General features: G+C 38.2%; 2 protein-coding genes and 1 long non-coding RNA gene across 5 annotated transcripts; 1 reads left to right on the forward strand and 2 right to left on the reverse strand.

Moving 5' to 3' along the window:
- Positions 7,352 to 21,408, forward strand: LOC109223759 (protein AE7-like). The gene is made up of 6 exons (XM_019388180.1): positions 7,352 to 7,494; positions 7,961 to 8,113; positions 9,061 to 9,166; positions 9,258 to 9,357; positions 20,448 to 20,493; positions 20,986 to 21,408. The coding sequence occupies exons 2-6, from the start codon at positions 7,990 to 7,992 to the stop codon at positions 21,084 to 21,086; spliced, it is 477 nt and encodes a 158-aa protein (XP_019243725.1). The 5' UTR covers positions 7,352 to 7,494; positions 7,961 to 7,989; the 3' UTR covers positions 21,087 to 21,408.
- On the reverse strand, positions 12,509 to 20,396 carry LOC109223760. 3 transcript variants are annotated; one of them, XR_002067657.1, is made up of 4 exons: positions 20,040 to 20,396; positions 19,554 to 19,612; positions 18,679 to 19,036; positions 12,509 to 12,607 (listed from the first exon to the last, which is right to left on the reverse strand). It is a non-coding gene; the product is annotated as an uncharacterized LOC109223760 (long non-coding RNA). The 3 variants fall into 3 exon arrangements; XR_002067656.1 differs by lacking the exon at positions 12,509 to 12,607 and having other exon boundaries at positions 15,825 to 19,036; XR_002067658.1 differs by lacking the exon at positions 12,509 to 12,607 and having other exon boundaries at positions 15,825 to 19,041.
- Positions 21,479 to 33,033, reverse strand: LOC109223758 (vacuolar protein sorting-associated protein 25-like). Its single transcript, XM_019388178.1, has 7 exons — positions 32,422 to 33,033; positions 26,823 to 26,912; positions 24,840 to 24,979; positions 23,374 to 23,427; positions 23,182 to 23,270; positions 22,093 to 22,168; positions 21,479 to 21,885 (listed from the first exon to the last, which is right to left on the reverse strand). Exons 2-7 carry the CDS (start codon positions 26,879 to 26,881, stop codon positions 21,764 to 21,766), a joined length of 540 nt encoding a protein of 179 aa, XP_019243723.1. The 5' UTR covers positions 26,882 to 26,912; positions 32,422 to 33,033; the 3' UTR covers positions 21,479 to 21,763.

Genomic DNA, 72,089 nt, shown 5'->3' on the forward strand with positions numbered 1-72,089 from the left:
AAAGATGTTGTTAATAGTTTCCGGATCTCTCCGACATATTTGACACTAGCCATCTAATGTGATTCCGATATGATGTAGGTAGTGTTTTGTAGGTAACCTATTATGCATTATAAGCCAAAGGAATATTTTTATTTTGGGTGGTACTTGAATCTTCCAAATCCAATTGTAAAGAAGTGTGTGTTCTGTTATGTTTAAATCCCGTTGTAGTAATTGTGAATACATTGATGGGACAGTAAATTTTCCGTGTTTGGATAATCCACAGTAGATAGTGTCCAATTTGTTTGTGTAGACAGGTAAATTGATCCTATTGAATTGTTTTTTTAAAAAGGTTGTAATGTGAAAAGGTATTTCTGCCCATTTCTATTCACTTTGAGCTCTGTATGTGTCTATAGTCCTTGTACTGTGATCTAAAGGTATAGGACCATGTAATAAGGATCTAATTGTGGTGTTTGGAGCAATCCATGCATCCGTCCAGAAGTTGATTTTAGAATTGGTACCCATTATCCATTGAATACCATGTTGGCATTTTTCCCAACCCAACAGTATATTGTGCCAAGTATTAGAGGAAGTTCCTATTGTACGTTTGTTCTTATATTTTTGTATAAGAGTGTTGGCCCATAGTTGATTAGGTGAATGAAATAGGCGCCACGCTAATCCTGCCAGTAACGCATTATTTTTTAATTCAAGCCTCTGTATAGCTAGGCCTCCCAAATTTTTGGGTGTGGTAACTCGTTTCCAATTGACTAAGTGAATTTTCTTTACGCATATATTGCTCCATTTTGTTGATAATATATTTAGGAATTGAAATATATTGCATTATGTGGTTTGCTAAGCTAGAAAGGGTGGATTTAATGAGAGTAATTCTACCTGCTAGTGATAAGAAATTAGTCTTCCAGCCTGCAAGTCTAGCCTTGAAGTTATCTAACGGAATTGGAAATCTGACTTATTAGGTCTGTTTTGAAACATGAGGAAACCCAAGTATTTTCTAGAGTGTTTTCCTTGATTCATGCTAAAGCAAGATAGAATATTATTTTTTGCTTCAGTAGTGCAGTTATTGGAGAAGAATATTCTTCATTTTTGGAAATTAATAGTTTGTCCTGATAAATTATTAGAGTTATTAAGGGTGTCAATGATAGTGTTGCAGCTTGTATTATTTACTTTAGACCAGGGATGATGTCGTCTGCGAAAAAAAAGATGCGATAATTGAGGTCCATTTTGAGAAATTTGTGTGGATTTCCATAATAGGTAATCTACTGATTGGAATATATTCTTTGAGAGGTGTTCCAAGCACATAATAAAGATATAAGGAGATAAAGGATCCCCTTGGCGTATACCCCTAGATGGTTGAAAAAACATGGTACGTGACCCATTTATCAATATAGATATGAAAGACGTTGTAATGCAGGACATTATGAGGGAGATAAGATTGTTTGGTAGGTTGAAGTAATGGAGTGTGTTTTTTAAGAAGGACCATTCAAGCTTATCAAAAGCCTTGTCCAAGTCCAATTTTAGCAGCATCTGGCTCGTTCGCCCTTTTTTCTTAATTTTTAAGTGATTTAGGACTTCCAGTACAATGATTGCGTTGTCTGAAGCTCTTTTTCCTTGTTGGAAACTTGACTGTGTTAGACCAATTATATTTGTATGAAAGATTTTAGACGGTCTACAATTAATTTTGTAACTAGTTTGTAAATTGTGTTGCAAAGACTTATAGGACGATATTGAGTGATGGATGTGGCATTTTTTATTTTAGGAATTAGGCACAAGTAAGTTTTATTAATTTCTTCCGAAATTTTACTTTGTTTGAAAGCATCGTCACAACAATTTATTACTGAGTGACTCACTTCTCTCCAAAAATTTTGGAAAAAATACGGATGAAGTCCATCAGGCCCTGGTGCCTTGAAAGGTTGAAAGGAGAATAGGGCTTGTTTTAATTCAACCAACTACAGTGGTTGTGCCAATTGATGTTGATCAGAAGAGTTCAAAGAATCAACCAATGTCGATTCATTTTTAATTTATTAGTTATTGAGTGTTGTGTTTGGAACAGTGTAGCAGTAGTGTTGAAAGATTTGTTCTTGAATTTGTGTTTGATTAAATGTCCAATTTCCTATCTTTTAAAGTATTGATGCGATTACGCCTACGTCTCTGTAAAAAAAAAATTTTGTTAGCTTCGCCATCGTTTAACCATTGTATTCTTGACTTTAATTTCCAAAAATATTCCCCTTGCTTTACTAAAGCACTAAATTCATGATTTAGTTGAATTTCTAAATTTTGTAGGAAATTGCTAGTAGGATAGTGCATGAATGCTTGAATTCCATTAATTCTAGCTAGTATTTTTTCGTTTTCTTTTAAAAATATTTCCAAAAGTCTGGTTATTCCAATATGTTACATTTTGTTGAAAATTATCCATAACATCAACTATTGAAGAAGTATTTCGCCAGGACTACTGAATTACAGTTGTGAAAGTCTTTTTCAATACCAAATATATTATTCTAGGTATTCTGTTTGGTTCAAGTGTGACCAGTAGAGGTCAATTGTCTGAGTACATACGAGGGAGGTATTGCACTGCTGTTTCAGGAAACAATTGAATCCAATTATAGTTTGCTAGGAGTCTGTCCAACCTTTCTAGTATAGTATGTCCATTCCGTCATTTATTTGTCCATGTATACCGGCTACCCTTAAACCCTAGGTCTACTAACTTACAGTAGTTTAGACACTGTGCAAAGGCATCCACCCTTGTGTTATTGATTGGGTTTCCACCAAAATTTTTATTTTCTCTAATTACCTCATTAAAGTCCCCCCCCCCCCCCGAACTAACCAACGGTCCCTTACTAGGAATCGTGAACATTTTAAATTTTCCCACAGTATTTTATGTAATGAAGTAGAGTTATTTGCATAAATTGAAGAAAACAACCACTTAATAGGATTAGGCCATACCTGGACCATGTAGTGCACCTGTTATGTAGTCATGGTAAGATCCTCCACAGTTACAAGTTTCGCATTCCACAGTAAGACTATACCACCAGACAGTCCTTGTGCCTCAACTTGGGCCATGTTGGAGAAATTGAAATTATTTTTTAAAACAGTGTGGTCATGCATGTGTGTCTCCAGTAGCACAACTAAGACAGGTCTATAATTATCCAAAAGCGATCTGAATTGTTTTCTAAACTCTGTATTGTTCAAACCTCTACAATTCCATACTATTAAATTCATGATAGTTTGTGGGTTTGTAGCTTCATCTTGGTCAGTTATGTCACTCATTATTCCCAATGGAGCCTGAGTGTGATGGTGTCTTGGAGGGTTCTGTCTCGGGGAGGGTATTATTACCATGGAATATTTCCCCTCCTGTGGGTTTGGAGTTGCCCTGAAGTTGACACTGCTTGTTGTTAGCTCTGGAGGGCATTTGAGTATGAATTTTTTTGTGTACTGCTCTTTGAGGCTGTAAAGATAGAACCCCTTTAGCCATATGAACTATGTCCGTGTTTTCCTCATTTCCTTCATTATTTGTGCTAACTCTAACCTTGTTTGTTCTCCTAGTTCGTTGGGCGATGGAGGTGGAGTGAGTGGAGGACTCAGGAATGGTGACAGTGTATCCTGGATGCTTGTTGGAGACAGACTCATTTGTGGTGGTGAGAATGAGTTCATGTGTTGGAACCATGGGGCATAGATCATTCCCGTATGGTGTTGCGGGTAAAATGGGAGAGTTCCCATGATCTGATTGAATCTATGTAGTGGAGGAGTTTGTGGGTGTGCCCATGCTGATGGTGTTGATGATGAAGGCCTGCTCTGGTCCATGATCAGTGGTATGTGAACGTTGGACCACTGGTTCTGAGCAACTACCTCCATCCGTAGTCTCATACCTTCTGTGACAATCTATGCTAGATGAGTTGGGTTCTAGACTAGTAGAATTATTTCCTGATTGTTTAGTTCCATTGTAAATATTAGAGCATATCCCTGTAGCCCCATCTCTAACCATGACTGGAGCGGATATTTCAGGTAGTGTTTGGGAGGTGTATATCAATGATGTTGTGGGTTGTGGATGAGGTGGTCCGCTCATTATCAAGCGTGGGAAGTGGAAGTGTTGGTGGTTGATCTGGTTGTTTTCTTTGAATGTGTTGTACCAAGGTCGTTGCATGTTGTATAGATTGGTTTGGGTGTGTTATATTACGGTTTAGCAAAGTGTGGTTAGTGTTAATATTACTAGGTGTATGTTGATTAATAGTAGGGGTAGTAGTGGTTTCTTGTTGTATACTAGGTATAGGGGTAACTATTGATAACGGATGATCACATAGAGGGAAATCATTATATTCCATTGGAGTTGGAGAAGAGTTGCGTGTGTTTGAGGAAGGTATTTCTGAGATTGGGCAGGGATGGGCGGCATGCAAGGAGATAGCTTGTGGGTGGGCTGCAATGGATTTTGTATATATTTTGTCAGAGGCTGCTTCTGACGTGTCATTTGTAGGGATATGAAGAGTTATTTTTAATCCAGCTGTATAGGCTATATTAGATGAGTGTGATAGAGGTTTAGTCTCCATTAGGTCGTCAGTAGTTGTAATTTGGTGTAAATATATCCCTGTAATTTGAGTTAAGGGTCCTAATATTTGGATCGTTGGTGTTGGGTGTAGTGGATTGAGTATTGCTCATAGTGATATTATTATTATTTAGATAGTCCTTAATAGCTTCTTTTTGTTTTTGGCCCATTATTGCATCCTATAACAACCTTGGTCTTATGGGTCCATTGGGTGTTAGGTTGTTAGGCCCAATCACTATAGTGTCAGAAGTCAAATCCACATTTTCTAATTGCCAAAAGTGTTGGCAATCAATAATGGTTGTTAGTTGGTGGAGAAATAAGTTTCCTTAACATTTTTGGCCCATACGTGATTAATAGTAAGGTTGTAACCTTACCCGGCGTTACCTGTGTGCTTGTCGTGGTCACCGCCTTCCCTTTCCTCGTCTGATCAGCTGTAGGAAAATTTTGAACTTAGTTGGTTGTCTGCGTTGGGTGTTCCGATCGTATCTTGTATTTTATTTTTTTGGACAATTAACAATTTTCCATTCTGAGTCTTTTGTGGAGGTTGTGGAGGTTGTGGAGGAAGGACCGGGTGTGCTGGTAGTAGTATAAGGTATGGAATTTAGTGGTGGTGTTGGTGAAAATTGGCAATTCCAGCCTGCATGCCCAAATCTACCACACTTTGTACAGAGTAGGTTTAAACCTTCATAGAGGAGGACCTGTTTGTGAGTACCTATATGGACATGTATTTTTAGAGGTTTCTCTAATGGTACCTCAATGCATATGCGGGCATACCTACCCCTTGTAGTAGTGGTTGTACAAGTATCAACCTTTAAAAGTTGCCCTATCTTCTTTCCTACCTTTTGTAGTATTTCAAAATCATAAAACTCCGTCGGAAGTTTTGGCTGTCGTACCCAAAGAGCAGCATACGTTAGTTGAGCTGTTGAAGCAATAAACTTAGGCTCCCAACGACGAACAGAGAGGAAGTGGTTTAGTATGAACCAAGACCCTTCATGTAGAGCCTTACACATATTGTCCTCATAGTGAAATTTTATAAAGAAAAAATTGCATCCCAAGTCTATAAGATGAATTTCTTCAGATGGCTTCCATAGATTTGTTAGTTTATGTTTTAGCAGCTGGTGTCTAACCATTTTGCAAAAACCTTTACTATGATGGAATTTTTCCAAGGAGTGTATAATCGAAATTTATCTTCAGTTGTTAACAGAATAAAGTTGTCTAACTCATCCTCATTTGACGTTTCATCTGTTAAGTCCACTATGGCGTTGATGGATTGGGTGTTATAAATGTAAGTAGGTAGATGTGAATTTGAGGTTAGTGTCTGAAGGAAGGATTTGGGTGATGATTGGATGTCTAGTTTGTCAATTTACATATTATGGGGGTTTGGCGGGTCCATGGTTGATGGTAGTTGATTAATCAGTAGGATGGTTTGCATTGAATGAGAGTTGTGAATTAGTGTATAGGGAGGTAAGAAGGCTTATGGGGATTTAGAGAGAAGCAAGAGGATCATCCCAGAAAGAGAGAGAATCGTTATTTTTTCCCCTCCGTCAATTCGGTTGTAATAGTTTTGCATTTACAATTTTTATGACATTTCCTTTTCTAGTTTCTCCTTTCCAAAAACCCACCTTCCCCATAATAGATAAACATCTTTTTCTCCAACAACACAATTGTTCTCCTTCTTCCTCTTCTTTTAGAGCTCTTCTTGAGGGAGCATCTAAGATCTTAAAATCTTGGCTTCATCACTGATATAAATGTTGTTTGAAGCCGATTATGATGTACATAGGTTTAATTACAATTTTTCTTAAAATACGAAGGAAAAAAAACATAAACACCTAAAAGGGGCTATTTGAGAAAATCATCTAAACTTTAAAACATTCAAAAACACGGTCTTACTAAGTAGGAGGGCCTAATTTTCATAAAAGAAAAATAAATAACGGTTTATATAAATTTTTTTTTTTTGGTTTCTCACCCAGTGTTCGGTATCCGCATTGGAGCCAGACTATATCCGAAATTCGCACCGCGTAAGGCCCCATTCGGGGGTGGGGGGGGGGGGAGGAGCGTTCCCTACCAAGGATTTTCATACCCAGGGCTCGAATCCGAGACCTCTGGTTAAGGGAGGAAAAGTCTCATCCATTGCACCACATCCTTTGGTGGTCACAGTTTATATAATTTTGAGAATGCAAAAATTATGCACTAGACATAAGAAATAGGGCAAAAATTAGAAACTATACATCAAGAATTTGCATCATTCACTGGTAACAAAAATAGCATAAACTTTATCTTTCGAAATATGAGTTTTATTAAATCTAAAAATAATTCAAATTAAATATTTTTTCAAAATAAAAAATACTCACTTTTGACATATCAAAATTGAATAGTTTAGATAGTTGTTAATCGGGCCGGGCTGACCCGTTTTCAACCCGCTTCAATCTGGATTAGCCCGGTTCAGTCCGTTACTGTAGCTTAATGTGCGGGCTTGGACGGGATGGTCGGGGGGCGGGTTTTGGACGAACATATTTTGGATAACGGTGCACCGTACGCGCTAAGCCCGTTAACCCATTAACGGGTTGTTAATGGGCGAAATCACGTTATCAGCCTGGTTACCTTTACAATTTTTTTTTATTTTTTTAATTATTTGGACCGTTAATTTAATTAAAAAAATAAAAAATTACACTAGCTCGGCCCGCCCAAACCCGTACGGGCCCAATAAAACCCGCAAAAACACAACCCGCTAACAGCCCAGAATGATAACCTTATGAGCTGATTTTTTTTTTGGGTACAGCCCGTCCCAGCCCGCCCGTTAAACATCCATCTCAAACATAAGATATTTACAACCCGTTTAAGTCCCAAGATTTAGGAGTTGTTCTTCCCCGCCAACATTCTCTTTTCCCCACCGTCTCTTCATATATCATTCTCTTTTTTCCCCTTAACCAGATACAGTTATTTTTTCCGGATTGGAAACTGAACTTGTGAGTTAAACCTATTAAAGCATATGCCTTTATTGTTTTCTTATTGAATTTGTTATTTTTAACTGGACCCTTTGCACTTATTTTGAATCTTTCTGGGAAAAATTCTCACGGCCCTTAAAAAGGATTGGTGATTTTTTATGTTTTTCACTATCAGTATTCGAATTTCTGCACATGCCTCTGTTATCAAAGAAAGTCACGAGGGTCTGTAAAACTAATTATTTTGTTAGTTTATTTTTTTATTTGGAAACTGTGGTACTTTTAATTCCTCGATTACTTCAGCTTGATGTGTGTACATGTGTGTGTGGGTGTGTGAATTTTTTTTGGGGGTGGGGGGTGGGGGGGGGGGGGGTAGGGGTAAGTTTAGGTATTGATTTTTCGTTTGATGAGGTGGCCAAGAAAGACAATTTGCAGTTTGTTAAATTTATTACTTCTCACGTGTTGATCTTTACATTTATCATTATTGTAGGGTGAATTTTATCAAAGTTGGACCTGAAAATGGTTTCTGAATTGATAAATGCCAACCCTATTGTGTATGAGAAGAAGGAGCGTCGAGATAGGAGTGCTCCAAGTGTTGCGGATGAATATACAGCTGAGCCTATCGACCAGCTAGAGATTTTTGATATCCTTGTGCTAATGATGGCTGAAATCGGATTTTGTTCTTAATTTGTTATGCTAGACGTGAAATTAATCTGTCCAGGATAAGGGAATTTCGATGAGGCTAAAATTCATCCACTTCATAATCTGTGAGAGCTTTATGTTCAATCCTTCAGATTTCGTATGGAGCAGTACATGTGATCCATAGCGAACCTGCATGCTGAGTCTCTGAATAGCACTAACATACTATTCTGGAAAATACCTAGAGAAATAGCAAACTAGAGTTAATTTTCGTTATAGTTGTTTTTGATGTTTGTTGCTGTGCCATGTAGTTTTATAGGAAAGACAAAGTAAAAAAACCTTCAGCACCTTGGTGTACGAGGTATGTTTATAAGCTTTCCCTTTTCATTTTAACATCATCTTCTATTTTGGCTAACCCTAGAAGGAATTTGGAGTGAATTAGGCATACTAAGTATATAGTTACTTTACAAAAAGAGGGGATATGTTGGATGATAGAAGTACGTGTCAGTTACTATGCGCCATTTTCTGTATAAGCATGGCCTTTCTATCTGTAGTGTGAATTTTCAGGAAACCAAAGAAACTTACTTATGTTTCTCTTGTCTTCTTTGCTTTTTCTTGGATTTGTTTTGTTTGCTTTTTTTTTTTTTTTTGGGGGGGGTCTGCGGAGGGCATGCATTGTTTGCACCTTCAACGTTGTTTTATGTTTTTTGGGATTTCAGCAAAGGCAATTCAAAGTTCACATTGTTTTACTTTTCCTAGCAAATGATGGAATATATTTGGATCATGTGTTACGGAAACTTGTAGGGCCGTGCTACCTCCAGTTCTATTTGAGGTACTGTTCTCCCTGTTTGGTCTTCATTGTGTCATTTTGAAGGGAACTAAGCAAGTGTGAAGTTTTAGTTGGGGAAACTTCTTAGCTATGAAAAGTCAATTATTCCTTAACATTCTTACACCATATTAGAGATATAAAAGATCCCGAGCATCCCTATTCTCTGGAAGAGCTGAAAGTTATAACAGAAGATGCTGTTGAGGTAAATGACGAGCGGAGCTATGTAAGGTGAGATAATTAAATCTGTTTCATATGTTCCTGTTTTGATTCCTTGTGGCATTTTTTATGTTGTCTAAGAAGAGGAAGTTCTTGGATTCAGGGTCACATTCACGCCTACTGTTGAACATTGCAGCATGGCGACCGTTATTGGATTATGCTTGCGTGTGAAACTTATGCGATGTTTGCCTTCCCGTTATAAGGTGTGCTTCATCACCCTTCTATTACGATTCAATAGGCTTATGTGTGTTACACATCTTTTCCTGTAAAAAGCATATTACAGTGGACAGAATGTTATGTTATAATTGATGTGCTATAATTACAGCTTACTTTAGCTTACTGGAAATGAGGTCACATGTGGCTGTATGTGTATTTCCTTGGCACTAATTGGCGTAAATCTTCAGGCATATATCCTACAGTCTCGTGATTTTTTTCCAAAATCTTCAGCCATTTGTAAATATGGTTACCTTTTCTTAAACGTGTTATTACTGGGTGTGGGTAGATTCTGACCAACACGGCAAGTATCGTAATCTGGCCAATTTCAGGCCTTAATTTAATTCAACCAAGCCATTACTTCAATTGTGGTATGTTGAGTATTAAATGGAAAGTTTTCCTTTTGTGTCTAAAACGATGCGCAGTAAAGAAAACAAAGTGACAAGAATTAGGAAAAGGAAAAAGGACATGCACACAAAGATACAGAGAGAGAGAGAGAGAGAGAGCGAGAGAGAGAGAGAGAGAGAGAGAGAGAGAGAGAGAGTATTTATAATTTATTAGTAGCTCGAGCATAGAGTGTATAATTTATTAGTAGCTCGAGCATAGAGTGTATGCACCTATCCATCTGCCTATGGTTCTTGTTACTCTAGCTTGAACATCCCTCAGCTTGCTTCATCGTAGCTGCCTAGTGACCACAATCAATTTCATTTTCTACAGAAATAGTTGGGAATCTTGGAACTCTATTGAGCTTGGTTTTTGAAATTACAGCCGATCTTTGTAATTCTGAATTCTTCTATTCCAGCCCCTTCCAAATTCTGATGAATAACAATGACAACACTTCTGGTTTTGCTTCATTGGTGTTATGTCATATATGTTTCCCCTTTAAATGCTATAAAGATATCGATCTAGTCGCCTGTGGCTCTGGCTTTGCTTCATTTGAGAGGGAGGTGGGACGAGTGAAGGCTGTGGGAAAAAATTTGGAATGGAAGGTTCGAATGTATAGTCTAATCTGTGGTCTAAATCATGGTTTTGGGTGTAATTTTGTTATATAGAAGTAACTTGGGAAATGATAATAGTAAAATAAATCAATGAATTTGTGTCATGTCAATTTGCTTTATTTTGTGTATCATATTTTCCAGAAGAGTGGTAATAGAGAGTTATTCCTTCGTGTAATGTAGTAATCAAGTAGATTGACATCACTTAAAAACTTAGAAGTGTTTCTTAAAATGATTCCATTTACGTTTTCTCACCGGAAATGTGGTTTCAAAGTAGTTTACCATTTTCTGGCCTTGATTAAAGCAGTCCAACTACTTGTAAGAAGTTTTCTCTAATTATTGTCTCAAAACTTTATTTGCAAGCCGTTAAGTGGTCACAACTTTTTAAGGTAAGCTGATTCACCTTTGCTACTCTTCTAAATACTGTTCTATGTGTGGATTTTTAACTCTTAATATTTTTCTTCTAGTCTTTTTAACTTTCGTATACTAAAAAATGCTTTAGCCATTCTAATGGGAATTGTCGGATTTCTCCTTATCTTCTATCAGTAGAAAGAACCGACTTTTTTTCCCTCTGATTAATCTAGTTTCTTTAATTTGTTTTTTCAGTAGTTCTCCTGATATAAAAATTGGCATTCTGCTTCCTATAACTTTCGGTTAATATGACAGCCTAACCTGTAATCCTTTAGTCAATCAAGAACTAGTTAACTAGTATTTAACTCTGAAGTTCTAAGTTTGATACGGAAGTTGCCATGATTTCCTGCGTCATTTGTTAAACGGTAAAGGTCCTGAAATATCCCGCTACTATTAGAAATTGATTAAAATTACCCTTCGTTATACTGTTGGATCAGAAAAACCCCTGCCGTCTAACTATTCAAACACATATACCCCTTCTTTGATGGACTAGACAAGTGGCACACATCCAAAGCTCTGGGTCCATCTAGTTTTAAATTAGACTTGACCCGCCCCATTACCCGATACCTGACCCGTTAAATTTGACCCTCCCCAACCAACTTAAAGCCGCCCCATTATGCAGTAGTAACTCCATTTGTAATCAGAAATGTGACATGGATCGTTTATATAAAGATGGTTCAAGCATTTTTAATCCTATTATATACTTATATGAAGGATGAATGCACTGTGGGAGTTGTTAATACATGGATCAACAAATGGGAAGAGGATACTGAGATTAAAACTTCATTTCTGGCTTTGAAAACAAGAAGAAAGCAAAGGACAGGCCATAACAGATTGCAACCAACATTGATTGTCTTGCAATAGAAAACCAGATGATTGACATGATGGATCTGGTTATTCCATGACCAAAGTCCAGTTATTCCATGATAAAAATGAAGATCTTCAATGACGACAACCTTGAGGAATAAGATTATTCCCACTAAGAGTGCAGTATTTGCTGTTTTTGGAAATACATAGGAGCTCGAAATTGGACCAACGCATACGAGATATTTGCTTGTCGCGTACGAGAGGAGGGCTTAGGGTTAGAGAGTGGCTGCAGAGATAATATTTTTGTGTGGAAGAAATGAGAGAGTATTGTATTGAGTGGAAGAGAGGAAACTTGGTTGGAGGGGACAAATTTAATGGTCGGATAGCGGGTAATGGAACAGGTCAAGTCTAATTTAAAACCTGATGGACCAAGAGCCTTGGATACGTGCCACGTGTAAAGTCCGTCAAAGAAGGGGAATATGTGTTTGAATGGTAAGACGGTAAGGATTTTTCTGACCCAATAGTATAACGGATGATAATTTTAAACAATTTCTAATAGTAGATTTCAGGACCTTTTCCGTTTGTTAAAAGCTCTTCTGAGTTTGATCAGCATATCATGACTATTCTTCTCCATTCCATGTATAAAATCTGTGCTTTAATTATTGGCTGCTTTACATTAATACCAGTTTCTAAACTAGGCATTTCACCAAAATACTTTGAAATATTAAGACAGTAAGACCCTGAATTTGAGCCCCCTCCTTCAGAATTTATAAGCTAAAATCTTCTCTAATAAGATATGTATTTTCTACTTCAATAGAGTCAACATCAGACTAGACACTCATCTTAAGGCTAAGTGGTCAGCCAATTACATGTTTGTTTTCTGATTTAAGTTCTTTAGTCTGGTTAGAGAATCTTTTTAATCAGGTAAAGTAAGATTTCATTCAATAAACATCCAGGGGATGCAACTTATTACAAAAAGAGTTAGCTCCTGTACATTTACTTGTCTCCTCTCTCAAAATTCAAGTAGCTGACAAAATCCAAAAACAGAAGGGATTAGTTACAACACAAAAATTACACCAAGCAAAAAAGATAAGACTAAACATCCAGCTTTTAGAACATGTCTGGAGTTGCAATTCCATCAAAACACCTCTGATTTCTTTTCCCTCCATATGCACCAAATAATACACTGTGGATCATCTACCATGTATTTCTGATGGGTTTTCCAGCAAACAAAAGCTTCCTTTGAGCTACTAGACATCACCCAACTAATACCAAAAAGATTCCACAACGTATACACTGGACAATGTTAGAACAGATGGTCTAGGCTTTCACTTTCTCCAATGCATGAAATAGCATCTATTACATAGTATTATACCTCTCCTATTTAAGATTATCTTGTGTTAAACATGCTCCTGGGATTGCCAACCAGCAAGGCACGCCACTCGAGTTTTGGTTAAAGACTTGTACATAAAGGTAGGGATAAACGTGATAAATCTGTGGTTTAGAGAACCCTTTAGTTGTGGAGAACTCTCAATTTTCCTTACAAGACAAATTATTTATTATTGGAATAAATGGACCTGATGTTAAATGGATATAGGCGATTCAAATAAATCTCGACTAGTTTGAGATTGTAGCTTAGTTGATTGACAAAAGTGATTGGTAGTCGAGCGTTCAATATCACAATAGTTGTGGATGGGGAAAAAATTCTAGCCCTTCCGTTCAGTCTTCAGGTTAAATGGCAAATCGCATTCTCATTGTCAATCTTCCTATGCAGCAAAAGTTGTCACCTTGAAATTTCCTTGTGCTTTAATTACTTTTGGGGTACATAATATGGATAATCTGTATCAGACGTGTAACTCAGTCTCTCTGTGCCTTATTACATCAACTAGTTTCTCTATACGTGCGTTGCACGTGTATGCTTAGTCATGCAGTACACATTTTGTAAACTTTTATTAATATTATTAAAATAATGCTTGGATTTGATAATTATGCATGAAAAGATAAATTTCGAGTTTCTATAAATGATCAGTTTGGATCATCATGTTATGACTTATTTGTCGATGTCACTATGCTTAAATGTAATTTGATCTTATGAAGATGAGAATAAAAGTTTATACATATATACTCATGTATAGATCTTAATTTTTAGAAGATATAAAACTCACATTCATAAACAACCCATCAAAACAGACGACTCAATTCACTCCTACTAATAAATAATAAAAATAACTATTGGTTCCAGGAAAAAATGACTACATATAGACGTAAGGTTTTTTGAAAACTTCCAAGTCACGAAATCGGTACATATAAATGTAAGTTGTTTTCTTTTATGTATCTGTAACCCTTGCTTCGTACCAATATATTCAGTACATGTAAATTGTTGTTGAACTTTAATATTCCGACTCAATCACCAAATAATATTTTCGTAGTTGCATTTCCCACCATTTGTAGCTTCTACCATTACCATATTCCATATGCCACAGACATTTTTGCATGTAATCAAATGCTAGAAAATTGCATAAATAATTAACAAACTAAAAATAAGTTAATTGAGAAAAATAATAATTTTAGTTCAATAAAAACTAATTTTTATATGTTCTATTGTTCAAGTGCCAGAAATCATTTATCAATAACTTTTCGTTTATTATAATGTTCTTTCCATAATCAACTTTTACATAGTAAAATCTTATGATCACTAACTAACAATCAACTCAAAAAGTCAATACCAAATCATTATAATCCTGAAATGAAAACACCTTTCTGACTTGGATTTTTGTATGCTCTCTAAACCTCTTCGAGTTATTTATATTTTTATCTTTTAGTCCGATGCATATTTGTACGTAGTTAATTATAAAAAAGGGCAACCCGTTATACAAAATAGCTCGCGTTCATGCAGGGTCCGAGGAAGAACCGTACCTCAAGGAGTGTGATGTAGATAACCTACCCTAGGTGCAAACATTAGTGGCTGCTTGCATGACTCGATTCTATGACCTATATAGGTCATATGACTTTACTATTACTCCAAAACTCCCCTTCTTGTACGTCATTAATAAATGACACATTATTTTGCTAGCTCTACTTCTGTTGTCATTTTAACTGAATATGAGATGATTAGGTCGATAAAGCAGACATAATATAAGTTTAATAATATAAGATAGGTTATGTACTTTCTATTATGAATTAAAATGAATATTAATAATCTTAAACAAGTTACAACTTGCATTGGCAGTAACTATTTTTATTTAATTAGTATACCTATATAACTTATGTGACAAACAAGATATGGAAGAATCAAAGTTGGTGTCTTATTCCATGAATTGATACATATATACATGTACATAGGATCCTAACTATGGAAAGAAGTAAAAGGAAAATCCTAAAAATCTGTTATCAAATCTCAATACTTATTCTATCTATGTATAGTACAAGTAATCTGTCTACATTCATTCTTTAACACTCCCTCTTAAGCTGGAGCATAGATATTAATCATGCCCAGCTTGTTGCAAAGATAATTAACTCGAGTTCCCTTTAACGCCTTTGTGAATAAATCAGCCAATTGCTCTCATGTCTTCACGTAACTAGTAGAAATCAAGTTTTCCTGAATCTTCTTACGAATAAAGTGATAGTCAACTTCAATATGTTTTGTCCTTTCATGATACACCGGATTTGAGGCGATATGAAGAGCGGCTTGATTATCACCGCCAAAGTTTTGCTGGTGTAGTATGCTTTATCCCAATTTCCGTGAGAAGGTGATGTATCCACATAACCTCACACGTTGTCTGTGCCATAGCCCTGTACTCCGATTCTGCACTGGATCGAGATACAACATTCTGTTTCTTACTTCTCCATGATACCAAGTTTCCACCCACAAAGACACAATAGCCGGCAGTAGACCTTCTATCAATTTTGGATCCAGCCCAATCCGTATTTGCAAAACACTCAATGTGAGAATGCCCATGATTGCTGTATAAGATACCAAGTCCAGGGGCTCCTTTTAAGTAACGTAGAATCTGTTCCAGTGCTGCCCAATGTTTGACCGTAGGAGCGGACATAAACTGGCTAACAACACTTACAGCAAAAGCAATATCTGGACGAGTCACAATGAGATAGTTTAATCTCCCAACTAACCTCCTATATCTACCTAGATCATTAACTGGATCGCCATCATCTTTCATAAGATGCAAATTAGGAACCACTGGAGTACTGCAAGGCTTGGCAGCCAACTTACCAATTTCTGCCAGTAAGTCAAGAATATACTTTCTCGGAGATAGAAAAATCCCCTTCTTGCATTTATTTACTTCCACTCCCAAGTAATATTTCAGTTGTCCCAAGTCTTTCGTATGAAACTTAGTATGCAAGAAAGATTTGAGAGAAGAGATTCCTGCATAATCACTTCTTGTAATAACAATGTCATCAACACATACAACCAGGAGAATAGATCCAGCTGTTGATTGCCTGTAGAATGTGAATGATCACATTTGCTCTTTTTCAGTCCGATTATTGAACTACCTCACTAAATTTTCCAAACCAAGCCCGGGCTCAAGCCATACAAGGACTTCTTCAAATGACAGACCTTCCCGTACTCCCCCGAGCAACAAAATCAGGTGGTTGCTCCATATACACCTCTTCATGAAGATCACCATGAAGAAAGGCATTCTTAATGTCCAATTGATGCAAAGGCCAATTCTCAGAAGCTGCTAGAGAAATGAACAAGCGGACAGAAGTAAGTTTGGCAACCGGAGAGAAGGTGTCAGAATAATCTACTCCATAAGTCTGAGCATACCCTTTGGCCACAAGTCTGGCCTTAAGTCTCGCTACAGAACCATCTGGATTAATTTTGACAGCGAAGACCCATTTGCATCCCACTGCTTTCTTTCCACTAGGTAAATTCACTAAATCCCAAGTATGGTTTTCCTCTAAGGCATGTATTTCCTCAAGCATGGCTTCAGACCATCCAGGATGATTCAAAGCCTCTTTCACTATTTTGGGTATAGAAATGGAGTCTAGAGACGCAATCAAAGATCTAGACGCAGGGGATAAGTGATCGTAGGAAACAAAATTAGCAATAGAATATGTGGATTTGCAAGTGTACCTTTGCGTAAAGCAATGGGAAGGTCTCTTCTGGAGGATCAGGCGGAAGAGGATCAGAGGATGAAGGAACTGATGCAGGACCTGTATCATTTGTCTCTCGCCTCCGCGAGTAAACTTGAACAATTGGTGGTCTTGCTAACACAGTTGGAGCAGGTGTTGAAGGCAGAATAGTCGATTGGTGCTCGATAGAAGAGCTAGGAGATGGAGAAACATCATCTGATTGTTCTGTCAAAGTACGGGTAATCGGATATACTAGCCACTCATCTTCCTCCCCTGACTTGTAGAGATGGGAGGTGCATAAAAGAATGGTATAGTCTCTGAAAACACTACATCAGTTGACACCAGATATTTGCCAAGTTCAGTAGAATAACACCAATACCCCTTCTGAAGGCGAGAATAACCAAGAAAAAACACACTTCAACACCTTGGGATCCAGCTTGGTAACAGATGGTCGAACATCTCGAACATAACATGTGCTTCCAAACACCTTAGGTTCCACGGGAAATAATGACTTGTTTGGAAAAAGAACAATGTAAGGCATATTGCCACCAAGCACAGTAGGTGGCATGCGATTAATCAAGAAGCAAGTCGTGGAGACCGCATCAGCCCAGAACTGTTTAGGAACCTTCATTTGGAACAAAAGTGCCCGAGTTGTCTCAAGTAGATGCCTATTCTTCCTCTAAGCAACTCCATCTTGAGAGGGTGTATCAACACATGAAGACTGATGTAGTACACCATGTTGTCTCATGTAGGACTGAAATAACTCTGACATGTATACTTTAGCGTTATCACTCCTTAGAATACGCACTGAAGTATTGAATTGAGTTTTGACTTCAGCACAGAAGGCAGAAAAGTGAGTACACACTTCAGAGCGACTCTTCATAAAGTAAATCCAAGTCATCCAGGAAAAATCATCTACAAAAGTGACAAAATACTTGTGCCCGGTTTTAGAAACAACAGGACATGGTCCCCAAACATCAGAATGAACTAACTCAAAAGCTGACTTAGCTCGCTTATTAACCCTTGGACCTAACGAGATGCGATGATGTTTTGCAAATTGACATGACTCACAATCCAATAAAGAAATATTCTGAAACTGAGGACAGAGCTTCTTCAACAAAGGCAGAGAGGGATGCCCCAATCGACAATGTGCTTCAAACGGAGACACGATACTGAAGCATGCAATAGACTGTGGCTCCCATTCATCGAGGATATAGAGATCACCAGATAATATCCTTTACCAGTAATTTGTTTCGTCATAAGATCTAGAAACAAACAATGATTGGGAAAGAACGCTACACAACAATTAAGGTCTCTAGTGATTTTACTAACATAAATCAAATTAAAGGCCAAGTTTGGTAGACTTAATACAGATGACAGGGTAATAGAGGAAGTTGGTTTAACAGTCCCAGATCCAACACTGCTACAAGTTGTTCCATCAGCTACAGTAACTGAAGAGGGTGTTTTGTGTGATCGAAAGCTAGAAAAAACATTCGGATTACCTGTCATGTGATTTGTGGCACCAGAATCAATCACTCATTTATTTGAAGAGGTGATAAGACATGTCTTATCTGACCCAGCAAAACCAGTAACTGAGGAAGATTCCTTCATTGATTTATGATATTGAAGGAACTCAAGAAACTCATCCGAGACCAAGATTGCTGGACTAGGAGTTGTAGCACTATTTCCTCCTTGCTTACTGTTTATAGTCATTCTAATAAAACTAACGAAATATATTGAAGAAGAGATTAACTAAGTTCCAAGCAGATAGCCAATAAAGATATACTCCACCAAAAATATGGCCAAACCAAAGAACCAATGATGCACCAACAAATCACACAAACCAGTAATATACTCCACCAGGAAATATAACCAAGAATAATGAAGTATATTCCACCACTAAAAGAACTCAGAAATACTAGATTATCTTCAGACTCAAAATAGGTTGGTAGATGCGAAGGACCAAATCAAGATGGAAGAAACAAAGTTTAGATGGAAATCAGTAACCTGGGACTTTTGGATGAGACTGTTAATGAGCAGCACTTCTAGGAGCAAGAAAGCCTTCTCAAATCGTGGTCAGTTCGAGTAGAAACCACTAGAAACACGCTGAAAATAATGATGTGACTTAGGAACAGTGAACCAAGTCTCCAACCGATCTCTCACGCGCCGTCGAGGCAGATTATGTCAGAATTCCTCTGCCGGTGCGTGGGCTTCACTAACAATGAATCCGACCACCAGATTCTGGAAACATGTATATCAAAAGGATTGATGGTGAGAGTTACTTCGCCAGACCAAAGGACTCTCCTAAAACCAGTCAAGTTCCAGTGAGACCGTTTATTTCTCGGCCGGATTTCAAACTTAACACCTGCTCTGATACCATGTGACAAACAAGATATGGAAGAATCAAAGTTGGTGTCTTATTCCATGAAGTGATACATATATATACATGTACATAGGATCTTAACTATGGAAAGAAGTAAAAGGAAAGTCCTAAAAATCTGCTATCAAATCTCAATACTTATGCTATGTATAGTACAAGTAATATGTCTACATTCATTCTTTAACAACTTAAAATAGAGGTATTACTAGTTGTGCGAACAATTAATGCAAATAGCTTATTAGAAGAGTACAAAAGGTTTTACATTGGATGCAAAGCAATAAATAGTATTCTAACTAAGCTAAATGTAATTTTTTGATATTTTCGTAATTTAATCCGTTGTTATGAACTCAAAAATCAGTGCTTAACACTTGCAACAATAAATGACAAAAATGAAACCAATAATCTATAGAATGACACACTTAATGGCAGAAAATGCCTACATAATTTAATTTTCATAAGAAAAGAAGGACAACAATATATGCAATGCAAAAAGATGGCATACCTTTTTGTCTTGTTTTCATTGACTTATGATTCTTTGTCTTCATTTTCAATCTTCTTTATCTGCCATTAAAATAATATTAAATAAGGAACAGGTAAAATATTATTAGACCAAACCAAAAAAAGTTGGATTTAGTTGCAAAAAAAGGGAAATGCAAATGTTTATTCATTTGACATTGTTATCCCCTTTTCTGTATCCTAACTATTAACAAAAAAGGTACAAGGACAAACAACATGTTATAGATTTTTCTTGATATTAAAATCATTTCATCTTGTCCAAGTTTCATGTTATGTTAGAAAATCTTTTTTTCGTGATTATTTTATATATGTGGGCGGAAGTCACAATTTTCAAAGGCAACAGTACATCAAGAATTAGTACCAAAGGGAGCAAAATTGAGAAACATGTTTTAGACGTATACTTCAACGTTCTTTGAAAGAGAAGGAAGAAAAAGCAAGCAATGAAAAGAAAAAAGAAAAAAAACTACCTTACCTGAGATCCCACTATTTGGATTTTCCCCGAAAGGGCACATCTATTCATACGAATGAGTAATAGTATTTGTTCTGAGAAGGCAACCCTTCGTATGAATCCGTTAGATTGGGGTTTGCTAAGCGTAGCGTTTGACTTGTAAGTAGGATAGTTAGATGTTTAAAAATGGTATTAAAGTAATTTGACTTTTTAGTTTAGGGCATAATAATATAGATATAGATTTTTAGATTGCATTCTAAACTACAACAATGATGAAAAGACCTGTTGGAATTCATTTATTTTGTTTGAATATTATGCAAATATCTCATCCTTGAAGTTTTTTGTTGATAGCTAGCTGTGTTAAATTGCTAATCTATTTACATGTTTCCGGTCTGTTTGTTTTTTGTTAACATATCCTTGTTATATTGCCAGGTGGATATTAGAGTAGCACCTGGGAGTCATGCAACGGAAGCTGCAGGTACTGTCTGTCTGTCAATATCTGTCATAGAACATCCAATCTTTAGCTACCATTTTCCTCTAACCACCACTACCCACAACAATCTTAGCTCCAATCTAGTTGTCGCTATGCTGGACTTCTTCCATTTGAACTGCCAGGCCTGCATTTGTCACTCCCTATTTGCTTTGACAAAAGGAAGGATGCTCACAAACTGTGCTTATTATATTTGCCCTCTTTAACATACCGCACGGCCATAGAGCTGATTTTGGCTTTTCTTTTATTTCGTATATGGTGTTCGGCCTTTTTGTTAACATAAAGTTATAATATATCCCTGAGTAACTATCAAAAAGTTAACACATCCCAGAAGAAAAGAAACGGAAAAGAGAAAACCATACAGGTTTCTTTTTCTTTTCTTTTTTTTAAATCATAAAGCGTTAGCACTAGAGAGCTTTTATAGGAGTAGCGTGCAATTGCTATATATCCAGCAACTGATCATTTATTTTCTCGCTGCAGTAAATAAGCAGTTGAATGATAAAGAACGGGTAGCTGCAGCACTGGAGAACCCTAACCTTGTTGACATGGTTGACGAATGCCTTGCTCCATCTTATGCATGAGAATGTCTTTGTTCAGTATATGGAGATACAACCTGAAAGTCTTTCCTCATGGCATATTACGCGGTGTTGTTTTTAAACCTCTTTTCATTGGTTTTATTTAATTCATTAGATTAATAAGGTTGTTCTTTAGTTAAACTGTGAAATCACAATGTCGTAGCTGGTACGAGAGGCTGTATCTTCATGAAGAGATGTATTGCAATATATTTATGTCATCCTACTTGGTATTTTCAGCCTGTAATATATACAGGTCTTGGATTTTCATGAAATGGTACTTGCAAAGCCTGGATTAAAAAATAGTAAACGCATCCACTGTTGGCGGTTTCGTTATGACATACTTAGAAGATTGCAATATTTGGATTCGTGCAAATTCTACTTTCAAAATTAGTGTGATACTGCACCCAATGCCAAATATTTAATAATTTCAAAATCTCATTTTTCCTCAAGACAAGTGAAAAAGGAGTGTTATCAAATGACGTGGGAGTCCCAATTCCCAGTCGTCTACGTGTAACACCGTGTAACGTGATGACTGATGGAAATTCAAAAAATACGGAGAATTCAGTTTCAGAAGTTGGAAAAGAAGTCATTTCATCCCATTTGGCTCCCACCAAGTAATTCACGACATAAATACTCAGTACAATTCTCGCTCATTGTACGCAAAAGGAGTCCATCAAGGTGGTTTACAGAGAAAATTTGACACCTTCATCATCAGCTGAAGTTCCCTTAAATATCGCAAGCTTCCCCTTATGTTCAAGCAGCTTCAAAGCTCGCACAAGAACTGTACGGTCCACTCCATGAAGCTCTGTGCAATACAAAATGCCAAAGACAGATGACATGATTAGGAAGCAATTGAAACAATTAACTATTCTCAGTCTATCTAAACATGTTTATGCATAAAAGGCAAGTGAAATGCCAAGACAATAAATGCAAAAGATTAAAGGAAGAAGAAGGAAATAGTAACCAATGTGTGGTACCTAATAAATTGCAAATTTTAAAACCCAAATCTTACCTGTTCCCCGGGACTCCGTCCCAGAACGTATTTCTTCAACTGTCATAACACTGTCGTCCAGCCCATACTCCTTTACCTAATCAAATAAATAATACTACCATAAGGAATCCGATAAGGCTGGGGAATGGCAGTAGATTGCAAACACAATTACAGTGTGAACAAGGTTAAATAATAGTTCATCAAACATCTCCAAAACCAGACTGCATCCATCCCCAAATATGGTATATAGCAGTCCGCAAATAGAACCTAATTGGTTACTATTTCCTTTCTCTGAGAAAAATTCAACTCAAACGAGCAAACTCCGAAAGAGACTTCAGATAAAATTTAAGAAGAACGAGAAAGCAGGAAAAATGGAAGCTAGGAAGATGTCTTCCGGGGGTTGTTGAAGATTGATGATAAACAGGATCACGCAGCGCCACTCTTTATATAAATGAATAACCCATAGAGAAGCAAAATGGTTATATTCTCAGATAGTTAGATGGGGTGGTAAGGGTGGAGTGAGGGAGAGCATGAGGAACATGGATTGACCGGGAGTATAAGACTATTAAAGAATGAAAAATAGGGAAAGGAGATTAGGGGTTTTCCCATTTGCCCAAATAGTTAGATGGGGTGGTAAGGGTGGAGTGAGGGAGAGCATGAGGAACATGGATTGACCGGGAGTATAAGACTGTTAAAGAACTGAAAATAGGGAAAGGAAATTAGGGGTTTTCCCATTTGCCCAAACTTTCTCCACTTCATCATTTCAGTTCCAGTGCAGATGTTTACCATATGCCATCTTCACCCTGATTATGGGGATCTGTAACTGCCGTAAAATTTCAAAAACATTTGTAAAACAATTTAAAACATGGTTTAAAGTTAAAAAAGGCTCTTTTGGACAATCTCTACCTTTTTGTTAGTATAATAACAGCATATGATATTTGAGCATGATACCCTACAATGAGTCCTATATCCACTCAACTAATCATAGCCTAGAATAAGTCCTATATCCACTCAACTAAACATACTGTAGTCTCCTCAAACACAGACACATTCCTAACCTACCGGGTTCTATAATCGACTAGCATGTTGAGTTAAGACTTGCATACTCACAAAGTTTACAATCAAGTCTGCCCAGTCCTGGATGCGATGCCATAAGATTAGACATTTTCTATGGTCTTTATCCATCCATTCTGCACGACCTGCAAATAGATCAGAATTAGAGATCTGGCCTTCTGCAGTATAGTGAACTCTCATACCAATAATAGGTTCAACATGATCATTAGAACTGGCAAGATCGCTTACCATCAGAAACCAAAGCTGAGAGAAATGCCTCCCTAGCTTCATGACTCAGAGATCCTGCACTATCAGAGATCAACTGTATTCAGTTGTGGAATACTAAAATTGCCAACATTCCAGATTAAAAACATTTTCACCCAGTCAGAGGCAAGCTAAACCACATAAAGAGATTAGCACATTTTCAATTAGCTAAAGAGGCAGGATTTTGCAAATTAAAACAGTTGACAATTGACAATTTCTTTTTGTTAATATGGTCTATGAACTGACATGCATACTTCACGTCATAGAATTAGAATGATTGAAGAAATCTCTTCAGAAACCTTGATCTCCAGATGAATAAGTATTACCTATTCACTCCATTAAACCCCATAACATAAATTTTTACAGTTTGATCATTTATGAGAATTTCTTATTCCCTTGAAAACATTTTGCAGAGGAAACGAAACTCATTGGAGGCTATGCACATGTGGTTTAAAGACAATTTCATGTTGCTAGATAAGCTAAACGTGGATTATTCCATGGCATGTGACTGTTAGATAATCCCGTGATATTTTGATACTATAGCAGAAATTTTCTAAATGGATATGAAACTTTACGCCAATTCAACTTTTGTGGCATTTACTTCCTTTTTCTGTTTAACAGCTGCTTTTATTATCTTTCCTAAACCATATCCAGTCCACCCACTTCCTTGGAATTAGGCTGGTAACCTATTGATTTACATGTAATTAATCCATTTCCTTCCCTGATTGTAGTATATCTCTGTTATCAACAAACTGTTGAAAATCAGCAAAAGTAGAGAAAATGAAAAAGGAACTTGCATATGTTTGGCTGAACATGATAAATTATATGCAATGCTGGGACTAGATCATCTTAGTTCAATTGTGTGTGCATGCATGAGAATATCTATTCCGTCTCTGCTTCCTTGATTAATATCAAATAAAGATTTGCTTTGAAATCTTGTAAGAGCCACTGTTTTCCACTTCTACAAGCATGCACATGCCACCAAACAAAAGGAGACAACTCTAGAGGGTGATCATTACTCCTTTCCTTCGAATTTGGATGAAACTCTTCTCATTTTGGTATGTTCCAGAATATTGACACCATTTCATTTCTATACAACTTTCACGACCTTTAACATTCATCAAAAATTCAAATTCATTAACATATGCATTTTTAAACTTTGATGTAATGCTTTCTGTATAAAATATCACGACTTACTTTTCAAACTCTCACTTTAATATTCTTCTTCCATTATCACTATTATAGTACAAGTCAAATTAACATCCTAAACTTCACATAAATTGGAATGGAGGAGGTATTTACATTCCACTGATGTTCTAGGTAACTAGCATTATGAATTTCTAGGTACCTTGAGTTCATTTTACCCAAAGCAATAGTTAGGGTAATATATAAAACGCAGCTCCTTAGCTAAACATCAGATATATAAGACACTAATAAGAAGAAGCACTCACTTTCAATAGCAGGATTACTGAACAATGGAAAGTGTTCCTCCAGCCCAATTACAAAGACCTTTTGGGTTCGACAGAAATCAATTATGAGCTCCTTCCATAGCTGTATCTGCTTCTCCCTAGTCTCCCTTACGGGCTGCAAACTAGGAAAGAAGAAAAATTATCCTATGTGCAAAACATAAATTCCACACCAAGAATCTTCTAATATTGTCTCGAAGAAAAGTTTAATTTAATGCGCAGCAAATAAAGATAATAATTTTTTTTTGTGAGAAACCATCCTAAATCCCCTTGAAAGATATGTTACCACCATGCTTAAAGTTACAGGTCAACATTTCACATATAGTCTAAAGAATGTCATTTTCCTTTGCATGTACACCATCAGATGTTAAACCGAAATCCTCCACTTTCAAGAAAAAAATACTACGGTGTTAGCTTCATTACATCCTAATAACGGGATCCAAGATTGAAGATTCAAAAAATCCAGCAGAATTTTTAGACCAGATATAACTGTAGTATTTATCATTTAAAAGTTTGAACTTTCACATTTCAATAAACACAATTTGTTTGATAAATAACTACTACATAACAACATTAATTTTTTTCCACAAGATTGAAGACTATATTACATAATCCAAGAAGAGAAAAATGATTTTTTTGCTCAAACTATCTGAAGTTTAATTCATGGGCAAAGGCCAAATTGCTGTTTTCAACTACCATATAAAAAATTGATTAATTAAAGATTTGATGATTGCACAATGGCTAAAGTAAGTGGAAATTACTTCTATATGATCTTTAGCTGTCTTTTCTTTTTCTTTTGATAAGTAAAAAGAGATACTTTTGTTTTGGCAACAAAATGACCAACAAAGAGCAGAGACATGCAAAGGATAGACCATCAGAAAACATGCAACGGATAGACCATCAGAAAACTGTATTCATAAAACTAAAAACAAGCTTTCCTAACATGATAAAAGGTTGGACTGAAACAATAAGAAAAGCTGTGTATATAGTATGGGTGGCCAAAAGGTAAAAAGAAAACAGTTAACCACCCATATTATCCACTAAAAATAGGTTGGATAATGAAAACCAACCATATTATCCACTAAAAATAGGTTGGATAATGAACTTTTTAAAAATGGTCAAATATGGATAAGAACCATATTATCCATTTAGAAAATGGATAACCAATGGATAGCTAACGGGTTTTAACTTTTACATTTGTAAAATCTCAAATTGGGGGTTCCTTAAGTTTGGGAAACTAGAAATTCACCCAAAAGTGATCATATTCACGAGGTCATGGATAATATGGTTACCAATATTATCCGCCGGTTAACCCGTTTTTTATCCGTATTAAATATGGGTCAAGTCGGATAATTTATCTGTTTTTTCATTACCCGTTTCCAACCCATCCCATATCCGACCGACCCGCCCGTTCGCCACTCCTACTATATACTATGAAAATCTTATATAAGTTACAGATTAAATGGAAAAACATGTTTTCCTCTACCCAAGAAAAGACTGGATAGCAGATGAATGGAACAGGTATCGGAATAATTACTTGATAACAACCATTAGCTTATCAGAAATCCATAAAAACAATTCACGCTTGGTCGTTTCAAGATACAGCAACAAAGTGCAATCCAAACTAAATTTCTGCAGGTAGATCTAAATGATTTGTCATCCAAATACTGAGACTATGACTGCATCCCCTGATTAGAACTTTTCTCAAGCAATTTTACTTTCCCCTCATAAGCAAATGTATACATCCATCATGCACCATACCAAAAAATTCAGTGACTCGTATAGGCAACCCTCCACTGATTTGGGAAATTGGGATTGAGGCATCGTTGATTGATATCTACTGCTGCCAAATTGCAGGTTCATCACCCCGTCCAAGGATAGGGTTTCCATCATATATATTGACCGAACTTGTTCAAATATAGGCAAGGATATATATGGAGACAGGAAATAAAGGAAGGAGAAAATTACGTGAAGTAAGGTGGATAGTGGAAGAAGTTAGGCAGCTTGAATTCACCCAGCTTCTGCATCTTTCTTGAACTAATTCCTTCTCTGCCTTACCTGCTTGTTCAAAAAATAGCCCCTTGTAATAATAAAGACATAAAGAAAGAAAGAAAGAGAAGAGAATAATATCACCAAAATTAACCTGACACTAGCAATGGCAGGTTGGATTAGATTTGGACGGGTTCAAAACAAACAACGACAACTACGGTCTACGGCTATAAATGAGTTAAAATAAAAAGGAGGCATAACACAACCTGTCTATATTTATACGGGACGAATACGGGCTGGTTTGTGAATAATTCTGGTCCAATCAACATTTAAAAGATTAAGCTAGCGTTTGACCATAGATTCCAAATTTGTTTTGAAAAATCTAATTTGGGTGAAGTTTGGTTTGAAGATGGAAATGTGTTTGGACAAACATTTTCAAAACATATTCCCCAACTTTATTTTGGAAAAATATGTATATAATTCCCAAGTTTTGGGATTTTTGCCCTAAATCAGCAATTGGGTTGATTTTGGGATTTGGGATTTTGCCAAAATATGGGCAAAATTTATGGCCAAACATGAGTTTTGAAAATAAATCACAAATTTATTTTGGCAAACTCATGGCCAAATGGGGCCTAAATTTACCCCAAAAAAAATAAAAGACAAGTCTGAATTCTTAGAATCTGACCCAAAACAAAAGAAAATTTTGAATTCTTAAAATACAAGCATAAATGCGTTTTGCTTGACATTGTTAAAAGGGAAAAAGGCCAAAATTGTACCTGTACTATTGAAAATTAGTCACGTTAATACCCGTTTCTACTTTCCGTCCAAAATCATACCTACCGTTAGTAAAGTATATAAATTTGTCCATAACCCTAACAGATTTCCTACGTGGCACCGGGATCCCATAATAATTTGCCAACTAGGCATATATTTACCCATTATTTTAGAAACCCGCCCCACCCTTATAACCCGTTAATTAGTATCTTCTAAAGAATCTGACAGCACGTCAGCCATCATCTTCTTTAGGATTCAAGGTTTTTGTTGTTGATGAATGTCACTTGCTGCCTTCAAAGACATGGCTAGCATTTCTGAAGTTCCTTGAAAAACCACCACCACGAGTTGTCTTCATTTTTGTGATTATTGATCTTGACAATGTGCCGCGTCCTGTATTGTCTCGGTGCCAGAAGTACCTCTTCAATAAAATCAGGGATGGTGATATTGTGCTCAGATTGAAGAAGATTTCTTCGGATGAGGATTTGGATGTGGAGTCAGAAGCATTAGATTTGATTGCTTTAAATGCAGACAGATCACATCGAGATGCAGAAACCATGTTAGACCAGTTGAGTTTATTGGGGAAACGAATCACTACTTCTTTGGTAAATGATCTGGTGAGTTGATGTGCATGTTTACACATTCCATAATAATTTCTTCAATTTCTTCCATTTATTTTTTCCCTTCGTGGCATGAAACCGAGCATTTTTCTTCTGATATTTCTTTCCTTCCCTAGATTGGTGAAACATTGGTGTGGTTTCAGATGAGAACCTACTGGAACTTTTGGAGCTAGCAATGTCATCAGATACTGCAGAAACTGTAAAAAGTTCTTAGAAGATACTAATTAACAGGTTATAAGGGTGGGGCCGGTTTTTATAAGGGTGGGGCCGGTTTCTAAAATAATGGGTAAAAATATGCCTAGTTGGCAAATTATTATGGGGTAGCGGTGCCACGTAGGAAATCTGTTGGGGTTAGGGACAAATTTATATACTTTACTAACGGTAGGTCAGTGTTTGGAAAAGCGCGCGCTTCGTCGCTTAAAGCGCGAAGCGACGCGACAGAGCATCGCTTTTCTGTGCTTAAGGCGACGCGAACAGTTGAAGCGCACGCTTCAGAGGAAAAATCGACGAGGCGAGCGAAGCGACGAATCGATCGCTTTTGGTCAAAAATCGCAGCTGGGCCTTTTTAAAAAAAAAAAAAGATTGGGTCTGTTTTTAATTTATACAAAACAAACCCCTAACCTCGCTTCTGTAATTGCTTGACAAAACAGAGACCCCTTCTCTCTTCTTCATCCACAAAACTAGGGTTTCCAGGTAAGTTTCTTCTTCTCCTTTCTTCTTCTCATTTTTTTCTTTCTTCTTTCTTTCTTCTTCTTGTTCCCGTCCAGATTCTGCTCTTTTTTTCTTTCTTTTTCCTTCTTTCTTCCTTCTTCTTCTTCTCTTTTTCACTTTTTCTCCTCCAGCGTCTGCACAGCTAGGGCAGGCGTTGGTTTTCTTTTTTCCCTCCCTTTTATTCTTCTTAATTTTAATATGTATTTTAATTTATAAAATTACTTATTATATATATGTGTTATATCTTTCAGTTTATTTGATTTTTTAATGTGTATTTCAGTTTATAAAATTAATTATTTTATATATGTTATATTTTCAGTTTATTTGATTAATTTTATATGTATTTCAGTTTAAAAAATTAATTTTATATATATATATATATATATATATATATATGTGTGTGTGTGTGTGTTATATTTTAGTTTATTTGATTTTTTATAATGTGTATTTCAGTTTATAAATCAATTATTATATATCTGTTATATTTTCAGTTTGATTAATTTTATATGTATTTCAGAAAATTAATTATTATTATTATTATATATATATATATATGTTATATTTTAGTTTATTTGATTTTTTAATGTGTATTTCAATTTATAAATTAATTATTATATATATTATATGTATTTTCATAATTGCGCTTCGCTTTTGAAGCGAGGCGAGCCCCTGTCGCTTTTTTGCGCTTCGCGCTCTCAAAAACACTGCGGTAGGTATGATTTTGCACGGAAAGTAGAAACGGGTATTAACGTTACTAATTTTCAATAGCATAGGTACAAATTTGGCCTTTTTCCCTTGTTAAAAAAGCATGACAAACAACTGCATAGAAGGTTTAGCTACATCGAAAGTTCTTTCTTCCTACATATCAGACATGAATTTGTTGTCAGGAACTTGGCTTATTAGCATGAAGATGAAACGAAGTTCAGGTGATATATCGTGGTTTTAGTCCAAGGACGAAGTGATATATCGAGATTTAGAATACGCTAATACTCTGACCTCGTGATTTAGTCCAGAAACAGTAATAGAATTCCATATACAGCAACAGTAGTAGAATTCCATATACTATACAGGTCCAACAAAACATTTGATTTTGTTCCGTCATAGAGTATTCTAAATGTATGTTTTCATGAAGACTTAGAATACTCTATGACTGATAAAAATCAAAAGCGAGGTTAGACTATATGGAATTCAATGGCTGTTCGTGGAGTCTGGGAGTTAAAGATTGGAATTTTAAAAGCTCTGTCAACATTTGTAAAGGGAACAAAATGCAGTGTTTCTATTTTACTTCAGGGATAGAACCAGGAATAGGTACAGCCAATCATCATCAGAGGGCACTTCACGACCAGAGCAACTAATAATTTGAATAATGATTGTCACACCTCCTTTTTACACCCGAAGGTATATGGGAGTTTTTCCATTTAAAGTGACATTATTCGAAATGGGATTATTTTATTTAATTTATCAGAGTCGCCACTTGGAATAGTTTATTTGGTGTCCCAAGTCACCGGTTTATTTTAAAATCCCAAATCGAGGAAATTTCGACTTTATTTTAAAGTCTACGAACTAGAAATTCTAAGTAAGGAATTCTGTTAACCCGGGAGAAGTGTTAGGCATTCCCGGGTTCCGTGGTTCTAGCACGGTCGCTTAAACTATTAATAATTGGCCTATTATCTGATTTACTACATGTTTTAAACCTATTGTGCATTTTTAGCTTTATAACCGCTTTTAATTATTTTATGGAATTAATCTAGAACAAGTTACGATTGTCGTACACTTGTTTGTTTGATACATATTGTGAATCATGTCACGGGAACTGTACCCACGATCCACAACATGTTTAATTTATTAAAGTTATTAGAAGTTGGGACCGGGTCACATAAATGTACCCCGAATTTGGAAATTAGGTATCACAACTACGTCACGGGAACCGTACCCGTAGCTATGATGATTTTATCATAAACGCGCCTAAAGCAAACTACGAGTGTTCAAAGTGTTTTCTACACTAGTTATGATATATTATGTGAGGGCCATAGATTATGGGATTCAATTGTGGATGGCACGCCTCAATTTATTCCAAAGGATTGTCATCAACTAGCAGATGTTCATGTTTAAAACTAATTTGAAATTAGGTATATCAACTACGCCACGGGAACCGTACCCATAGTTGTAATGATTTAATTACGTGACTAAAGCAAACTACGGTGTTCATGAATTATTTCTTTGTAAGTTTGAGATTATTGTGATGCCGTTGAGGTATGAAAATTATTTCGGGAATCAAGTGTACCAAAGCTTAAACTCATAACCTACAGATGTTCATAGAGTTAACACCTTTTTGATTCAATTAGCTATTGGTTTTAGTTTCAAATCATTCACTGTAACTAGCAATTACAGTGAGATCTATACATTTGAATCAATAGATCAATTTATCCACACAAAATATCCGCAAGCTAAGTCCCAAACAAAGTGAGTTTATCAAACTTATTTAAACATTCTAGGGAAATATCTGAAGCATTATATTCATATAAGCATAAAGACTACTATGATCATCCAACACAAAATATCATGTATTAACCAAGAACAAGATAAGCTTTATGTAGTGTTTTGCGGGCTGGATTTCGGGGGCTGTTTTATTGCGTTTTCAGCTGGAGTTTCCTAGCAGTTTTCATGGAGTTTTCAGGTGGGTGTAAGGCTGATTTCCATGGCTTTTGGGGGGCTGGTTTTGGAGTGTTTTCAAGTGAGAAAAGGGCAGCATTTTGAACTATTCTGCTCGCATCTAGTGGCTGCGTTTACTGCTTGTTATGGCTGGATTTTGGAGTGGTTTAAGGGAGCTTTCAGAATTGAATTTTGTGGCTGAAAAATAGAGTTTTCGTGGCTGATTTTCAGCAGTAACGTGCCGGTCTTGGGGCCAATTTGCAGCAACTATGGAGTTGTATTGTTGATGTTAGAATGGAACATTTGTTGGATAGTTAACGTGCTGGATTGGAGAACAACTAAGGGATCACTTCGAACCTCACAGGATACTTACAAGACTAAAATGTGAAGCTGTTCCTACGGACGAAGCTCAAATTCAAATTCAATCCACCAATGACTGATTACATAACTGAACTAGAATAGAAATGATGTTTGAACTCGTTGAGAGTCATTCAGCGTCAAATCTGCATATAATAGTTTAAAAACAGCATATGAACTATTCCTGGAGCCCATCTCTTGGCTTTGACATTACAAATCCAACCAATCAAAGGCTCACAAATAACAACAGTGTCCTAATTGAGAGCATGAAACGAGTAATTCACATAAACATCTCATTTTTAAGTTACTTAACTGTTTCAGTCAAATGGAGGCCAAATACACGTTCGGTAAACAACAGAATTAGCACCAGTCATACTTGAACAAATAAGTGGGGAAAAAAACTAAATAGGAATCCAACAGTTTTCATTCATTTATTGAAAGCATAATACAGAAAGGTTCAAACTAACCTGGATGAACAAAGAAAAACTTGAATAAATCGACTAAAGGCAGAGGCAAACTCGACCGAAGCTCAGCAGTTCCCGGAATAGTAAAATTCAGCAGAATCGAACAGCGATTTGAGTTCAAATTAAACTCACAGCTTCGAACAAAGCTCTACAACTCCATCAAGCTCTGAAATCCCCTTTTTATTTCTGTTTTTTTTAGAACTCTGCTTTCCAGATCTCCAAATATCTCTAACTTTAGATTTTCTCTTTTCAATGCATGTGAAGGCTTTGTTGTATTTCTAAGCTTTTCTTTTAGGTCGTGGCTAATTGCGTGGGTGTGTTAATGAAATCAGAGAGGAATGAGAGGGGGAAGTTATCTGAGGGAGTGAAGAGGAGGGGAGGGTGCGCCGTTTCTCTGTATATCTGGGGAACGAAGAAGAAGAAGTCAGCAGCGACGCTGCTTCTTCAGAGAAAGGGGAAGGGAATTAGGGGTCTGGTTGTGTGTTCTTAGGTTGTGATAATGAAGAAGAATGAAGAAGGAGCAGGGAGGGGAGGGGTCTGCTTAGAGCTGAACCCAACGGCGCTAGTTTGGGGTCTCACCTATTTGGAGGGGGTGGATCTGATTACTCAGGTCTAGGAGCTAGCTTTTAATTGAAGGGTGTGTGTTTTGGGTCGGTTTGCGTCGCCTCAGGCGGGTTTGGGGCTTAAAAATTAATTGGGCCATTTTAAAAATTGGCCAATTTTAAAAGAGACAAGATCAAAATATATTCTTTCTTTTTTAAAAAAAAATTCTAAATCAATCTATTTTTGTAAAAAATAAAATTCTTTACCTATTTTTAATATTAAAACAACTAATTAACTTAGAACTAAAGAAAAAATGCTAATTTTAAAGGCTAAAATCTAAATATGAAAAAATGACCATTTTGTGGTTTCTTGCTTAATAAAATTAATTCCTACATGCGAATTGAATCTAAGATGGCATGAAATTAAAATGTGGCAATTTTTTATGATTTTTCCTATGATTTTAAAATATTAAAAATGCATGAAATGCAACAAATCAAAGAAAAACTCCTAAAAATCAATTAAAATTATTCTTGGTCTATTTTTTAGGAGTTATTTTCATATAGGACAAAAATTAGGTGCTCACAATGATTTCTCAAGAGAAAGCTGTTTTCACTTCCTCCATACACATCCAGAAAAATAAAAAATAAATCTTCTTAGAAAATTTGCATATGGTGTCTTTAATACGAATGTAAATGAAAAATTGTTACGAGATTGCACTACTTCAGGCCCAAAGCAGCATACTTAAGTTGGCCCAAATTTTTGTTTTATACTTAGCCTTTTGTACTAGTTAGCCAATTTTCTTTGTTAATATAGCATAGTAGTTATTCATTTAGTGGTTAGTCATTCTTTACATTGTATATACAAGTTATAAATAGAAGGAGACCACAACTGTTAAGGTTGGCCGGTTATTTTCATTATTTCTCTTCCTCTATTCTCTCCGATGAAGAACTCTCTAGAAACCCCCCAACCTCCATTAACGAGCTTCATTTTTTATCTACTTTTACTGGTTTGACATGGTATCAGAGTAAGGAATCAGTTAGATCTTGCTTATCTATGTTGAACGGTGTTACCCCTATCTGATTTCATCCATTTTTCATCGAGATTTGTCTTCATCGGAGCTTCGTGATTTTTTGTGATTTTCCGGCAAAAACACTCTGTTCCTTTGGGATTGAGTCCATTTTACAGTGTAGATTGTACTGAATCTCTCTGGTGTGGCTGCTGGGATTTAAATGTTGTTCAAGCTAGGGTTTCCTCGATTTCTCTCGGAGCTAGGGTATCCTCGATTTTCATTGGTTCGCTGGAGCTGTTCTACTATATCAAGGCCTTACTTCTTTAAGTTGCGAAGAAGGCTAGTATTTGTATCTTCTTTTGCATGTGTTAGATTTTGATTTCAACCTAAGGTGTTTGTTGGTGATTGTCACACCTCCTGATCACGCCCAACTATGTCTTATAAAAAGGACTAAGCGGACGTTGTAAATATAATCTGAGTATTTAGACCAGAGTCGAACCCACAAGGAATTAACCTATCAATTACTCTTGTTAGACTCACTAAATTCTACGTAATCAATTTCCCAAACGTTTTGAATCACAATTGAGGATATTTTTACTAACTATGACAGACTATAATTAAGTAAATAAAGACTAACTATGATTAAGTTGTAAACAATTAAAAGAAGGATCTAAGGTTGTGATATCCCCTATTGATGGAATCCCTTACGGTTATGTTTCACATAGATTTGCCTAATCGTCTGTATCGATCATGAGCACTCTTCTTACCGTAAATCTCTACCGAGTAATCACGATAATGTACTAGATGCACTCTCGCGGGTTACGCTAGCTGGCTTTTAATAAAGCTCACTTTAGATCGCACCCAAGGCTTCGTTATCCCTAATCCCGCCTTTAAACCCTCGGTTATTGATCCCTCATATACTCTAGGAGTGGTATTGTTCAACAATTACCTAAATATGCACTCTCTCCCGAGTAATACATACTAAATAAGCACAGCTAATTGAGGATCCTATCAATTAACTACAACAAGAACATAGTTGAACAAATAGAGATTAAACCAGGCAAACTATATTAACATAACAAGAAGTTCATCCTTCAATAGGTTCCATCAAAACGTTAGACTAAATATTTAGCTACTCATACTAGTGTTCATCATAACAATAGCCAAATTAATCACAAATGGTAAAATACAAAAGGAATAAAGGAAGAACTCGATGTTGAATTATCCTCCTTGCCTCTTGCCTCTCCTTGCCTTCAACTCAGTTGTAAAAACCTTGATAATCTCCCTTCGGGCGAGCTGGACCTCTTATAGGTTAAGTGGAATTACCCCCGAACTTCCAAGTTTACCCCTGACTTATATCTTTCCGAACTGGACTAGCGCGGTCCCGCTACTGACCGCGCATATGGCATAACATTCTGCCTCGAACTATTGGGCTAGCGCGATCGCGCTAGTGGGCGCGCTAGTCTGGGTCATCATTTCAGCCTTTCTTTCTCTCTTCTTTCAACGTACTCAGCTTCGAGAGGCTTCCCTTGCTTCAATTTTAGCTCCAAATACAATTCTAAGTCCTCATACATGCAACTCACTCCTGCAAAATATGAAATTCACAATTAGAGCCAATTTATCATCATTTAACTATCCTATAACAGTGAAACATAGTCAAGCTGGGGCATAACAGTCGCCAAATTACATGAATCTAGCCTATTATCAACACCCCACACTTAAATCATTGCTAGTCCTCGAGCAAACCACCACACTCTATAAAGGTTCCTTCACTAAGCTTTTCCCTTAACATATCACACCAAGAACAAATCACCAAAGTTACGCCTAGTAGTGAACAATCTTTGCCTCAAAAGTCGGCTTTCACGTGCCGTGCAATATTCGTACTTACTCAAATTACTCTATACAGAAGTCAAGACTTACCTTTCCTTCGTGAATCACATGCCCTCACATCACACAAGAGAGTAGTTTCACAAGTAATAATATTAAGAATAATTAGGAACTCAGATAGACAAAATTCGCTCACTCTCAACAAGAACATTCACATGCCACAAAGATGAACCATAGGCTTGCCCGTAGTGTACTACTCTACTAATCGAGCCCATTCAGTCTAAGATCAATTAAGACTTCACTTGGTTGTAATGTAGGCTAAGGGACAGGTAGGATATATTTGGATATAGTGACTAACCTCCCTAAGCACTATTAATACAATCACATTAACCTTCAAAACCATACTTATGTCAACCGGACATTCCACCGCATTTTTATTTATAACATCACACTCCATTAGGTGCAATTGTATCAAGTCACCACTTATCAACTACTACATTTACTCATTCTCTTTTTTTTTATAAGTGGTGCTTATTCTTTTACTTTTCCAAAAACTGCACCTTTCCTCTATTTCATCGGTTCCACTCAAAACCAAACCACCAACCCACACTTTAGCTTTTGCATATTTCATGGCCATTTAAGTGCTCATGGGAGGTAAAAGGGTTCAAACAGATGGGCCATTCAAACAATTGGGTAAGGTTCGTAATATGGTTGCCAAAGAAACAGTCTTATAGGCTTAACGGGGTTCACCACGATGTATTACATTTAGGTGGGTCTACTTTATATATTTAGCTTAACAAAAAAATGCCTATATCACTTCTAAGACTGAATAAAGCTACTATTTCGCATTGCAAACACACGGGGCAAGTTCTAGGCATCAAATGCTGAACATAGAATACAGTATAACTCACACACACATGGCACATGACTCACTCCAGATTGGCTTATCAAGACACTCTCGTTTGAGTATTCAAGTCAATTACAAACATACAATTTAAGGCACTCTAGCAAGATTCAACCACTGAGACTAAGCATTACACTCTAGTGTCTACTGTGTCCAGGTGTATCAACGCCAAGGGTTTCTCTTTCTATTTCAGCTCGTAGCCCATTGATCACGCCCAACTCTAGGCCTAAAAAGGATAAGCGGTCGCTGCAAATATAATCCGGTCTAAAAGTCCGGAGTCGAATCCCACAGAGAACTAAGGTTTCACTGTAATTGTTCAATATCGCAAAGAAGACAAGTTTGAACAATTTCTAAATTATAAAAATTGAGATTTATATTTCTAACTAATTAACCAAGAAATACTATAAAACGGTAAAATTATCAACTAACGAGACAAAGGTTTGGAGACTAGATTAAGGAGGTCTAGAGTTATGATTTCCCCAATTGTTGATTTCATTAGTTGTATGTTTCTTATAGCTTTGACTTAGTTGCCTCTATCAATCATGAACTCTCCAGCTATCATAAATCTCTCTCAAGCAATTATGATAATTTACTAGACGCACTCTCTCAAACTACGCTAGCTAGATTCACATTACAGTTTACTTAGATCGCACCCGAGGTATCGTTATCTCTAATCCAACCTCTAAACCCTCGGTTATGACTCTCGCCTATACTCCGGGAGTGAAGTTGTTCAAACAACTACCTAAATATGCACTCTCTCTCAAGCAGATACATATTAAATAGGAACGGCTAATTGAGGATCCTTTCAATTAACCAAAATCAAAACGTAGTTGAACAAATAGAGATTAACAACTAACTCAAAACTATATTAATATAACAACCAATTCATCCCCAAAAGGTTCCATCAAAACCCTAGAAAACGAATTAGCTATTCATAATAGTATGTAAAACTACAATACTAAAAATCATAACCAACAATAAAAAATAGGAAGAGGAAGGAAAAACTCGTAGAAGAATTCTCCGCCTTGCTCCCAATGTGTTCTTGCCTCCTTAGGTCGAATCTATGTCCAAAATATGTTCCCCTCTCTTCAAAATAGGTTTAGGACCCCTTTTATACAAGTTGGAATAGTGTAGGGCCGAAATAACCTTGTCCCGGACGAAATAGGACTTCTTTTTGACGCCTGGAGCGGCGCGGCCGCGGCCAAAACGCGGTAGGACCGCGGCCAGACAAGCTCTCTGATTTTCTGCCGCGGTCGCGGTTTCGACCGAGTTTTTCACCCTTTTACGTTTGGAATTTGGAAAAACGTAAAACATGAAAGTTGTAGCCCTTTGAGTTATCTTTCGAACCATATATTGTGCAGCCCAAATGGAGTTTTGAGAAAAAAGTTATGTGCATTTTACTAGACAGTGCGCAATATGCCTACTCGAGTCTTTGTTTGTTCTCAACTATCAAATTTGACCCCCGAACACGATCCCGGCTTAATTCCTTGAGCTTTTACTCAGACTTCAAAGCTTCAAATCACTTAAATTCATTCCATAACATCTATATAGCTCGAAATCACATCTATAAGGCATAAAACACACAATTAGTGCAAAACACTAGCGATTAAAGCCAAACTCAACTAAAGTGCAGTAAATTAGAGTGTTATAAGCGACAAATACGTAATTATAGCCTATCATCAACACCCCACACTTAAACCATTTCTCGTCCTCGAGCAATCAAACTACACTTTTTTTTATAGACACGACCTTTTTAAACAATTCTCCTAACTCATCACACCAAGAGTATTTAAAATAGACTAAGCACAAAAGTGTAACATCTTCACCTCAAGATTTGACTCACAAGTACCACGCATTATTCACAACTCACCTACTTACTCTAACATAGAGGTCACTGACATTATCTTTCCTTCATGAATCAAGTGCCCTCACACAACACAAGAGAGTCGTTCCACACAATAAAATTTAAGAACACTTAGGAACTCAAGATAGAAAGAATTCACTCACTCTCAGAAATAACATTCATATGCCACAAAAGATGCACCATAAGCTTGCCCGTAGTCTACTACTCCACTAATCGAGCTCATTCAATCTCGGATCAATTAGGACTTTATTTGGTTGTAATGTAGGCTATGGGACGGGTAGGATACATTTAGATATAAGAGTGACTACACCTCCCTAAGCACTTTAATACATACATTTTAACATTTAAACCCCATACTTATGTCAAACCAAAATTCCACCTTCACATCAATGTAAATTACCCATTCTTCTTTAAGCACACTTACGTCAAGAGCCACCACTTATCAAGGAATTTTTTTTTCCACAACAATCCAACTATATTTTTTTTCAATTCAAGTGGCTCTTCCTTTTTCAAAACAGTGCACCTTTCTCCTTATTCAATTAGTTCCACTCAAAAGCCAAACCAACCACCCCACACTTTTACTTTTACAAAGTTCATAACAATTCAAGTGCTCATGAGAGGTGAAAAGGTTCAAATAGATGGTTAATTCAAACAAATGGGTAAGGCTTGTAATGTGGTTGCCAAAGAAAAAGGATTATAGGCTCAAAGAGGTTAACTACGATACATAACAATTAGGTGGGTAAAATATACATATCTGGCTCAACAAGAAAATGCCTGTATCACTTCCAAGACTGAACAACACTACTATTTCGCTTTGCAAACACACGGGGCAAGTTCTAGGCATCAAATGCAATGCACAGAATATAACAAATCCTTACACACACATGGCACATAACTCACGCAGGATTGGTTTCATAGACACTCTAGTCAAAGAAGTTAAGCAAAGTTAAGATCATACAATTTAAGGTACTTATACAAGAGTCAAAAACTGAGCCTAAGCGTCACAACCAAAGTACTCACTATTCTCAAGGCATAACAAAGTCAAGAGATATTGCTTCAATTCAAAACACAACACAATGGCTCCTACTCCCAAAAAAAACTAACTACACCCGGTTCAAATAAAACCCTTGGAAAAGAACCGTAGCACAAAGAAAAACCAAGGGGGAATTATTACACTACCTACAAAGAAAATCTTTTTGTTTTTTCTTCTTTAGACGTAAATCCCTCAAGAAAATTGTCTAATAGATCCATCGTCGGGAAAAGTCCAATCTTTTAAAAAAATATACTATTTAATTAAACTAATACAGCTAAAGTAGCATGAAAAGTCACCCAGACAATCTCATCACCCCACACTTAAAACTGTGCATTGTCCCCAATGCACAGCATAACCATAAGAGGGTAAGAGAAACTCCCTGGTAGGCCAAAGGCCGAAGCACTAGCAGTTCATGGGGTACTCAGACTTCTCCCGTGCTTGGTCCTTCGTGCGGGTACCTCACACTTAGTTCCAACCATTTGATTTGTTGTTGCATTCTTCCAATACCTTTGCTTTCCATGCTCCTAAAAAAAATAAAAAAAATTGACACTAAAAAAATAATACAATTAAAAAAAATAAAAATAAAAATAAATAAAAGAAAGCAATAAAGCTGGGTTGCCTCCCAATAAACGCTTGATTTAACGTCGCGGCTCGACGCGAATAACTTTTTGCCTCCACCTCGAGCTTATGAATTGAACCCCAAGTTTTGCTTCAAGCTTATGATTATGCTCTTGGGGCGGTACAAATTCTTGCGAGCCAAAAATTAGATAAAACTTATGCACTTGTTGGCTCTCGACCGAGGAGTGTCACCTTGCCTAGACGGCCTTGAGAAATCCAAAATATAAGGCGACTACCTCTTCCTTGGACTCCTTTTTATGCTCATAAGGGTGAATTTTCATTTCACCGTCTGAACATAATGTAGAGAAGTGTTTGGAATGAGGCCCAACGCGCTCAAATACATGAACTTCAAGATTTTTAACCTCCTCAACACCAATCACACTAGAGTCAACTAAATTTGTATCTTCAACGTCCTTGGTTGACTCTAGTATTACTTCTTCAACATTGACATCCTCAAATTCTAGTTGGCTAGGTTGTTGATGTTCTACTCTGACCTCCCCAATTAACACCTCAAATTCATGCTCTTCTTGGCTACTATCCTCAATAATTGGCTTGTTGAGCATTAAAAGCTCCAACCACTTGACTCAATTGAGCCTCCAACTTGCGAATAGTTGCCTCTTGCCTTTCTATGTGCAATTGTTTCTCATTGTTTTGTTCCAGAAGGCACTTTAGCATATCCTTGATCTCCTTCAGGTCCGCATTCCCAGGTTCTTTGTTCCTATTAACTTCACAAGAAAAGGTAGAACCATCATAGTAAGGGGTTGGGGGAAAATAAAAAATATAAGCACAACCATGAAGGTGACCATTTTTACCACCACACACATCACACACATTCCACAAATAAGATTGAGTTGGTGCACATAACTCGCTCGTAGGAACATTTTGAAAATTTTACCACTGGTGGTTTCCTTTACAATATGTATGGAGATCAATAGTAGAATTATCTACACCTAAATTCCCATAATTCCAAGATGCCATGTTTCTCAAATCAACAGTTATAAAAAAAATACAAAAAAAAAATAAAATAAAATAAAACAAACTAAAAGTTCAAACTTGAACCCTAGCAATATATACAGCTACAACTACACCGTTAGTTCCCCGGCAACGGCGCCAAAATTTGATCACGCCCAACTCTAGTCCTAAAAAGGATAAGCGGTCGCTGCAAATATAATCCGGTCTAAAAGTCCGGAGTCGAATCCCACAGAGAACTAAGGCTTAGCTATATCTGTTTAATATCACTAAGAAGACAAGATTGAAAATAAATAAACAGCTGAAAACTAACTATGCTTGAATTGTAAACAATTAGAATAAAGGTCTAAGGCAATGGTTTCCCCCGTTAGTACTTTCCTTGGTTGTATATGTCCTATAACTATGATTTAGCTATCTCTAACAATCATGAACTCTCCATCTATCATAATTCTTTCTCAAGTAATTATAATAATCTACTAGATGCACTTTCTCAAGCTACGCTAGCTACTTGCACAATACGGTTCACTTAGATTGCACCGGGGTTTCGTTATCTCTAATCCAACCCCTAAACCCTCGGTTATGACTCTCGTCTATACTCCGGGAGTGATGTTGTTCAAACACTACCTAAATATGCACTCTCTCTCAAGCAGATACATATTAAATAGGAACGGCTGTAGACATGTGATTTTTTACCCTCCCCAAGATTTTTCATATTATAGCATTAAATATTTAATGTAGGCCTAATATAGCTATTTCAACTATTTTTGACTTCTTTACTTTATTTTATTATCAGAAATGAAAATTACAAAAAATATTTTAGTTTTATGTATTTGTCATAAATTTGAAAAATGCAAAAAATAGTACCCTATTTTTATCTTTATATAATTTCGAAAATACAAAAATAGTTTCATGTTTAGTTTAATTAATTAGGATTAGTTTTGACATGGTGTAGTATTTCTATCTTATTTTAAAAGGTATTGTGTAGTCTAGGGACCCTTCTAGGCTCTTCTTTAGGACAGAAAATAAATAAAAAGACCCGAAGGACTTAACACAAAAAGCCTAGGGACTAATTGGCAAAATATACAAAATATAACCCTAATCTCTACCCCTATATAATAGTGCCTACACCTAAAATAAACACAGACAATATACAACAAAGAACGTCCAAAAATCTGCAAAAGCTGAGCGCCGCAGACCAAAAAAGAGACCCCTAGGAAAGGGGAGCGCAACTTCTCAGAAAAAAGACTCCTGAAACGTTCTGCTTCTTGGATGAACAAAATGAAGAAGGCCTAATTTTTTTTAGCTAAAAAAGACATACAAAATACAGAATAAAAGAACGCCTAAGAGGGATCTGGACGATCTGGAGCAGAAAACAATTTTTGGACAGAACTGAAAAACGAGGTCCCGAGTTTAGCTTTCGATTTTCTTCTTCTTCTTCTTCAGTTATGTGGGTATAATTGGGAACATAAACATAAACATTTCCAGCTTCTTCTTTGATTTCTGATTTTGGAAAGATGAGATTGTTCGAGGTTCCGATTTGCTGCTGAGTTGAGGTCCGAGTCGAGTTTGCCGGTTCGAGGTTCCGTCGACAACTTGTTCTGTTTATTCCTCAGGTGAAAACCCTTAATTCCTTTGATCTTCAATTAAAATTCTTCAAGTTTGTTGAATCTTCAAGTTCAATTTTGTGTGTTGATCTATTTCCGTTCTGTCCGTAGACATCTAATTCGATTGTTATCATATTGAAATAGCAACAAAAAAAAAAGGCGTGCATTATTTGATTTTGCTTTTCATGGCTGAATATTGGAGTTGTTCAATTTAATGAACCTATGTTGAATACATGTACTTTTGAAGATTGTGTGTGTTTGCTCTTTGCTTGTTTGCTTGATGCTTGATGCTTGAAAAATGCATTTGAATCAGTCATGTTGGACACCCTGTTTCGATTTTTGTTACTGCTTGAATTGAATTTGGCCATTATTGTTGCTTTGTATAAGAATTCAAGAGTTCCAAACTGGAAATGGAACCAAAAAATGCAGCCGATCTTTAAATATATGTATAACGTACCCGTCATTGCCTTTATAAGAAACTGCTCGTCTTTTAGCATTTGGTTTTGATGGTCGTATTTATCTTTGAAGCAAATAAATCAATACGGTGTGATACACGTTGAATTGTGCTTATTCGTGTTTGAATTTGCGTGTAAGTTGCTGTTACATTTGAATGTAGAGTTTGGCAGAGTGCGTTGATAAAGGAGTATAAATGCATGTGCACTTTATTCTTATATTCTTCCATAACAACATGTGTTTTTTTTTTTAAATTTTATTTGGACATATCTGTTAGATAGGCTTGAATACATAAATATCTTCTATGTCTCCTTTGCATGCTAAATTCAATTTTGATTTCTTCAGTTTAGTTTGAAAGGGATTTTTGTTAGTTAAGCTCAGATCTTGTGGGAAATTATTTCATTATCTTCAAAATTGTTTTCTCCAAGATATTAAATCAGTTTTGGGCCTAAGCCAATTGAGTAATGTGTGTGAGATTTTGAATTAAAGGTAGGGTTTGGGCCTCCTAGTTAAGTAGCATGCTTGAGTTAAGAGGTTTACCTCTTGTTCAAGTGTGGACTTGAACTTGAGGCCCAAAGTCCTTAATTACTTTAACTAATAGCAATCCATATTGTTAATCAATTAGGGCCCTTTAGAGACATTCCATACTAGAAAACAATAGTCTCTTAGGGTGGCCTTTAAATAAAACGAGGCGCGCCACGTCAAACAAAACTCATAAATTGCGTGGCCTCCCTTTAAAAATTTATATTAAAATACTTAGAATTCGGGACGTGCCGTTTAGCGAACTTCACGGCCTCCCGCAAAGATAATAACGCGTTAGTCGCTTTAGGCGCGCTTTTTTTTAATAATCTTACTTTCCTAAACTCGGGTGTGCATTTCATGTGACCCAAATCGAAATCCTAAAACGTTGAATAAAATGTGTTTCGGATTGCGGGTGCATTTCATGTGACGCGGTCCAAAGACATATTTTAGACGACGTTCAATCTTCTTTAAAATTAATTAAAAGCGGTTAATAGTTTAAAATGCATATAGGTTTTTGAACATGTATTAAAATCAGATAATTAAGCCGAATATAACAGTTGAGCGACCGTGCTAGAACCACGGAACTCGGGAGTGCCTAACCCCTTCTCCCGGGTTAACAGAATTCCTTACCCGGATTTCTGGTTCGCGACTGTTAAACAAAGTCAAACCCTTTCCTCGATTCGGGATTCAAACCGGTGACTTAGGACACCATAAATCTCTCAAGTGGCGACTCTGAATCTTTTAATAAAATGAATCCCATTTCGATTGTCCTTTAATTGGAAAAACTCCCTTTTATTATACCCTTCGCGGGGTGTAGTAGCGAAAAAGGAGGTGTGACAACGGCTAATTGAGGATCCTTTCAATTAACCAAAATCAAAACGTAGTTGAACAAATAGAGATTAACAACTAACTCAAAACTATATTAATATAACAACCAATTCATCCCCAAAAGATTCCATCAAAATCCTAGAAAACGAATTAGCTATTCATAATAGTATGTAAAACTACAATACTAAAAATCATAACCAACAATAAAAAATAGGAAGAGGAAGGAAAAACTCGTAGAAGAATTCTCCGACTTGCTCTGAATGTGTTCTTGCCTCCTTAGGTCGAATCTATGTCCAAAATATGTCCCCCTCTCTTCAAAATAGGTTTAGGACCCCTTTTATACAAGTTGGAATAGTGTAGGGCCGAAATAACCTTGTCCCGGACGAAATAGGACTTCTTTTTGACGCCTGGAGCGGCGCGGCCGCGGCCAAAACTGTGACGACCCAACCCGTCGTCTCATGTATTACAGCCCCGTTTCCCCCATTTATTGCTCTTTCATGTTTTATTATCAGCAACTGGTGAGTTAGAGTTGAATTGAATTGGTTGGATAGGAAATGAGACACTTAGTCTCTCTAAGGAAGGTTTGGTTTGGAAAAAGTCAACCGAACGCTGACTTATTAGTTAGAAGGCTCGGATGTGAATTCCGGTGATTCGGTTAGCTTCGGGAGGTGATTTGTGACTTAGGAGTGCGATCGGAAGTAATTTTGGAAGTCCGGAGTAGAATTAGGCTTGAATTGGCAAAGTTGGCATTTTGGCGAATTCCGGTGGATAGGTGAGATTTTGATCCGAGGGTCGGAATGGAGTTCCGAGAGTTGCAGTAGCTCCGTCAGGTGATTTTAGATATGTGTGCAAAATTTCAGGTTTTTTAGAAACTTAGGCTTGAATTCGATGTGATTTGATGGTTTTAGCGTTGTTTGATGTGTTTTGAGGATGAGAACAAGTTTGAATGAGGTTTTAGGATGTATTGGTGTTTTTGGTTGAGGTCCCGGGGGCCTCGGGGTGAATTCGGGTGGTTGAACGAGAGTTTTGAAGTTTGCTTCAGGTTTGTTGTTGCTGTCATCTGGTATTTCCGCTTCTGCGGAAATGGACCGCAGAAGCGGTTCCGTAGAAGCGGGTGAGCGATCGCAGAAGCGGCCAGGTGTGGGTTAGGGTAGTTCCGCATAAGCGGATGTTGGTCGCTTCAGCGGGTCCGCATAAGCGGACATTGTACCGCAGAAGCGGTTTTGAGGGAACCGCAGAAGCGGAGTTCGAGTCGCATAAGCGAAGTCCGGGTTTTTAAGTGAAGACCGCATAAGCGGATTTTTGGCCGCACAAGCGGTCCCGCACAAGCGGAAGCGGGACCGCATAAGCGAAAATCGTTGTTGGCAGAAAGGTTTAAAAGATTTATTTCATCCGCGAACAAGAGGTAGTTTCCACCATTTTTAAGCGACTTGGAGAGCTTTGGACGAGGATTTTCGAGGGTTTTGACTGAGAATCAATTGGAGGTAAGTCTCTTGGCCTAATTATTCGAGTTTATGGCAGAAATTACATGTAAATTGTGGAAAATTCATCAAAAACGGGTCAAGCTAGGGCTTGGAAAGCTGTGATGTAAAAATAGATTTTGAAAGGGCATTTGAACTCCGATTTTGGTAAAATTGGTATGTGTAGACTCGTGGCGAGACGAGGAATCCAGTGGTGTAAATTTTGTAATTTTTCGAGAAGTAGGCCCGGGGCTCGGGTTTTGCCAACTTAGTGAATTTTGGTGTTTTTCGAGTCTTTTCGATTGGATTATGTTTCTTTAGCCTATTGTAATGTATTCGTTGTGGTTTTAATCAGATTCGGCGTGCGAACAGGTTGATTCGAAAGGCAAAGGCATAGCGAGCTAGACTTGTGGCCGGCTTGAGGTGAGTAATAGATGTAGATGATGACCTGAGGGTTTGAAACCCCGGTATATCACATTGTGACGCTATATTGAGGCGAGACACGTACTCTATGACGAGTGCGAGGTCGATTGTGACTGGGGATTGTGACCTAGTCCGTTCCGAATTATGTTCGTACTGCGTTCTTGACTAGAAATTATTTGGTAATCATCCTACTTGGATTTTATGAATATGTTTGGGGCTTTGTGCCTATCATTTGCATCCTTCAGGGATCCTTATCACTGCTTCCATGATGCTTAGCATATTTCATGATATCAGTCCTGAGTTAGACACTGCCTCGAAATGTTTAGTAAATAAATAAAGGTTTAAACACTTAGCTCTATAATTCCTAATAATTGAAACTAAAAATGAACAATTTGACTGTGCCCGAGTGGCTTGCATGCATATATATATCTGGACTGAGTGTGGATCGGGCTGCACGCCGCAGCGAATGCTACGATGATATTGCGCTTGGGCTGTAGGAGCCCCTCCGGAGTCTGAACCCCCACAGTGAGCGCGGGTACCCAAATGGATCGGGCTGCGCGCCGCAGCGGTCATGTGCATTGCATTGCATTCATGCATTTATACCTATTTGTCTTACTTGTCCTGGTATTGTTGTTGTTCCACCGTTTTATGTGCTGAATCGCTGATTATAGCTTTATATTGTAATATTTCGGAATTTCTTACTTTCAGCCATTATATATGTTTATTACTCACTGAGTTGGAAGTACTCACTTTACTCCCTGCACCATGTGTGCAGATTCAGGTGCTCCGGAGACTTAGTGGAGCTGTTTGCTGTTTTCGTGAAGTTTATTTTCAGGAGTTGTTGAGGTAGCTGCCTGACGTCCGTAGGACCCGACTCCTCCCCTTTATTTCATTTATCTTTCCATATCCTAGACTTCTTTATTACTATGGATATATTACTCTGTTACATCTAGAGGCTCTAGACTCGTGACTCCAGATCTATTGGGGAATGTTTGGATATTCGTTATTATTTTCCGTACTATTTTATTTAGATTCGGATTGGAACCTTGATATTTGCTATTTTAATCGTATTATTTGTTAACGGATTGCGTATTTGGGTTGAGAGTATTTAATTGGTCGGGCTTGCCTAGCATTAGTGTTGGGCGCCATCACGACCGGGATTGGGGTCGTGACAAAAACGCTGTAGGACCGCGGCCAGACAAGCTGTCTGATTTTCTACCGCAGTCAGTTCCACAGTTGCGGTTTCGACCGCGTTTTTCACCCTGTTCCGTTTGGAATTTGGAAAAACGTAAAACATGAAAGCTGTAGCCCTTTGAGTTATCTTTCCAATCATATATTGTGGAGCCCAAATGGAGTTCTGAGCAAAAAGTTATGTGCATTTTACTAGACAGTGTGCAATATGCCTACTCGAGTCTTCGTTTGTTCTCAACTATCAAATTTGACCCCCGAACACGATCCCGACTTAATTCCTTGAGCTTTTACTCAGACTTCAAAGCTTCAAATCACTTAAATTCATTCCATAACATCTATATAGCTCGGAATCATACCTACAAGGCATAGCGCGGGACTAGCGCGGTCGTAGCGCGGCCGCGCTAGTCCAGGCAGAACACTTGGCCATATACGCGGCCACTAGCGCGGTCGCGCTAGTGTTTAAGAGCTGAGGCAGAATGTTTGCCCATATGTGCGGCCAGTAGCGTGGTGGGTAGCGCGGGCGCGCTCCTGGGCACGAATTTTTTTTTCATTTTTTCACCTGTTCTTTCCGTGTCCGATGGACTTGTCACCTGCCCAAGCTCACCTGCATTGGTTAGTATTTCCCAAACTCAAAATTAACAACTACTAACTATCATTGGGTTGCCTCTCAACCAGCGCCTTAGTTAATGTCATGGCACGACGATTACAACAAATCAATGGGTTGCTTCCCATGCAGCGTCTGATTTAACGTCGCGGCACGATGCAGATAAGCGCATTTAAGGCTCGCTCGACCTCTGAGGTTCAGTCAGGTGGATCTCTGACACTTCCTCTGGTTCATTCATGCCCACATATAGTTTCAATCTCTGCCCCTTGACTCCAAATGTATGAGAGTCTTTCTCCGAGGCAATCTCTACAGCCCCTGAAGGGAATACTTCAACCACTCGAAATCGGCCAGACCATCGTGACTTGAGCTTACTCGGAAATAGCCTTAATCTTGAGTTATAGAGCAATACCATATCCCCGGGGTTGAAATTTTGCTCCAAAATGTTCTTGTCGTGCAACCTCTTCATTCTTTCCTTGTACAACCTTGTGCTCTCAAACACAAGATATCAAAACTCGTCGAGCTCATGCAATTCTGTGATTCTCGTTGTGCCCGCAGCCTCAATGTCTAGATTCAGCTATTTCATTGCCCACCAAGCTCTATGTTCAAGTTCCACTGGCAAGTGGCAGGCCTTCCCGAACACCAACTTATATGGTAACATACCAATTAGTGTTCTAAAAGCAGTTCTATAGGCCCAGAGTGCACCATCTAGCTTTTTCGCCCAATTAGTTCTTGTGGCATTTACAGTCTTGGTCAATACACTCTTTATCTCTCTATTAGACACTTCGACCTGTCCACTAGTCTGAGGATGGTAGGGTGTTTCCACCTTGTGGCGCACATCGTACTTTGCTAGCAACTTCTCGAAGGCTCGATTGCAGAAGTGAGTGCCTCCATCACTGATAATAGCTCTTGGGGTCCCAAAACGGGTGAATATATTCTTCTTCAAAAATCCCACCACCACTCTTGCATCATTGGTGGGAAGTGTTGCAGCTTCCACCCATTTGGACACGTAATCTACAACAACAAGTATGTACTCATTGCCAAAAGAGCTAACGAAGGGGCCCATGAAGTCAATCCCCCAGTCATCGAACATTTTAACTTCTTGAATTGGGTTCATGGGCATCTCATGGCAACGTGAAATGTTCCCGGTTCGCTGATATTCATTACAGCCCTTCACCCATTGATGTGCATCCTTAAACACTGTTGGCCAGTAGAATCCGGCCTCTAGCACTTTCGCGGCCGTCCTAACTCCTCCAAAATGTCCGCCATATGCCGATGCATGACATGCCTGCAAAACAGAAGATTGTTCCATCTCGGGGACACACCTCCGGATCATATTGTCAACACATATTCGAAACAGATACGGTTCATCCCAATAATACATGTGGCAATCACGATAAAACTTTTTCTTTTGCATAGAGGAAAGGTCATAGGGAACTATACCGCTTGCCAGATAATTTGCAAAGTCTGCATACCATGGCACTTCCTCAAGGCTTGTAGCGAGTAGCTGCTCGTCTGGAAAGGTTTCCAGAATATCCTCAACCTCAATTGAGTTTTCAGCTCCCTCAAGTCGTCATAGATGATCAGCAACTTGGTTTTCAGTGCCCTTACGGTCACGAATTTCAAGGTCGAACTCTTGCAGTAACAGCACCCAATGAATCAGGCGCGGTTTGGACTCCTTCTTGTCAATCAAGTACCTGAGAGCTGCATGATCAGTATATACAATTACCTTAGAGCCAATCAGGTATGATCTGAACTTGTCGAATGCAAACACCACAGCCAGTATCTCCTTTTCAGTCACAGTGTAGTTCAGCTGGGCTCCACTCACCGTTCTACTGGCATAGTAGATTGGGTGCATTAGCTTGTCTTTCCGCTTTCCCAACACTGCCCCCACTGCGTAGTCACTGGCTTCACACATGATTTCGAATGGTTGCTCCCAGTCGGAGGCAACAATGATGGGTGTTGTGACTAGCCTCTTTTTCAACTCCTCGAATGCTACCCTGCAATCATCAGAAAACAAGAAAGGGTGATCTTTTATTAACAACTTACAGAGAGGGTTGGGAATTTTTAAGAAGTCTCTTATGAATCTCCGGTAAAAACCGGCATGCCCGAGGAAGCTCCTGATTGCCTTGACTGAAGTGGGTGGTGGCAGCTTCGCTATCATGTTAACCTTAGCTCGATCCACCTCGATTCCCTTGCTTGATACCCGGTGTCCCAAGACTATGCCCTCTTGTACCATGAAATGGCACTTTTCCTAATTAAGAACCAGGTTAGTATCAATACATCGTTTCAACACTCGGGTCAGATTTATAAGGCACTCGTCGAATGAGTTTCCCACCACTGAGAAATCATCCATGAACACCTCCATTATGTCTTCGACCATGTCAGTGAATATGGACATCATGCACCTTTGGAATGTGGCGGGTGCATTGCATAAGCCAAAGGGCATCCTCCGAAAAACATAAATGCCATGTGCGCAAGTGAAGAAGGTCTTCTCTCTGTCCTCTAGTGCAATGGAGATTTGATTGTACCCTGAGTACCAATCCAGAAAACAGAAGTGAGACCGCCCTGCCAATCTGTCAAGCATCTGATTAATGAAGGGAAGTGGGAAGTGGTCTTTCCGGGTGGCCAGATTTAATTTTCTGTAGTCCATGCAAATTCTCCAACCTGTGACGGTTCTTGTAGAGATTAACTCATTGTTATCATTTTTGACCACCGTCATGCCACCCTTCTTAGGAACATATTACACCGGGCTAACCCAATTGCTGTCAGAGATTGGGAAAATGATTCCCGCATCCAACCACTTAATCACTTCTTTCTTCACCACTTCCTTCATGTTAGGATTCAGCCTTCTTTGGTACTCCCTGGAAGGTTTGTGTCCTTCTTCCAGCAGAATTTTGTGCATACAGTATGCCGGGCTAATCCCCTTAATGTCTGCCATGGTCCACCCAATGGCAGTCTTTCACTCCTTGAGTACCTGCAAAAGTTGTTGTGCCTGCACATCTAACAAACTAGATGAGATAATAACAGGTAATGTGGAGTTAGGTCCTAGGAACTCATACCTGAGATGGGCGGGCAGTGGCTTCAATTCCAGCTTTGGTGGTTCTTCTATGGATGGCTTGGCTGGAGGAGTTTCTCTGTTTTCTAAATGCATTGGCTCGAATTCAAGAGTTCTATCCCAAAACCCTCTGCCCTCTAAAACCAACACCCATTCTGCCAATTCTTCCCCATTCACCTCATCTAAATTTACCAGGCATGCAGCAAGAGGGTCCTCAATAGTTAACGTTTCATCATCATCTTCTACGATTACATCCACTGCATCAATGAGAGAGCAATTGGCGAATTCACTCGGTCGCCTCATAGATTTCTGCACATTGAATGTTATCTCCTCATCGTTCAATCTCATCTTGAGCTCTCCAGTTTCACAATCAATGAGAGCTCTTCCCGTGGCCAAGAACGGTCTTCCCAAAATTATGGGAATTTCTTCATCCACCTTACAATCTAGAATCACAAAATCTGCAGGGAACAAAATTTCCCTACCTGAATCAGCACGTCATCCAATATACCAGAAGGTCTTTTCACGGTCCTGTCAGCTAGCTAGCTGCAACAACATAGATGTGGGTCTAGCTCTTCCAATCCCCAACCTCTTATAAATCGCCAGGGGCATAAGATTTATGCTAGCCCCCAAATCACAAAGTGCCTTGGCAAAAGCAAAGTTACCAATGGTGCAGGGAATTGTGAAACTCCTTGGGTCAGACAGCTTTTCAACAACTGGTCTAGTCACCACAACACTGCACGTCTGAGTAAGAGTCACTGTGGCCAAGTCTTGGAAATCGAATTTTCGGGACATCAAGTCCTTCATCATTTTTGCATAACCAGGCATCTCTTTCAAGGCATCAATCAATGGAATATTTACCTGGATTTGTTTCAGCATCTCCAAGAATTTCTTATATTGCTCTTCTTTCTGGTACTTAGCTAACCTCTGTGGGAATGGTGCTGGAGGTCTCTTCTTCCCAATGATTTGGGACTGCTCTTTGTCAGTTACCACCTCAACTACCGGTTCCTGGGCTGTTTCAACTTCTTTCTCAGCCTCAATCTGTATGTTATGTTCTTCCTGGGCGGCTGTACTGTCACCTCTGTTAGTTTCGTTGACTCATCTAGCTCAATGGGCACTAGTATAAGTGTCTCAGCCTGTATGCTTTCTCGGGCCCTCTCTTGCTCCAAGTCTAAGTCTCTGCCATTACATAGAATCACTGCCATCAGCTGCTTCGGGCCTTGATCTTTTGGATTTACCTGCGTGTCTGCAGGCAATGTCCCATGAGGACGATTGTTCAAGGACATCAAAATCTGGCCCATCTATACTTCAATATCTTAATAGCTGACTCATGTGCATCTACTCTTTCACTCATTTTTGCATTTGACCTAATAACCTGCTGCATCATTGCCTCGAGTCTAGAAAACCCATCTTCCTATCTTCCACCATGCTGCTGCTGAGGAGGATAATAACCCTGCTGCTGATTTTGATTATTATATCCCTGTGGCCTTTGGTAAGGCGCCATATTATTGTGAGGTCTCATACCTCCCATGTTTCTATTGTTGAGTTGTGGCTGGACTGGACTGTATGGCTGATTTTGTTGGCCCCAATTTTGACCACCCTGTCTCTGGCCTACATAATTAGACACATAATTTATGTCCTCGGGTTAGTGATGATGATCACTTTCTGCATTCCACTGGTTACCAATTGGCTGACTAATGCAAGATGTGCATAAGCCCCCATTGGTAGTATCTACAATGTGTACCTGTTGCTTCTGCCCTGACTCTTCCACCTTTTTGGTGAGTATACTCATCTGTGTCATTAATGTGGCCATGTTTTCAGCAAGAGCGTTGGATGGATCTAAGGGCATTGAGTGAACTACTGGAGTGATATGTGCATTTCTGGTTGTCCACCCCGAATTCTGTGCCATCTTGTCAAGCAGACTCTGGCTTTCTCTATATGTTTTGCTCAAAAATGCTCCACCAGCTGAAGCATCAACATTACCCTTCACGCCATCTGCCAAACCCATATAAAATCACTGCCCCAACATCTTATCTGGAATATCGTGGTGCGGACATATAACCAACATCCCTTTGAATCGTTCCCATGTTTCTTGCAGTGTCTCCATTGGTTTCTGTTTGAAACTCAAAATTTTATCAATTTGCTGAGCAGTCTTGTTGGGTGGATGAAACTTGTTCACAAATTGCTTGACTAGCTCCTCCCAAGTCGTTATGGAATTAATGGGGAGTGAGTTTAGCCAAGTCTGGGCAGCTCCTGTCACTGAGAATGGAAACAACAACAACTTTATTGCTTCCTGAGTTCGTTGGCTGCCTTTGAGTTTTGCATATTGACAAGAAATTCTTCAAGTGCTGTTGAGGATCTTCGATTTGTGACCCCGAAAATAGTCCCTTGTTTTGCAACAAGTGCAGCATGTTGTTCGTGATTTGAAACGATTCAGCCTGTATCTACGGGACTAAAATTGCTGTGGCCAAATTCTCTGCTGTGGGTTGTGCCCAGTCAAATAGAGCAGCCTCTGGCACAAGAGGTGCCACTGGCGCTAATGGCGCAGCTGGGTCTACCACGTTATCCCCCATATCTGGTTCAAGTTGTTCAGTTGTTTGTTGTTGTTTGTTTTTCCGGTTGGCCAGATTCAAGGCCTTGAAAACTTTCTCGGGATCTGATAATGCTTCAAATACTTCACCAGTTCTCGATGAGTTTCGAAGCATGCACTTGTACAACTAAGTCAACAAACGTTAAAATTTCAATGTATAGATTGAAAGTAAAGAAAGTTGACTACAGTAAGAATTTTTTTATCTCTTTCAATTGTAATTGACAACACCGCTAAGTCCCCGGCAACGGCGCCAATATTTGGTCACGCCCAACTATGCCTTATAAAAAGGACTAAGCGGACGTTGTAAATATAATCTAAGTATTTAGCCCAGAGTAGAACCCACAAGGAATTAACCTATCAATTCCTCTTGTTAGACTCACTAAATTCTACGTAATCAACTTCCCAAACGTTTTGAATCACAATTGAGGATATTTTTACCAACTATGACAGACTATAATTAAGTAATAAAGACTAACTATGATTAAGTTGTAAACCATTAAAAGAAGGATCTAAGGTTGTGATATCCCCTATTGATCGAATCCCTTCCGGTTATGTTTCACATAGATATTCCTAATCGTCTCTATCGATCATGAGCACTCTTCTTACCGTAAATCTCTCCCGAGTAATCGCGACAATTTACTAGACGCACGCTCTCGAGTTACGCTAGCTGGCTTTTAATACAGCTCACTTTAGATCACACCCAAGGCTTCGTTATCCCTAATCCCGCCTTTAAACCCTCGGTTATTGATCCTTCATATACTCTAGGAGTGGTGTTGTTCAACAATTACCTAAATACGCACTCTCTCCCGAGTAATACATACTAAATAGGCATAGCTAATTGAGGATCCTATCAATTAACTACAACAAGAACGTAGTTGAATAAATAGAGATTAAACCGGGCAAACTATATTAACATAACAAAAAGTTCATCCTTCAATAGGTTCCATCAAAACCTTAGACTAAATATTTAGCTACTCATACTAGTGTTCATCATAACAATAGCCAAATTCATCACAAATGGTAAAATACAAAAGGAAGAAAGGAAGAACTCGATGTTGAATTATCCTCCTTGCCTCTTGCCTCTCCTTGCCTTCAACTCAGCTGTAAAAACCTTGATAATCTCCCTTTGGGCGAGCTGGACCTCTTATAGGTTAAGTGGAATTACCCCAGAACTTCCAAGTTTACCTCTGACTTATATTTTTCCGAACTGGACTAGCGTGGTCGCGCTAGTGGGCTCGCTACTGACCGCGCATATGGCATAACATTCTGCCTCGAACTGCTGGGCTAGTGCGGTCGCGCTAGTGGGCGCGCTAGTCTGGGTCATCATTTCAGCCTTTCTTTCTCTCTTCTTTCAACGTACTCAGCTCCGAGGGGCTTCCCTTGCTTCAATTTTAGCTCCAAATACAGTTCTAAGTCCTCATACACGCAACTCGCTTCTGCAAAACATGAAATTCACAATTAGAGCCAATTTATCATCATTTAACTATCCTATAATAGTGAAACATAGTCAAGCTGGGGCATAAACAGTCGCCAAATTACATGAATCTAGCCTATTATCAACACCCACACTTAAATCATTGCTAGTCCTCGAGCAATCCACCACACTCTATAAAGTTTCCTTCACTAAGCTTTTCCCCGAACGTATCACACCAAAAACAAATCACCAAAGTTACGCCTAGTAGTGAATAATCTTTGCCTCAAAAGTCGACTCTCACGTGCCGTGCAATATTCGTACTTACTCAAATTACTCTATACAGAAGTCAAGACTTACATTTCCTTCGTGAATCATATGCCCTCACATCACACAAGAGAGTAGTTCCACAAGTAATAATATTAAGAATAATTAGGAACTCAGATAGACAAAATTCGCTCACTTTCAACAATAACATTCACATGCCACAAAGATGAACCATAGGCTTGCCTGTAGTGTACTACTCTACTAATCGAGCCCATTCAGTCTAAGATCAATTAGGACTTCACTTGGTTGTAATGTAGGCTAAGGGACGGGTATGATATATTTGGATATAGTGACTAACCTTCCTAAGTACTTTTAATACAATCATATTAACCTTCAAAACCGTACTTATGTCAACCAGACATTCCTGGGTTCTGTTGTTCTAGCACGGTCGCTTAACTATTAATGATGGGCCTAATTACCTGATTTATTACATATTTAAAGCCAATTGTGCATTTTTAACCTTTTAACGGCTTTTAATTATTTTATTCGCTTTTAGGATTTATGAAATTATTTCTTGAACAAGTTACGATTGTCGTACACTTGCCGTTTATGAATACATTGCAAATCACGCTACATGAAATGCACCCGCGATTTGCGACATGTTTATTTTATTATTATTCAAAGTTGTTATGATCGGGTCACATGAAATTCACACCCGAATTTGGATTTATGTATCGTGACTATGCCATGAGAACCGTACCCATAGTCACGATGGTTTGTTAATCGCGCCTAAAGCAAGCTACGATGTTTATGAGTTATTTTTCTAAACTATGTTGACATTGAATGTAAGGCTATTGGATTATGGATATAGTATTTGTGACGACCCGACCCGTCGTCTCATGAGAACCGCTCCGTTTCCTCCATTTCCTACTTCGTTATGCTTCATTATCAGTGTCTTGTGTGAACGAGTTGAATTTGGTTGATTTTTGGAAGGAAATGAGACACTTAGTCTCTTTAAGGAAGACTTGTTTTGGAAAAGTCAACCAGATGTTGACCTATGAGTTAGAGAGCTCGGATGTGGATTTTGACGATTCGGTTAGCTTCGGGGGATGATTTGTGACTTAGGAGTGTGATCGGAAGTGATTTTGGAGGTCCGGTGTAGAATTTGGCTTGAATTGGCGAAGTTAGTATTTTGGCGAATTCCGATTGATAGGTGAGATTTTGATCCGAGGGTCGGAATGGAATTCCGAGAGTTGTTGTAGCTTCGTTAGGTGATTTGGGATGTGTGTGCAAAATTTCAGTTTATTCGGAGGTGATTTGGTTGGGTTTTTGATCAAATGCGTGTTTCGGAAGTTTTAGAAGAACTTAGGCTTGAATCCGATGTAAATTTGGTGTTTTGATGTTAGTTTTGGTGTTTTGAGAGTGCAACTAAGTTTGAATGATCATATGTGACGTGTTAGTATGTTCGTATACGGTCCCGAGGAGTTCGGGTGAGTTTCGGATAGGTTTGGGCTGCGTTGTGCTCGTTTTTCTTATGCTTCGACGTCGTTTCTTCAAGCATAAATGATATCATATTGAACANCATTATCTGCATTGCATAAGGCTACCTTTCTGCCTTCCGAGACTAAGCATTGTCTCCATCTGCATTATCTGCATTGCATAAGGCTACCTTTCTGCTTTCCGAGACTAAGCGTTGTCTCCATCTGCATTATCCGCATTGCATAAGGCTACCTTTCTGCCTTCCGTGACTAAGCGTTGTCGCCATCCTGCATTATCTGCATAAGGCTACCTTTCTGCCTTCCGCAACTAAGCATTGTCGACATCATGCATTATCTGCATAAGGCTACCTTTCTGCCTTCCGCGACTAAGCGTTGTCTCCATCCTGCATTATCTGCATAAGGCTACCTTTCTGCCTTCCGAGACTAAGCGTTTTCTCCATCTTGCATTATCTGCATAAGGCTACCTTTCGGCCTTCCGAGGTTAAGCTCTACCTCCACTTGCATGGCTGAAATACTGCCACTTTATCTTTCTCGCATGGCTGAAATATCGCCACCTCACATCTTGCAATCGGCTGAAATATCGCCAAACTTTATTTAATTTCTACATCGGCTGAAAGATCGCCAGTTCATCTCCATCATCATCTATACTTATGCTTTTTGTCGGCTGAAATATCGCCATTTTACTTTTTACGTCGGCTGAAACATCTCCTGTTTGATTTAAATTTTTGTCGGCTGAAATATCGCCATTTTACTTTTATGTCGGCTGAAACATCGCCTGTTTAATTTAAATTTCTGTCGGCTGAAATATCGCCATTTTACTTTTTACATCGGCTGAAACATCGCCTGTTTGATTTAAATTTCTGTTGGCTAAAATATCGCCATTTACACTCTTTGCATCGGCTGAAATATCGCCATTTACGCTTTGCATCGGCTGAAATACTGCCAAATCTTACATCTCATGGGCTGAAATATCGCCAAACTATCCGAAGGCGTCATTGTTCGGAGGCATCATCCTTCATAGCCCGAGAACACCATGCCATGGCCTGAGGACCCACTTTATATCCTGCACATCATTATTCAAAGGCATCATGGTTCGGAGGCACCATTATCATAGCCCGAGAACATAATTTCATAGCCTGTGAATCCTTTAATTTTGCGCTTCATGGCCCAGGACATCATGGTCCGAGGACGTCATCCTAACCGTCCAAGGATAGCATTCATGGTCCAACGGGAACTTGCATCATGTTTAAGTTTATGCACAATATATGCCCATATTGCTTACTTGCAGGTACACCGGCTAGCAACGGCCGTCTCAGCAGGAGCGATCCCGCTCCAGTCCTCGCCGCCGATCCAGTTTCAAACACCTCTTGCCCTCTAAACATCATGCCCATCTCTTTTAAATCGCCATCGGCATGTTCCGTCAATGGTTCCTAAACTACATACGACCTGATTCCTATAAAACCAGGGATATGTAGGCAGCTCAGAAACTGGAGCTCGGTCAAACTCTTTTCAAATCGCCGCTTCCAGTCAAAATTGGCCATCATATCTTCACCCGACAAATCTTTCATCCTTCCCGGGTAAAGAGAGGCAGCTGTTGATACCCAATTTTTCCTTAAGTATTTTTATACCCAAATTACTTACAAAATAACATATTGGTGCATATGTAAGCACACCCAAGAGTTTTGGCGTTTTTAAATCATTTTTGAACCAATTTATTGCCTATTTTAATACAACAAAATCCAATAATTATTCCCAAAATCATCATTCTTGGTGAATAATTTATTCTATTCTCACATTTACACCAAAATATAATTAAGGTAATTTTCGCATATTTTTTACAAGTTCATTTGGTATTTTAAAGCTAAATTGCATATAATTGCAATTATAGCCTATCTTGTAATTTATGGCATTTTATGTTTATAAAATTAATCCCAGTTTTTTTTAATTAATATTTATATAATATTCATTTACCCAGTACTCTTAATCTATTTTTTAAAATCGTATTACTATTTTATAAAAAAATTTAAAAGGGAAATTGGCTATTTACGACCTAGCCCCAGTTACATTTCAATTATAGCCAAATTGGCACCCTTATTCAACCCAATTCAGCCCCGAAATTGAGCCCAAATCACCCTAGCCCAATTTCGTCCTAATCCGACCCAGTACCCATTTAAACCAAACCCGTCCATTTTCTTCTAGTCTGAGCCGTTGATCATTTTGATCAACGGCCCAGACCTCCCCTTTCCTTTTTTAATTCCAAACGACCTCTTGCCCTATCTCATTATTCACCAAACGCCGCCCTTGAATCCCCCTCTTCTCTTAACTCTCTCAACTCACCTCAAACCCTAGCCGCCGCCCCTCGTAGAAACCCTAATCCATGGCTCCCTAGACTCATCGGAGGCCTACACCGGCCTCCCATGGTTTCTATGTGCTCATATCTGGGGTCCTATGACCAGACCTTGAAGGGGTCTCGACCAAGCTTTTGCTCGATGGCTGTTCTCCTGTCATCTTCAACCTCTGTCCGGCCAGCCATGGCCATTCGAGTTCGATCTTCGACTGTCTTGCTCAGATCGGGAAATTTCAAAGCCTTTCCCATCTCCTGGGTTTCTTATCAAACCCTAGCTCTAAGGTTCCTTAGATTTATTCTTAGATCTGCTCCAGATCTATGTGTGTTTGAACTTTCTGAGCATGTTTCTCGAAGTTTCCCCAATTTTTGCTTTCAAAACTCTTTGTTCTTTAACAATGGTTTATGTTAAGTTATTTCGAATCTCCTCCCTTGTTCTTGGCATGTTTCTATACTTTGCTGGTTTGTTTCCCTCATCTGAGTAAGCATGTTGGAAACCCCTAATTTTGTGATTTTTGTTTGAGTATGTTTGTTAAGGTTTCATTCGATTCATACGCTTATCATCTCTAGGTTTATTTGATGTTAAAAACCCTAATTTTGGGGATTTACTTGAGTTCCTGAGCGTATTTGCTTGGTTTATTGATTAGTAGTTAAAACCCTAATTTTTAGGGGGTTTTCACTTGGAACTTTGAATTGCTTGTTGTTTCACCTGTTTGTCGTCTCTAAACTCAACTGATTTGAAAACCCTAGTCTCTTTGGGAGGCTATTCGAGTCTTGTGGTGTTGTTTGTGCAGCTTGTGTGATTGAAATTATTCAACTTGATTCCTTGTTTCAACATTTCTTTTCTCTATATGTTCTACGTTTGTGCCACCTGACAAACGCGATTATGATTCTCACTCGACTCTCTGCATGTTTTCGATTCCTTCTCTCTCTATTACACACTGAAGCCTAACTAGCGTGTTTTGAATGTCTGCTCTATGCTATTGCTGTATGATGTTTCTTTTGCCATAGCTTGGCCTCACATGTCTGCTATTTGTGCATGCATTATATACTGAGTTCCTCCTGTGATTTATTTATTTTTTTTACTCGAAATTGATTTCAAAAACTTTGCCTTCCCTGAGATCCTGATTTTACTAGCCTGTCAAAGTTTAATTGATTCTCTTTCTTTGATTTGCCTCACTGAATCTTTCCAAAAATAACTTCAAATCCTGCACTCAGACTTAATTGCCTATTTTATGACTTTACTATTTCTTTTATGGCAACAGCCATTCTGCTTACAAGATTGATTCTCCTTTCCTAATTTGGATCATGTTAGTATCCGTTTGAATAAGAATCCCCTGATTAAAGGGGAGTCTTATGCTAATTGATTCTGATTTGTGATCATGCCCATATTTGTGTTAGATTTGTACTTATTACCTTACTCTACTCATTTTCAAAAAGCTATAAATACTCTCTTCCCTTTCCTTTGAACACACGAACACAGACGAGCAATCTGTGTTCAAAAATCACTCTTACTTAAAAAACTCTCTCTCTTTTCTGCTACTTGTGCTGCTGTGGACTTTTGTTTGCTCTACTTTCTTCTGCGCTTTTTCTTCTCTACTGGTATGTTCTAGTTAATTTTCAAGCTTCATCAACAACATGTTTAATTCCTGTCTACTTCTGATCATGTTTTCTTTAGTTAACATGTGTTTCTAGCATGCTGTAACATGTCCTTTTCCCTTGTAATTCATTGTTTAATTTATGTGTACATCCTATCAGTTGTTGGTTATTTATTTGATACTTTATGAATCCAAAACCCTCATATCCCCTTTATATGCTTTAAGTTATGGTTCCGAAATATGGCAATGTCTGAAATCATTATCCATGGATATGAACTTGGCCCTTTGGGTCCCGAAGCTTCTCAATTTCCCATCCCCATTCCCTCATTGTATGTGCTGAGTAACAGCCTTGGCCTGCCAGTATTTCCGATTATTGTTCAGGCCATGGTTTGACCTCCAGCAGGTCTTTACTCCCTAAATGTTTGATAAATAGGTTTGGTCAGGGGTGTGCCAGTCTATTTTGTCGCTGGGCATGACCACCAGCCTGCCTGGGTAGCCCTTACCCCTTCTACTGCACTTACACTCATTCTTAGAACTTAAGTTCTGCCCCTCTTGTGTGAGCCTTGCCTTGGGACCTTGGAGCTCCCTCTGAACATGGACACATAAGGGCTAGCCCTTCCACACTGCACAACTCAATTTCTGTTCAACATCTTGGGTGTATGCACTACTTGGGGTTCCTGAAATCCCTTGGATCTCTAAAACAAGGCTTGGAAATCTGGATCTTGGAAGTGGCTCAATCTCATATTATTAGGCCTCAAGTCTGGATTAGGCTGCTCGTATGTAGCTGAGGATTTCTGATGTATTTTTAATTCCAGTTTATTTCTTTTGGGCTGTAATAACTTGTATAAACTAGGGGAACTTAGTAAAAAGGGGGGATGGGATTTAATTTTTATGCATCAACGGCAGAGATCCTGCCTATAGGAGTTTGTTATGATTTCTGCAAATACACCTAGAAATCATGCCTATAGGTTAACCTTTATTTCTGCAAACACACTTAGAAATCATGCCTATAGGTTAACTTTCAATTTCTGCAAATACACCTAGAAATCTTGCCTATAGGTTAACTTTCAATTTCTGCAAATACACCTAGAAATCATGCTTATAGAGTAACTTTTAATTTCTGCAAATACACCTAGAAATCCTGCCTATAGGTTAACTTTTAATTCCTGCAAATACGCCTATAAATCATGCCTATGGGATTCATTCATAATTTCTGCATCTCCGCGCATAGATATCCTGCCTATAGGTCAACTTCTAAATTCGTATAAAATATGGTCTATAAACTATTGCATTCTACATTTATAAACACCACTAGACAAACAGTTCATAGGTTCAATAATAAAAGCTGCATATAGATACCATGTTCATAGGACTTTTGTTAATGTCTAAAAAAGGGTTATCCAAATCAGTAAGCGTATAGAAAGCATGCCTATAGGGAAATTTTAAATCTGAATAGAGGTAATATTAACTGTTGAACTCGTAATGTCCCTGTTAAAATTGGTAACTCCTTTTAGTCTGCATATTCTTTTCTAAAATCAGTATATAACACGCCTAGCTTTAACCAACACTTAGATGATCAATTAGATCAGTTTTAGTCAACTGTATTCAACTGTATTCGAGTAAGCCTAATGTAGACTTTTCGCCTAAAAATATGCGTTGAACCAGTCCACTCGTCGCTTTATTTAATTAAGACCAAAATCAGTACGTGTAAGACATGCTAAACTCTGTGATTTTTGATGGTTTATAGAGGCATATTTGAGCCTTGTTTGCTTGTCTGTTTCCCTCTATTTGTACTTACTTGTTTTGGTTGACGCCTTAGCATTTTATCCTTTGAAACTTCTAAAATCCCCAAACCCCTTTCCCTTTAGGATTAGTAGTCCATTTTGCCTCCGCGACTGATAGGATTGGGACGGGTAATAGCATGCAATAAGTAACGATACCATTCCGCACTTTAATACCTTAACGGGGTGGGAAGGGTAGACATGGAGATGATGATCACACGATAACACTATGCGTACAATTGGGTACTAGTATTGTGTGAATGATCCATGTAATGTATAAACCTAGGACCCCCTCCCTCTTTATTAGTTGTTATTTTCAGGTTTTCAAAAGCTGTCAAAATTTTTTAAACTTTCGCTTCTTTTCATTTCTTTTAAGTTACTTGCCTCAATTATTTGACCCCTTCACTTTATTTGTGTATCTCTTCTTTAATCACAAATCACTTCCTTCCCAAACTTCAGCTCTTTTAAAACCTTTTTATGCATTTTATTTGTAACTGTTATGTTAAAGATTCTTGTATTTGCAATGCTTGCTTGTCTACTTGTTTGGTTGCATTTAAAGTCACAATTGTAGCATGGCCGGGAACCACACTAGTCGATCCTGAGGGGTGCCTAACACCTTCGCCTCGAGATAATTTCTAGCCCTTACCCAAACTCTGGTTTTCATCTTAAATTCTTTTTTTTAAAGTGTCCTAATGCACTATAATCATTAGGTGGCGACTCTCCAAACATCCAAAATCCAATTCCCAAACGAGAATAGAGTTGTCGTAGCAAATGTCGTAAACTCGATTTCGCGAGAAAAAGGGGGCGTCGACAAACACCCCACACTGTATCAGTAATAACATATCAGTTCTTCAATTCTCGATTTATAAGAAGCGGTTTGCGTTGCTCAAGATTGAATAGGAAGGAATTAAAGGCATAAGACTCCATGGATCAAATCGCATGATAAGGAAATCAAGAAGGGAAGTACTCCTAACAGTCCTGCAGCCTCCCGAGGATAGGTACAGACGTCTCCGTACCGATCCGCGAGACTCTACCAGACTTGCTCATGGCTCGTGAGACCCTAGGAACCTAGTGCTCTGATACCATATTGCCACGACCCAAAATTCCATGAGGGTCGTGGTGGGGCCGGACACCGCTGTCAGTCAAGCCAATCGTTTAATACTTAATTAAATTTCTCATTTAAATATTTTCGAAAACACTCCTTTTATGCTTTTAGAACAATATGCAGTAAGTTCCTCTGTAATAATAATAATGAAACATTTTACGACTTTTAAAATTTTGAATAACCCAAATAGCTTCCCAGAACCCGGTGTCACAAGTGCATGAGCTTTCTAAGAAAAACCGAATAAAATACAATAGCTGTCCGGAATACAATTGGACAGAAAATAAATAGAATCCTGAGAGAGACTATAATAGCTGCGGGCCGCCTCGAGGAAATACAGCTCACCTAGTCTCCGTGTCAAGCATGCTGCTACGCCCACTGGGCCACTAGAGGTGCATGAGCCTGTGCAACAAAAATGCACAAAAGTGTAGTATGAGTACAAAAACAACATGTACTCAGTAAGTATCCCGTCTAATCTCGAAGAAGTAGAGACGAGAGGTCGACTTCGACACTTACTAAGGGTCCAATAATTTTATATCAATAATATGTTNTGGATGCCACGAGATGACTTGATATTGCGCTTGGGCCGTAAGGGGTCCCTCCCGGAGTCTGCACACCCCCAGTGAGCGCCGTCGACGATAAATAAAAGGAGCGGGCTGCACGCCGCAGCGGGTACTAGAGAGTACCGTACTATTTGTTGCATGTCTTAATTGATTGTCATTCATTTACTTATCTGTTGCAGCATCATTGTTTTCATTGGTTTATTGAGTTGACATTATCTGGATTAAACTGCTGTAATTATAGCTTACATTGTGCCTATCCAGGATTTCTTACTCTCAACCCTTATTTATGTTTATTACTTTCTGGGTTGGAAGTACTCACATTACTCCCTGCACCTTGTGTGCAGATCTATGTGCACCTACTGAGGCTGAGTGAGGATTTCTCTACCGAGCATCATATCTGGGAGCATCAAGGTTGCTGCATGACGTCCGCAGTCCTGATCTTCCCATCTAACCTATTTGCTTTATTTCCGCATTTCTTTAGAGCAATATGTAGTAGGTTGACACCCGTGTATTAGAGTCTCAGACTTGTGACACCGGATTCTTCGGGCTGTGTAGTAGTATTTCTACTTGGGTTTTTCGCATGTTTTAATTATATTTCAGAGTTTCAGTGTTATGACTTAGTAATTATTTGTGTTAATTGAATCATGAACTGTATAAAAAGGGTTAAGATTGTTGAATTGGTCGGGCTTGCCTAGCAGTGTGCTGGGCGCCATCACAACCGGGGTTGGGGTCGTGACATTATTTGAATAAGAAATGTAGAATTTTAGCTATTATAGCAGTTGACGTGATTATCTACATTACAATTAACTAACGGGCGACGTTGAAGGCACTTTGAAATTGGCCAAATTCTGTTACCTACACCCAAGCACGTTCTTTTTCCAAAAAAAAATTTCAAATTAACCCACATTCACTAAAGCCCAACACATAAGAGTTCAATACCAGCACCAATTCTTGCTAGACTTACTTCAACAAACCAAAACTCTCAAGACCCATTTCAGTGGCTTCTGTAACAGTAATTTTGCCTTGGAATTAACCTATCTATAGCACAAATTTAAGCATGAATTACTAAATTCTAAAGTATTAACTAGAAAATAGCATACATTCTTCCCTTAATTAAACATGAGCAAACTAAATACATTAACAATATTTAGAAGCAAATAACACTATTCAAAAGCAATATATCATTTCAAACATGTGTCCTTTAGTCACTTAAGTTTATCTTTGCAGCATTTACCCAACAAGAGGAAATAGTTCAGGTTGTAAACATTTAAACCAATTTCTAAACATATATGCAGAGTATTCAATAACTTAAAATAAACCAAATCCATGTATCTACTTCAACAATTTGACTGACTTATGTCCATCGTTTTCCGCAAAGCCTAAGATCATCCAGCGTTTATGGAAGAATTAATGTTTCATATCATTTAAAATTCAAATAATTACAGAGCTTTCATGTTTACCTTCTACGCGGAGAAAATAGCCGAATTGCCAAATAAAGGCTAGAAAGCAGTGAGGATGAAGCTCGGCAAAGACTCCAACGAACAGCAACAAATTGGAAAGCAAATACAATTTTTTGAAAGAAAACAGATGAAACGGTGATCTGAAAATGAACTTGGTTTCAATTGACGCCTTTGTATTGTATTAACCCCAAATTTTTTAAGGAAATTTCAGCTTATCACTAAATTTAAATACGTAAGAAGCCTCCTAATAATCTCTCACTTCTCTATTTCTTTCGTGAAGCTTCATAATTGGATTTCAGATTTGGTTTTTCAACTGCCTCCCTCCGTATATCCATGAGTATGTGCGTGGGTGTATACTGATAGAAAGATGAGTGAGAGGAGTGTGTTGTGTTCAGAGAGAGCACTTGATGGAGGAGGAACAGCGCTGGGTTCTTGTTCAAGAGAGGAGGGTTCTTTTTTTTTTTTCTTGTCTGTGGGATCTGCAGCGCTGGATTTTGCTGAAGGGGAAAGGGTGTCCTTTTAGGGTTAAGGAAAAAGGGTTTTCTTAAAGAGAGGGGGGATCCGGTTGTGGGTCTTGGCGGGTCGGGCAGGTGGGGTTGTTTAGGTTTTTGGGCCGATGTAGTGTTTGGCCCAATTTTGAACAAGACCCAAGCAATTCTTTAATTCCTTTCTTTTCTTTTCTTTTCTTTTCTTTTCTTTGATTTTAAATCCAATTAAATTAATTAAAAAATCCTAAATCAATCTATTTTTGTAGAAATTAAAATTCTTCATGTATTTCTAACATTAAAACAACTAATTAACTTAAAACTAAAGAAAAATGCTAATTTTAAAGACTAAAATCTAAATATGTAAAAATGACCATTTTTTGTGATTTTTGCTCAATGTAAGTAATTCCTAAATATAAATTGAACCTAAGCTGGTATGAAATTAAAATGTGACAATTTAATGGTTTTTTTCTATGATTTTAAGATATTAAAAATGCATGAAATGCAACTAAATAAACAAAAACTTCTAAAATTATTTTTGGTCTATTTTTAGGAGTTATTTCTATGCAGGCAAAAAATTAGGTGCTCACAGTGATTTACTTGTTCTAACCATGACTGGTTCTACTTCTTCTTATGCGTATACTCCTAACCCTACATCTCCTTTATTTCTTCTGTCGTCTGATGTACCTGGTGTGTCCTGGTCCCTATGCCATTTTCGGGGAGTGGGTTTGGAGGTTGGAAACGTAGTATGATAGTGTCGTTTACTGCTAGGAACAAAATAGCATTTATTGATGGTTCGTGTCCTAAACCTGCTGCAACTTCGCGTGATTATAAACAATGGGACCGCTGTAATAATATGGTGATATCTTGGTTAACAAGTTCATTATCACCACATATAGCTGAAAGTGTTCAATACTCTGAGACAGCTATAAGTATATGGAAACAATTAAATAATAGGTATGGTAGCGTAAATGGGACCAAAGCTTTTGAACTTAAAAGGAAACTTGCCTCTACCTATCAAGGATCCTTTGATATTGCTTCATGTTTTACCAAACTTAAGGGAATCTAGGATGAATTAGGAGTGATGTGCAGCAGTCATGCAAATTCTTGCAATTGTGCTGCTAAAGAGGGTCTCCAAAAGGAGAAAGAGGAGGACAAAGTCCATCAGTTCCTCATGGGATTGAATGAGGTTTATGTTGGTGTGAGAAGCAATCTGTTGATGATGCAACCTCTACCATCCCTTGATAATGTATATAACATTCTTCTTCAAGATGAAAAGTAAAGACAAGTCAACCCACCTTCTCAATATATCTCTGAAGCAGCCTCTTTCAATGTAAATTCCATTAATAAAACTACTCAACCTCAACTGAATATGCAATTCTAGGGGCAGCAGAGATAGTTTACTCAAAGAGTGAACTTTGATAATCAGTCCAGGACCTCTAATATCTTCTGCAAGTATTGCAAGAAGCCTGGGCACTTAATTGATAAGTGTTACAAGCTTCATGGCTTTCCTACTAGCTTCAAATTTACTAAGGGTAGAAAGACAGCTGCTAATATGGTGACAGATTCTGATCTCTCTATTTCTGAGTACACCTCTTCCAATCAAACCTCTATTGTGCCTGTTGCTGAAAATGCTTCTGTAGTGCCTGGGCTGACAAAGCAGCAATACTCTCAACTGCTCTCCCTATTGCAACAATCTCATGTCTCTGATCCTGCACCTCAACTGAATATCATGAGTTCTGCCAACTTTGCTAGTACTATATTGCCTAAGAATGTAGTATATAGTTTCAACCCTACTTTGCTAAACCAATCTGATTCCTTAACTTGGATGGTTGACTCTGGTGCTTCTGATCATTTTGTATTGATGGTTCAAACTCAATTTCATGTCACCCTCCAAAGCATAAGGTCTGATAATGCTCTAGAATTAGGAAATAGCAATGCTGCAGTTCCTTCTTTTCTGACAATGGAATCATTCATCAAACTAGTTGTCCACACACATCTCAACAAAATGGTGTGGTGGAGAGGAAACAAAGATCCCTCCTAGAAGCTTCCAGGGCCTTACTTTTCAAATCCAAAGTACCAATCAGATTTTGGGGAGATCGTCTCCTCACAACCACATACATCATTAACAAACTCCCCTCTAGACTACTACAAAATAAATCACCTTATGAATTGTTGTTTGGCAAGACACCCAGCTATTCACATTTGAGAACTTTTAGCTGCCTCTGTTTTGCTACTGTTCACATTCCTCAAAGAGACAAACTGAAACCTAGAGCTATTCCATGTGTCTTTCTTGGCTACCCTTTTGCAAAGAAAGGTTATAAGTTGTATAACCTTCAGTCAATATAGTATTTTGTCTCTAGAGATGTCATTTTTCATGAACAACTCTCATCTTTCTCTTCAGATTTTTCCCTTCCAGTTGTATCAAAGTCCCCATTGTCAACCACCTCATCTTTTGTTCCAACCTGTTGGTCTAAACCTGATATACCTCCTGTCATGACCCAAAATCCACTAAGGGCCGTGATGGCGCCGGACACCGCTGTCAGGCAAGCCAACCAAAAATACTTAATTAAATTCTCGTTTTAAATATTTCCGAAACCACTTCTTTTATACGTTTAATCAATACATAATACATTCCACTGAAGAAATAATGAGACATTTAACAACTTTTTTTTTTAATATTTCTGAATAAACCCATAAATATCCCCAGAACCCGGTGTCACAAGTGCATGAGCAATTTCTAAGAAAAACCGAATAAAGTACAACAGCTGTCCGGAATACAATTGGACAGAAAATAAATAGAATCCTGAGAGAGACTATACTAGCTGCGGGTCGCCTCGAGGAAATACAGCTCACCTAGTCTCCGTGTCAACCATGCTGCTACGCCCACTGGGCCACTAGAGGTGCATGAGCCTGTGCAACAAAAATGCACAAAAGTGTAGTATGAGTACAAAAACAACATGTACTCAGTAAGTATCCCGTCTAATCTCGAAGAAGTAGAGACGAGAGGTCGACTTCGACACTTACTAAGGGTCCAATAATTTTATATCAATAATATGTTAAACCGTGGATTTTATAAACATGATTATAATTCGATAGGTTGAAGCAATTGAACAACTCTTCCTTTTATATGAAATTTCCAAATTCCTTTTCATCATTTATACAATTATTCTCAAGCTAGGAAGAGGCTATAATAACTTTAATAAGTTTCAAGGCAAGCAATACAAGAATGTGCAAATCATGCCGAGCGTACGGCCCGCTCCAACAGAAAATAAACTGTGCACTGCCGAGGGTCGAACGGCGCGAAACGTAGATGCATCTACTACCCCGCTCGCGAATCATACATACGACGCGATCAAATATAAATAAACACAACAATCAGGCAATCAAGAATTCATTACGGAACAATTATCCAAAGAAATCCAATCCCTTTTAACAATTCAAGAAAATGAAGTTTAATCTTTTTATAAATTTATTTACTAATTCGATGTGATTTAAGAAAATCAAATATCAGTTAGTTTACGATTAATCCAAGTATAGCATGTTTTTGGGTCTTATACTACCTGGACAATAGCATAATAGTAGCTACGCACGGACTCTCATCACCTCGTGCATACGTAGCCCCCCACAAATAGGAGCACATAACCAATTAATTCACCTAAGGGGACAATTCTCTCTTACAAGGTTAGAAAGGAGACTCGCCTCGCTCCGAAGATCCATAACCGGCATTCCACGCCCTTCCGAAGACTTTAATTGATGCACAACGCTCCAAAACTAGCCAATGATTACGCAAATCCATTAATATACGATAAACTTCTCATATTAATCAAATTTATAACAATTCCTAACCTCGATCAGAAAGTTGACGAAATTGCCCTTGGGCCCACGTGCCCGGATCCCTAAATATTTTGGAGATAAACTTTACCCATAACCTCACGAACTCAAATGTATAATTTAACCTCAATTTCACACTCAAAATCGTGGTAAATTCCAAGAATATCAATTTTCTAGGTTATCCCCTAAACCCCAAGTTTCTACCAATTTACATGCTAAAATCCATACATAATCGATGTATTTAACTCAAGATGGATGGGATTAGCTTACCTTATCGTTGATGATGAAAAACCCCACTTGAAGCTCTCAAAAATCATCCATGCTAAGAGAAAATGAGAGAAAAATGGCCAAATCCCAACTTTAAAACAACCCCACTGCCTCCAGCACTTTCCGCACCTGCGGTTCTATGACCGCTTCTGCGGTTCCGCAGGTGCGGTTCAAATACAGCTTCTGTGGTTCCTCACTAGGCCACCATTTTTAGCTTCTGTGCCTTCTCCACCGCAGGTACGGTTCCGCATCTGCGGAAAAATAACCGCATTTGTGGTCCCTTCACTGACAGCCCAAAACCGCATCTGAAGTTCAATTCCTTGTTTTTGCGGTGAACCCTCCGCAGAAGTGGTTATACCAGCAACCAGACCCCTTCAGCTATCCAAAATTCTAAATTTCGATCCGCTAATCATCCGGAATCCACCTGAGTCCCCCGGGACCCCAACCAATCATACCAACAAGTCATAAAACACATCACGAACTTGCTCGAGGCCTCAAATCGTATCAAACAACGCTAAAACCATGAATTATACCCCAATTCAAGCTTTATGAACTTGAAATTTTGAACTTCTACATTCGATGCCGAAACCTATCAAATCACGTCCGATTGACCCCAAATTTTGCACACAAGTCATATTTGACATTACGGACCTACTCCAACCTCCGGAATCGGATTCTGACCCCAATATCAAAAAGACCACTTCCGGTCAAACTTTTCAAAAACCTTCAATTTTCTATCTTTAGCCAAATGACTTCAAAATGACATACGAACCTCCAAATTCACTTCCGATCGCGCCCCAACTCTTGAATCACCATACAGAGCTATTCCCACACTCTGAATTCCAAACGGACTTCGATAACACTTAAATGCACTTCGAGCCAAACTTATGAAATTTCTTCCAAAATGCTAACTTCCACAATAGGCGCCAAAATGCTCCCACGTCATCCAAAACCCTACACGGGAATACGGCCAAGTCCGAAATCACCATATGAACTTGCTGGAACCTTCAAATCCTGATTCCGAGTTTGTTTACTCAAAAAGTCGATCTTAGCTAATTCTTTAAACTTAGAGCTTCTAAAATGGGGATTCTCTTTCCAAAATAACTACGAACTTCCCGAGATTCAATTCCGACCACGCGTACAAGTCATATTACCTGAAATAAAGCTACTCATGGCCTCAAATTGCTGGACGACGAGCTAGAGCTCAAAACGATCGATCGGGTCGTTACAATTTCTGACTGAGGCCGGTCGGAAGACCTAAGACCTAAAATTGAATCCCCTTAACCTTAGAGTTGTTTCTTCTCTTTTATTTCTTTCTTTTCTTTCTTCGTAAGCTCTCATCTTCTATGATATACCATTAACTTAGACGCTAGAAGACCAAAATCGGACTTCCCCATTGAAGACCACTCCTCCCGTTCACCTCAGTCAGCCGTGAATCACCTATGAAAACCAGTCTAAATCTGGGTCAAAAACGGCTAAAACACTGCAGAAAATAACCATAAGAGAAACTCCAAATTACCATATAAACACCCCAAAAATACCATAAAAACACCACCTAAAAAACGC

This window comes from Nicotiana attenuata, chromosome 3, assembly GCF_001879085.1.
Source record: "Nicotiana attenuata strain UT chromosome 3, NIATTr2, whole genome shotgun sequence".
NCBI classification, from domain to species: Eukaryota; Viridiplantae; Streptophyta; class Magnoliopsida; order Solanales; family Solanaceae; genus Nicotiana; species Nicotiana attenuata.

What these genes read in the sequence shown, in the direction of transcription:
- LOC109223759 (XM_019388180.1), top strand. Translation starts at nt 7,990, where the DNA reads ATGGTTTCTGAATTGATAAATGCCAACCCTATTGTGTATGAGAAGAAG. An exon ending in CGACCAGCTAGAGATTTTTG is followed by an intron (nt 8,114 to 9,060) that starts ATATCCTTGTGC and finishes TAACATTCTTAC; the next exon opens with ACCATATTAGAGATATAAAA. An exon ending in TCATGCAACGGAAGCTGCAG is followed by an intron (nt 20,494 to 20,985) that starts GTACTGTCTGTC and finishes TTCTCGCTGCAG; the next exon opens with TAAATAAGCAGTTGAATGAT.
- LOC109223758 (XM_019388178.1), bottom strand. Translation starts at nt 26,881, where the DNA reads ATGCAGAAGCTGGGTGAATTCAAGCTGCCTAACTTCTTCCACTATCCA. An exon ending in CACTATCCACCTTACTTCAC is followed by an intron (nt 24,980 to 26,822) that starts GTAATTTTCTCC and finishes CTTCTTTCCTAG; the next exon opens with TTTGCAGCCCGTAAGGGAGA. An exon ending in CAGTAATCCTGCTATTGAAA is followed by an intron (nt 23,428 to 24,839) that starts GTGAGTGCTTCT and finishes CTGATAGTGCAG; the next exon opens with GATCTCTGAGTCATGAAGCT.